This window comes from Gymnoscopelus microlampas, assembly GCF_963454915.1.
Source record: "Gymnoscopelus microlampas genome assembly, chromosome: 8".
Lineage (NCBI taxonomy): Eukaryota > Metazoa > Chordata > Actinopteri > Myctophiformes > Myctophidae > Gymnoscopelus > Gymnoscopelus microlampas.
This window is the reverse complement of record NC_139945.1, coordinates 12042210-12114298: the sequence shown is the minus strand read 5'-3', so window position 1 is coordinate 12114298 and position 72089 is coordinate 12042210. Positions and strand designations below refer to the sequence as shown.

At 41.4% G+C, this 72089-nt stretch overlaps 5 protein-coding genes and 1 long non-coding RNA gene across 6 annotated transcripts in view; 1 reads left to right on the top strand and 5 right to left on the bottom strand.

The window, feature by feature from the left end:
* Nucleotides 1–22107: 22107 nt before the first annotated feature.
* Nucleotides 22108–22662, bottom strand: LOC311050254 (gamma-crystallin M2-like; the record flags this gene model as incomplete). The annotated part of the gene is made up of 1 exon (XM_084064259.1): nucleotides 22108–22662. One exon carries the CDS (start codon nucleotides 22660–22662, stop codon nucleotides 22108–22110), a length of 555 nt encoding a protein of 184 aa, XP_083920385.1.
* A 4767-nt stretch (nucleotides 22663–27429) lies between these two features.
* Nucleotides 27430–34317, bottom strand: LOC311050253 (gamma-crystallin M2-like; the record flags this gene model as incomplete). The annotated part of the gene is made up of 2 exons (XM_084064258.1): nucleotides 27430–27954; nucleotides 34195–34317. The coding sequence occupies 2 exons, from the start codon at nucleotides 34315–34317 to the stop codon at nucleotides 27430–27432; spliced, it is 648 nt and encodes a 215-aa protein (XP_083920384.1).
* A 4724-nt stretch (nucleotides 34318–39041) lies between these two features.
* Nucleotides 39042–39590, bottom strand: LOC311050733 (gamma-crystallin M2-like; the record flags this gene model as incomplete). The annotated part of the gene is made up of 1 exon (XM_084064862.1): nucleotides 39042–39590. One exon carries the CDS (start codon nucleotides 39588–39590, stop codon nucleotides 39042–39044), a length of 549 nt encoding a protein of 182 aa, XP_083920988.1.
* A 6905-nt stretch (nucleotides 39591–46495) lies between these two features.
* LOC311050732 (gamma-crystallin M2-like) lies at nucleotides 46496–47050 on the bottom strand (the record flags this gene model as incomplete). Its single annotated transcript, XM_084064861.1, has 1 exon — nucleotides 46496–47050. One exon carries the CDS (start codon nucleotides 47048–47050, stop codon nucleotides 46496–46498), a length of 555 nt encoding a protein of 184 aa, XP_083920987.1.
* Nucleotides 47051–52015: 4965 nt separating this feature from the next.
* LOC311051113 (gamma-crystallin M2-like) lies at nucleotides 52016–52570 on the bottom strand (the record flags this gene model as incomplete). The annotated part of the gene is made up of 1 exon (XM_084065514.1): nucleotides 52016–52570. The coding sequence occupies one exon, from the start codon at nucleotides 52568–52570 to the stop codon at nucleotides 52016–52018; it is 555 nt and encodes a 184-aa protein (XP_083921640.1).
* Nucleotides 52571–68691: 16121 nt separating this feature from the next.
* The window catches only part of LOC311050989, a 4177-nt gene continuing 779 nt past the window's right edge, over nucleotides 68692–72089 (top strand). The window contains exons 1-4 of the long non-coding RNA XR_014601350.1: nucleotides 68692–68770; nucleotides 70903–70946; nucleotides 71098–71228; nucleotides 72078–72089. The exon at nucleotides 72078–72089 is cut by the window's right edge and continues 75 nt beyond it. This is a non-coding gene — a long non-coding RNA (uncharacterized lncRNA). The remainder of the gene's footprint in view (nucleotides 68771–70902; nucleotides 70947–71097; nucleotides 71229–72077) is intronic.

Sequence of the window (72089 nt, the reverse complement as noted above, 5' to 3'; positions counted from 1 at the left end):
CGATCCACATCAAAATATGTTGTTCCAGGGACCCCACAGAAGCAAAGACTTGAGTTAAAAATGTTTTTAAAAAATTATGTATTCAAAGATTTGCACACATTTAAAAAAAATAGCAGATATACAAGCTAGTAGTGCAGCACTCGGTGTGGCACTCGGTGTGGAGCTTGTATTGTCCGTCTGAAAAATATCATTTAAATCAAAATGTTCGCAGCATTGTGGCTTGTGAAGAATCGGTCCAATATTTATGGTCATAATCTGTGCTCATGGTGACTTCTCCTTTGGAATTAAGACACTACTTCTGGTCTCCTAAACCCATGTGACACAAATACAGGGAATCAATTGAAGTTTGAGAGTCTTGGGCTCTCATCGTATTTGTTAAGGGTGCCAGGAGAATGAATAGGTTTTCCTGGGTACCAAAGGTCCTTGTGTTGTTTGTTTATGTTTGATTTGAAGTGGATGTGCATTATATATTCACACAGAACAAGACAACACAGCTTGTGTACTGTAGTTCCAACTGTGGATATGAATGCAGTATGAATAGGCCAACATTATAATGCAAAATGTTGTAAATCCATTTTATTGTAGCGTTGGATAGTGGTCTCTGTCTGCCAATACTTCTGACATTCCAGACATCATATTGAATTGGAAAACAGTGTAAACTAAATATTTATTATGCTTTTATTTTTTACTTATTCCCATGTTACATGAACCAGACCCGTTGTTAAATATTATTTGCTAGCGATACTAAACCGATAACTTGAACATTATGCCGCAGCTTACTTAAGTGCCAACATTAAAAGGGAATGTAAATAACATTAATAGTGTTATTATTATTATTATTGTCATATTAACTGGGATAGGAGAATAATACTGTTTAAAAAAATAGTTGCAACAAAATACACCTTGACAAAGACATCACATACAAAACATGAACTCTTGCATACCTCTCCTAATATAGGAAGCCAAACTGGTTGATATTAGTATCATTTTGTAGTAAGGTATAGCTCAAAGCATATAGTTCCCTTTATAGACATATTTTGGCCAGTATAATGTTTTATTTCAGTTAAATGGATGGTTTATAACATGTCACATTTGCAGTTGGGAAAGCAGCTCAGAAGCAGTGTTGCCAAGTCTGCTTATTATGAGCAACTTTGGGCATGTTTTTATGTAAACTCTCTTGTAAATATTGGTGGTTGCGGTTTTTTTGGGCTTGTTTCTTTTCATTAGCTTCCTAATGTTGTTTAAAACAGTGGTTCTCAAACATTTTCATGTCAAGGACCCCTAAATGTTTAAAAAACATTTAGGGGTTTAAAAAATATTCCAAATATTATTATTTTCTTTTTTATAGCAGATCTACAAGCTCACGGTCTGCTATTTGCAAATAGTCTTACGTATTTAGGATCGGAGCAACGGTGTGCATGTGGCCCCTGGTGTGACTATTCTGATGGCAGACCCCTGACCAGTATTGGTGCCAAGTTTGGTGCGGATGGGAGCAACGGTGCGCCTCGCAGGCCCTGATGTTATGTTTGTGACCGCGGTCCACAGTCCCCCAACCCTCTAGGCAATGTTAATATAGGATGCTGTCTTTGCTATGTTGGTCATTTTTTGGAAAATTCTGAACATTTTGGCCCTTAATGACATCCCCAAAATAGGGACACCAGGGTGAAAGTGGTTCCCATTTGTACAAGGTGTCAGCATTCCATTACTGTTAAGAAGAACACTTGCCTTGATAGATCTATAGATTGATTGATTGCTATCTGCTTGTGTGGACATCCCTTTACTTTGGTAATGATTTAATTCCTCAAAACGGTCTGATACGTCTCAAAACATTTCTTCAAAATCACATGAAACTTCAAACACTTCATCAATGATGTTGATGTTTTCACTTATAGTGTGTCTGATTGTTCTATAATCCTTAAGTAAGAACCATATGCATGTACTGTATACAGCATGTATGGGACAGGGGAGGGCAACATTTAGACAATAGAATTGCATTTTGATTAAGTGGTAAGTTTAATGTGATTTGAGGTGCTCAAGATCAATACAAATCATGAATATGCCGATATATCTAAAAAATGGAAAAACGATTCAATTCTATCAAACTAAGGGTGACAAACAATTCATGCATGTCAAAAAGTTTGGTATGCTCCTTTGGTTTTCCACTGTTCTCTTTATTTCACAGTTTGCATGTGCTCCAGATGCAGAGTATATGATCCTTCAGAAATATTAGTACTTATACGCTTCAAGTGAAAAACTGGACAGAACCTTGATATTGTTCCTTGAACCAGTCCAGTACTGTCCCAGACAGGAGCAAACAGCATGAGTTCAGATCCTGTCAATTGGAGAACTGCAATAAAGTTACAAATCATGTTTTTGTTCCATTTCACTCATACTGATGATTTCTGTAATATATTGTTGCATTTCAAATATGGACAATAATTTCAAGCGATACTTTTGAATAATGCAAAACTCAGGAATCCTTGGATTTTTCTTTAGTGTACCAATAGCTGATCTGCAAGCTCACATGTCGCTATTCGACACGTTGTGAGCTTGTAGATTGGCATTTTTTGCTAGCCTGTTTTCATTTTTGTACAGTGATGACATGCCTAAAACAGGTTGAAAGTAGTTAAACAACTTTTCATTATTTTCTCTCATGTACTGTACCTCACAAGCAAATGTTAGGTTGCTGTCCTGAAAGTGAAGATTTTGAATATAAAGACAAAGAACAGCATTCCCTGATGAATCATGGCTGGAAGGTAACTTCCCCCCAAAAAAAGAAAAAAGCCAGTGATTTATTTTTGTTTCATTATTTGTCTTGGTTCCTGAAGTTAGAATAATCTTGGATTTGAGATGAAAAGAACTCTCTTTAAATGACCACATCCATTCATTGTTATCTTTGAAAGCGGGCACACACACACACACACACACACACACACACACACACACACACACACACACACACACACACACACACACACACACACACACACACACACACACTCAAATTATTTGATTTTGCCGAGCTTGAGTTTCATTTTGAAATCAAAAGTCTAGTGGTTGCTATGAAAGCATGACATTGAAAACAATCCCCGTCTGGTCCTAACAGTATGACTGCATCATGCACTATGTCAGCACTGCAGCACACCGCTGGCGTGTTCATGTTTGTCCCAGACAAACCTTGGCAAAGTTTTGGCAATCTATTTTCTCTTAACATTACTCTGTTGAATTTTATAGCCCTCTAATGGGTGTTCTGTCTGACATGCGCTTCCAGTCCCAGAAGAAAAAAAAGACTTACAAGATTAAAAGACTGTTCACGTTATTTTTTATTTTTTTCTCATGGTGTTTCTGGGTCATGAGCCAAATGGTCATGAATTAAGTGTAATGACATTAATCAAAAGTTGCAAAAAAAAAGAAAATCTGGTTTTCTATCGAGGTTTTTGGTACAGATATTTGACTACTGCTAATTCTGAAGAGCTTAGACTTTAGGTAGTTTTTTCTTTGGTGGCATCTTGTGGAAAAGGACCTATAGTTTGAGTGTGGTAAATTGGTAAAAAGAAAAGAAAAAAAGGGCCTGTAGTTTGGCAAACTAAAAGGGAATTACAGAAATCTGTTCAAAAGGACATGCGGTATGTATTATACATGTTGCAATGTATTATAGCACATGCCACCTTAATAATAAACCATCACTTATTTACACACACAGCAAGTCGAGGCCAGTTTTGTCTTTACAAAATACATAAAAATAATATTTGTTTGTTAATAATAATAATGTATTTTATTTGTAAAGCACTTAACATTTTTACAAATCTCAAAGTGCTAAAAGAAAAAGTGCTCTCTAAAGGTCATTACACACCGGCGATTATGCGAATATACTCAAAATTCAGACTAGTTCCGAATAATTAAAAGACGCTTTTTCGCTTCGCTTTTTCGCTCCATGGAAGCTTGCATTGACTTTATAAGGTTTAAAAAAAATTATTATTCGCATGAAAAAATTGCCCCCGGTGTGTAAGGAGCTTAAGTGTTGTTCTCAACCTCAAGGGGGTAGGGGGGGTGTGGCACCTGGGGGCGGGGGTGGCTGCCCCCCTCAGCACCTCTACAGTACTTCCCGACGTATAGTTTGAGGATGGTGTAAATCGGTGAAAAAAGGACCTATACTTTATGGATGGTATAAACCGGTGAAAAGCGCCTGTATATGGAGCGTGCATGGTAAACTGTTGCACCAGTGCAGTTTTCTCAGAGCTACATGTATTTGCTAATTCGCCGTGGGTGTCCTTGTGGTGGGTGTGTTAGCAATATTCCGCTGATAATGTAATGTGTAAGTTTACTAACGACAGCCAGATCTAACTAAAGTCAATATTAAATATTACATCCTCCTTTCCCTTTATTTGGAGAAACATGTAGGCTGGGTAGTGCGCACAGACACCATAAAATGGCAATATTAAAAAATGCAATAAAAGTCTTCTCATTAGGAGCACATTTTTAGTGCATTACTGTCAGCTGTAACTGGTGCCACAGCTGTGTGTCAAACTAACAAAACCATCAAATTGCGCTGCCGATAAACATTAATGTTTCAACTTTGTCACATCACAATCTTGTAGGGGTCCAATTTTGGTGCGCACAAACTGCAGTTTGCACACACATACATAATAAGAAAAATATCAAACATTAAAACAGAATCGTGTGTGTGTGTTCTCAGAAAAATAAAGGCACAGTACCTCAGACTCTGCAATTGAAGACGTCACGTAGCATCAGGTTCATAGTCTCATGTACAGTATGCATACAGTATACACAAGACTGTATAGTTTCAATGTATACAGTGCTAGTGTAATGGAAGATTATACGTATGTGATTGACATGACGATAACATTCAGCACCTGTTAAGCAGCCTGACGGCTGTGGAAACTGTTCCTTAATCCTTAGTCTGTTCATATGGACGGACTCCCCTGCTTCAGATTGTCCTCTGTGGGAGTTAATGCCTAATTTTTCCTAACAGGAAATTGCATTTAGGAGAAGGAGAATAGGTCATAAAATCAGCACTGGTTGTTTTTGCTGCATTGTTTTATTAACCCATTCAATCCGGGACTTCAATCTGTGTCATTTTAGATTTGAGTTATAACCATTATTATTATCATTATTTTATACTTTGGTTATTTTTGAAAAATCATGAAAATCTTTGAATAGATATTTTTTAAAGCGAACATTTTTAACTCAAATCTTTGCTTCTGGGGGTCCCTGGAATAAATTATGATATTTTGAGATGGGGGTCCGTGGCAAAATACATATCGTTTTGGGGGTCCTTGACATGAAAACGTTTGAGAACCACTGATATAGCAACATATAAGTTAAAAAATGTTTAGACGACATTTGTAGAATCAGCCAAATTGCACACATTTTCGCGGAAAATAAATAAATAGCAGATCTACAGTGCCGCGCTATGAGCTTGTATATCTGCTATTTTTGAATAGCCAAAGAAATCTAAAATGACAGAGATGGGTTCCCTGAAAAAAAGAAAACCTGTGTTCCAAAGGATCCAATGCAGTTATTATTTAGCTACTTAATACTTTTCATTGGTTAAATATTTATCAAACCCGCAGACACACTTAACCATTTTTACTTTCACTTTCAAATATTTTCCAATATAGCAAAAATAGCTGAGCTATAGATCGACAATTGTTTGTGGGCTTGTAGATCGGATTTTTTTCAACTTTTGTGAGACACTGTAGTATGACAAAGTAGCACATTATTTTACGAGGAAAAGAAGAAAAACATGAATAGTTGAAATATACAAGGTTTCTGCCTGACAGCAACAATATTCGCTCTTTGAAATCTGGCTAGAATCCGTTTCATGCATTTTCTTTGGAACACTAGTCTGCTTCCCGAATTTAGCCCGATTTATACCTTGCCCTACGACGGAGTCGTGACCTGAAAGTAGCTGATCTCCAAGCTCCCAAAGCGGCGAGGATGGACGTGTTATGAGCTTGTAGATCAGCTATTTTTGCCGTATGACTCAGTCGTACGACGAAGTATAAATCAGGCTATTATATCTTGGAGCAAAAACCTGAACGTACTCTATCAATATGACAGTCCTATATTTTGTATACGGACCGGCACAGCTACATTTGTTAGTATTGGGTTCCTGAAACATTTCATATTAAGAAGGTGCTTAAACACTCAGACACTTAAATTAGTATGACTCTTTACTTTGGCATAATGGGTGACTCCGGAGTTATAATGCTAATGCTGATAATATAAACATTAATAACACATTTTCACGGTTGATGTAGCTTCATGAGTTTTCTCTTGCCGTGTGGTTTCACTGCAATACAACCCACCTCAGCTGACCTACATTCAACTGAATGTAGGTCAAAGTAATGGTTGAATTTATTATATGACGATTTATTTACCTTAGAATTTTATTTGATTTTAGAAAGCACGAAGTGAGCTTGTAGATCTGCTGTTTTTGCCACCATCTAAATGTATAAAGTGGTTAAAATGATTGTGATGCTATATTAACTACTTTTGCTGGGGACCCCCTGGACCCCCCCCCCCCCCCCCCCCCCCCAAGGACCCCCGAACCCTACTTTGAGAACCAATGCTGTAAGCAATCAGCCTGTATTGCAGCAGAAGTTTGACAAAAAGTAAGATGGATGTATTAAAATCTCCCCCAGAAGTACCCACCCATTATCCCATGGCCATGCCTTTGACAAGATGGATAGATAGATAGACCATTATTGATCCCGCGGGAGAAATTCAGTCGTCAATGACAGTTACAGCAGTCTGGAGCTCTGCAGGGTTGCTGGCTCCGCTGTAACGCTGCTGTGCGTCTATGTAGGTGCAGGGCTGTCACGATTATATGACATTTTAAGTGACGATTAATTGTCGCTCAAATAATTGTGATTAACGATTAAAAACGTACATTTTAAAATGACATTTCTACACCCTGCTTTGTAGGAATAGTGGAAATAGCCGATCTACAAGCTCAAAACATCACACGTGACGCGTTTTGAGCTTGTAGATCTGCTATTTCCCCCCTAAAATGAAATGTTTGACAATATATGAAAATGTTCCAACATAGAAATGATTATGACGATTTTGACGATTATGCTAAACATGATTGCGATTATCTCAAATAATTGCATTTAGGTGTACCTTGGGGTTGGCTCCCACACTGTCAGGTCGCTGTCAGTTGCTCGCCATCAGTGCCATGGGTGCCTGGCGCAGTGCCCAGCCACATCCTTGACCTCGTCCGCGACCTCATCCGTGACCCGCGGGAGGCCTGCTGTAGAGGTCCATGTTTCTAATGTGGTCCTCCCATGTGACACCAAGTGCCATTCATAGCATTCTTGTACACACTATCCTGGGCCTTTTCCTGCTGTACTGTGAGTACAGTATTCGCGGTGGGATGCGATCACGGGAGGTTGCGGTTACTAGTCAAGCGCTACTACCAGGTAAGCCACCGACCGAGACAGGCGTCCAAATCCCAGATTCGAGTAGTAGTTTAAGCTCCAGTGCGTGTATTTTAGTTGCTGTAGTCCTATAGTTACGCATTACGGAGTGAAAATGACAGAGCAGCAATGCCGCCTATCTGTGAGAATGTGTTGCTCTGTACAGCAGCACTGATTTGGCTGTTGTCACAAACAGCCGGGAGAGCTAAACTCTCAACTTCAAGGCAGATTTTCAAATTGTTTTTTTTTTTTTTTTTACACCGAATGGTGTTTCCCAGATTGTGATAGAGCAAGCTACCCACGGTTCCCACCCAGATGCGCTTGCCACTCTGGGAGGCCCCCACCGAGCTCCATAGTCCCTGCTGCGCATCACCTGCCACCCACATCACATTGAGCCCGTTCCACCACAAAGAATAAGCTTGCAATGGGTCCCTTTCTTTTTTTAAAAGGTTTATTTTTCAGCTTTCACTTAATGAATCAATGGATTGAACAATGGACTAACGACAACTCCAAACTCCCTCCTACTCCCACCCACGCTCCCAACCAACATCCCATTGGCATAGTGTTCTAAACAATACATACAATTAGACCATAATACAACAATACAATTGATAAAGTAAGTTAAAGTCGCACTATGTAACTTTTTTTTAATGAATAAAATGTACGAATTTAGACCTGATGGTCAAGATTCAATTTATCCCCTGAGCAAGCAGGCAGGCTCTATTAGCTGTCAGGACCTGCGCAGAAAACCGGGTTTAAATCTGGGGTAGAAGAGGAAAGTTAAACTAAATAAATGATTGAATTAAGTAAAATAGAAAGGGGGACGAGAGAAATAGAGAGGACTGAGACCTACGTTACAGGCTGATCGATGTCAACCACCAAACTAGCATCCAATTCCTCAGCAAAGTCTAATGCATTCTGAAAAGGGTTGCCAAATGTTATTGAACTTGGGTAGGGAGTCTCGTAAAGTGTGCTTAATTTTCTCCAGCTGCATATAGCGTAAGGCATCCCCAACCCAACAAGAAGGAGTGAGACCCTTCCCGTGCGTAAAAATGAATTGTCTTGCCAGTAGGGTGAAAAACTTTACTGTTGTTGACAATTCACTATAATGGGTGCTGAGGTGCAAAATTCCCTGAGATCGTTCAAAAGTCGGACAGTAAAATACATCTAGCTTAATTGCAATTGATAGGAGTGAGTTTCTTGGGTGGTAAAACATTATTGCGTTATTCATACAGTACTGTATGTATGTTTTGGACCATTTATTGAACTAAGATTACTTTATCGTCGCTGTCGGGGAAGAAACCTTGTATCTCCGTTTTTCGTAAATGTATGTTTGTTCACAAATGAAGGCTATTGGCTATGGAACTGAATAAAGTATGATTAGAACATGCTTGAACATTTGACAGTTAAGGCCTAATATTTCTACAATTGCTACACATTTTGGGGCATAAAAGAGAAGTCTGTATGACGGTGTCCCGGCAGAAGTACCAGAAATAGCTGATCTACAAGCTCACAACGTGTAGCGATGCCAACATAGTCTATTTTCACTAGTTTTGAAAACCTGTGCCCATAATGACACCAAGTTGAAAGTGATAGTCTGTCTGTGGTGTCTCTAAATATTTAATCAATGAACTGTATTAACGAGAGATCAAATAATAACTACATTGGATCCAGTGGACCACACAGATCCCCCCCCCCCACATTTCCTGAAAAGTAACAGTTTTGGACATACAAGGTGTCCGCCCGGCAGAGACACTATGCACTAGACGACATTGGGACTGAACATGAATGTGTTTTTCCTTAACCCATTTAGACCGGGAAAGAGTCTGTGTCATTTTAGATTTCTTTAATATAGCAGATCTACAAGCTCATAGCGCGGCACCGAGTGCCACGCTATGAGCTTGTATATCTGCTATTTTTTGAATAGCCAAAGAAATCTTAAAAGGACACAGATGCGTTCCCGGTCTTAATGGGTTAAAGGGCCTGTTTGGGGTGTCTCTCTGTGAGGGTTGGGAGTGGGATTTATGCCCATAAAGCATTACACTTGAATACCTTTTCCAAACAGAGGTCAACGGTCATACAGAAAATACCTCTGTTCCAAAGTGGTGTCATGGGAAAATGATGGGGAATTTTATGCCGTGTTATTGAAAACCAATACCAACATATCGGATATAAATCATGATTCCATCACTGGATGGCCGGTAAGGTGTTGGACAGAAAATCGACTCTTCTAACGGCAATAAATCAAAACTTTTCACACTTGGATTATATTGTAAATGTCTATTGGCTCGATAGTGTATTCTTACAAATCCCTGCGAGACGTCGTTGACATCATCACACTGATAATCTTACATAGTCTTCGTAAAAGTTGCTCTTTTCTATTTTTGCTCACTTCTTATTGATATTAATGTGACGATAATGTTTAACAGCGGCACTTATTTAATTTTCCAGAATGCAGTTTGGCAGCGACACCTCTGCTGTTAGAAACACACACACACCCTTATCTGCAAACCAGTCAGTTAATTTTCAACTTCATACTCAGTAAAATGGCTTGACAGCTTTGTTTATTATTTTATCCACCCATACTCCTGTACTATTATCAAAGTAATTGTAGTGTACAATCAAAGTTTTGGTGCTAGTTTCTCGCCTTCATTGTTTTTTTTTTTTACTTCATTACACGCTCTTGTTTTCACTAGTTCAAAAAGTCGATCTACATTGACGCGTTGTGAGCTTGTAGATCGGCAATTTGAACTACATTAAAATGTGGAAAAAAAGTTTAGGCCCATAGACTTATTTTCACTATGGTGGACTAAAAGTGATACTTTTATAAAAGTGATACTTTTATAAAAGTGATACTTTTATTCAACCACATTTTTTAAACAGAACAAACAGCAGCCGCACACTCAAAACATTGAGCAGATCAGAGTTTAATGCAAGCTTTCGGTCGTGTGACCTTCTTCAGGCCATACCATAATTCATTATAATTTAAGCCATACACACTGACATTCTTCAGGCATACCATGGCCTGAAGAATGTCACACGACCGAAAGCTTGCATTAAACTCTGATATCTGCTCAGTGTTTAGAGTGTGCGGCTGCTGTTTGTCCTACTTTGTGCTGTTTTTGTTCAGCTCCAGCGCCTCATCTAGGTTTTTGGTTGGCGGATGGGCCGGCCGGGCGTGGTTTATTTCACTGTTCTAGCTTCTATTCCACACATTTCTTAAAAGCTCTGTGTATGTATTCTTTTTCTTTTAATCAGCTTAATCAGCTGCTATCTCACTGTCCCGATGGAGGAACTGGAACAGCATCTTGACCTGGAGTGTGATTCTTCTCCAGACAGTACAATAGCAGCTTATTCCTCGATCTGTACAAGTTAACATTCATCTCAGTGTGTTCTCATGACCTGTAGGGGCGACAGACGGACACGGTCGGGGACAAACATGACAAATGAGAAGCTAAATACCACTGGTACACACTCTTATGTCTGGCTCATACATTCCCACCCCAAAACTACATATTATTAGACCGTCGATTAATCAAATCTAAACACCCCCTGGGTGTATTTATAGACCGTCCAAATGTTAGCCACGTCAACTTGTACATATTTGGTTGTTTGCCCTTTAACAAACTATAAAGTTGGGAGGACTTAATAACTTTGTATTGTCTGTGTACTGTTAGCAAGCTGTATTTGTACAAAAAGTACAAGCAGTTCTTTTAGATTTTTTGATTAGATTAGACTTTATTGTCCCAGAGGGACATTTGTTTTCATAGTCCTTTCAGCACAGCAGCAGCACACAGACATAAACACAGCAACACAACCATATAAACACACCCAGCAGCATAGAGATGAAGACAATACGTAGAATCTCCATATACATCCATATACATCCTAAAGCACTGGGTCTCAAGCTTTTTCATGTCAAGGAAACACAAAAGGATATGAATTTGGCCGTGGACCCCCGTTTGAAAAGGTTGTGTGCCAGGGACCCCCAGAAGAGAAGATTTGTTAAAATATCAAAATCAAAATTGTATAAAAGAAAATAGCAGATGCACAGGTGACGCGCTGTGAGCTTGTAGATTTTTGAAAAGCCAACATATAAATGGATAAAGTGGTTAAAATGATTGTGATGCTATGTTAACTGCTTTTGCTGGGGAGCCCCCTGGAACCCCCCCCCCCAAGGACCCCTGGGGGTCCCCGGACCCCACTTTGAGAACCACTGTTCTAAAGGTCTTTATACAGCAGGAGCGACACGGATAAACAATATCATATCTCATATCCGTTTTAAATGAATGCAAATTAATTGCAAAAGAATAAACACACAGGCAGTTTAGTGCAGTAGAGTGGACACAACTCCTGCTGAAGAGAACTCTGCTCCATTTTAAGTCCCAGCGTCCCCATGTCACAATAGGCGAACATTCTGCGAAAATAGACAATCTACAAGGTTACAACGCGTCACTTTGTGAGTGTGTTGATCAGCTATTTTCGCAGAAGAGTATTTGGTGTAGAGGGAAAAGGGAGCGGACCAAGTACTGACCCCAGGGGGGACTCACTCAGGTCAACGCAGTATATAGGGGTTTAAGTGGTTGTTAAAGTCCCATATCTCTTCCAGATGGCTGCAATGTGAAGTGACGAGTGAGGGGGTGATGATGGGTGTCATTTATTAGACATGTGATGGCTCTGTCGTTCGTATCTGAGGGTGTGGGAAGGCCAAAGATTTTTAGAGGGGTGTAGAGCGTGTGTGTGATGCTGGTGAGTTTGTTTTTATTGGAGAAGGTCAAGATGTTATAGAAGCATGTGGAACAAGTACAACAGGATGGGTTGAATTATGCACTCTGCAAAGTACCTGCATGTCTAGAGAGTGTATCTGTATTTCATTCAATCCGTTCTCATGTCGTCGCCTTGCTAAACTAATGGCCTAAGTCATTTTTTAAAGTTTTTCAGGAAAAATAAAAAACTGATCCAAAACAAAACTATATGATATTTCTTAATCATTTCACACAAAATATGTATAACCAATTATGACTATTTAAATAGAAATAACACTGTCAGTTATGTAACATAAGAGATTTAAATAGGTTTAAATAGGATTAAATCTGACTTAGGCAAAAAAAAAAAGCAACAAAAATAATACAAAATGGCCTAAATAAGTAAATAATTTGGCTTAAGTCACAAAACCATGTGACTTAGGCCAAAAAAAGGCCTATTTTGGGCTAAGTCACCCTAGGGAGTTATACTAAAAGGGGAGTGAACAGTATGATCCTTTTCAATTAGGAGATGGGCGATTTTACCAGAGGTGGCCAGTGTCATGAGGAGCTGACTTAGGCAAAAATATAATTTTCCTCAAAAAATGACTTAGGCCATTAGTTTAGCAAGGTGACGATGTTTGAAACTGTCTTGACTTTGTGTTATACCTTAATAGTTTCTCTAAGGGGGTTAGGAGTGAGAATGTTGTTTTTTACTCTGTTCTCTAGATGAGGCTCTGTTGTGACATGTTGTGAATTTAGTGCTCAGACCCGGTGTGGTTTGTCTGCTTGGATGAGGGAGAGAGAGAGCGGATCTGTTGCCCTCCGCATAATCCCTAAGAAAACAAGTCCATTCATCAAACTGTTAATACTCTACACGGTTCTCTTAAGAATCTAATGTGAGAATCTTACAGGTGTGTGTGTGTGTGTGTGTGTGTGTGTGTGTGTGTGTGTGTGTGTGTGTGTGTGTGTGTGTGCGTGTGCGTGTGCGCGCGCGCGCATGGGCACGTACGTATGTATGTGTGTGAGTTTATAGTATGAACACTGCTCAGTGGAAAGTGAAGTAGGTTCCAAAAGAAATAGTTCTCCCTTATTCCACAGAGGGTGTCTTAATGGTAGATTCAATACAGGAATTAATTAAATTAAGGCGTTGGACGCCGTCCAATGGATTATGTTCATACAACTGACAGATTCCTGGTAATTACATCACTGTTTTTATATTCATTCATTGTTAAGTGCAAACTGTGCATGAGTTGGTGGTGGTTGGAGAAAAGAGTGTACTCTGGTTACAAACTGGACGATTTGTATATTAAGAGGACTTCAGACTACTTAAGAATTAATCAGGTTGAATTCTCTTCAAAATGGTATGTTTATTATGCAGCAATCTTTCTGAAAAGTGCAAATCTGGAAATTGCACCAATACTGAGTTGTTGTACTGTATGTGTTGTACTGTACTCCCATCTGGCTCTTTCGCCGTATATTGCTACATTGTCTCTCTTGCTACACTTTGTAGCCACATTGGGTGATCGTGGACTGAAAAGTGTCAGGTGCTTTTTTGATGTGAAGAGAATTTATCTTCCCATGTTGCTTTTTAAAATGTATTTTCACTGACACCTTTGAGTGCATCAATAACATGTTGTAGCTGTAAATCGGGTGAGGAGGGATTCCCAGCATGCCTCTGGGACATGCCCACGTTATTGTTGTTTATTGTTGCGTTGTGTGACTGAATTTATTTGGCACGTAACTATGACACAGAGGGGTAACTGTTAGTTGTAATTTCCCTGTTCGCTGGAGTTCACTTGTTTTGTGTGTGACCACCAAATAAAACATCAAATAAAGAATTTCCAATCACCAGACGTTGCTGTGCCTGATTGAATCCAAAAATCATTACATTGGTGTCAGAAGAGGGATGACATCAGATGAAGAGTTCCCAGGAGACCCTCCAGTACAGGGACGCTGTTGTGGGAGTGTTGACCACCGTGGAAAGGTACCCGCTTACACTGCAGATGACACTCTTGGAAAAAGGAGCCCGATCCCGCACTGAAAGAAAGCCACTGTCAAGCTGCCAGTGGGAGCACTATACCGCCATAGACACTTTACTTTATTTGCTTGGCGGGACAATATATCATCATGAACACAGCAAGTGGACAGGACACTGACCTACCAGCTGGCCAGATGGCGCCAATGTGCCCCAAGGTTGCCAGTGGGCGGTGATGCAGCGTTGGTCCACTCACTGCTAGCCTGGGGTTGCATTGGTCAGCCACTGACCAAGTCTTATTGGCGGCCAGCGAATAAAGGAGTATTCCCCACTGTTAAGCTTCACCTACAGACATTACAGCACTTAAAATACTGTATTCCTCCACAGAGGGAGCGAATAACAGTGCTTCCACTGCTGCTGCCAGTCACCAGGCCCCGCCATTAAGCTTTACCGACGACGTGCTGCTGGAAACGGTTGACGTATCGACCCCGCTCCGAGGCTGCCAGCAAGCCCAGCCACTGGACATCAACGCCCCCTGCAATGGACTATCCACTGTGCCTTCCGTGGACACTTAACGACACCACAGGAGAGGCAGAATTGGCAGGGCCACGGCGACGCACCGCCAACGAGGCTCCGAGCACTCGCGTCAGAGTGAGACGGAGCAGAACGGATGGAAGACATAGGAGTGACTGATGAAGAGAAGAGGAGAACCGGGTGGACATGGAGAGATCCTCCATACCAGACGACCATCACACTGCGGCATCAGATCCTCCGGGCGCTGGGGCAGAGATAGCCTGGTAAACCCTCCCTCCGGAAATCTCATTTCCATTTGATTTCAGGAGAGAGTCTGGCCTGAACCGCCTTTCTGCAATAATCGCTGTGGGCTGGAGTTGGGCGGGAGTAATACCGTTGACTGACAACCCCTTCAACCAATGATCGTTTTTCCCCTTCAGCCAATCAGCAGTTCATGTTGACGAGCTCCAGACTATGTGACGCAACGGGACTTTTGGGACGGCCATGCCGAAAATAGGTTGCCTTATTGGGATACATGCGTGTCACTCCCCGCCCCTGCCGGTTCTCTAAATTTATATTTTTAAATAGGCTCTGTCATGATTAATTGACCACATATATGAAGTTAAACAACTAAATTCTATCCAAACGATATCTTAATAGTAAATTCCGTGCCTCAAAAAAGAAGTTTGAGACCGTTTTAAAAACTAAAGTAAACAGTGAAGGCACTCGGACAACAACAATGGCTGCCGTTCGTCTTTTGTCGGCCCCAGTCAGGCTGCACTCGGCTTCATTCGGGCTCACTCGAACTCGCCACCTGATTGGCCAACTGTCGCTGTCAATCACAGAACGATGTGCGACGACGCTGATAGGCTCGTCGGTTCGGAGAACAGAGCGATTATTGCAGAAAGGCGGTTCAGCCCAGACTCTCTCCTGAAATCAAATGGAAATGAGATTTCCGGAGGGAGGGTTTACCAGGCTAGGGCAGAGAGGGGGGTGATGGCCTCAGCATCCCATGACATTGTGTTGGGTGGGTGGGTGCGTTAGAGAGTAGAGTAGAGTCCCTGAGGTGGGAGCCGTGTGCAACGTTCGTTCTGCACTGTTAACTGATTGAGGAGAGATTCATTCCCAGCATGCCTCTGGGACACGGACACATTTATTGTTGTTCATTGTGTCATTGTTTGCCTATGGGAATGTGCTGGGGGGATTATGTTCTATTGTGATTAATGTCATTGATTTATATTTGTTTAATAATTTATGCCTGTATTTGGGGAGAAAAGTGTGAGTGGTAAGGGTAGTCTGAGGGAGCAGCTGCTCCCCTTCTGTGTTTCAAGTTTTGAGTGAGTTGGAGTTTTGTGTGCACACAAAACTCCAACTCACTCAAAACTCACTCTAAACTCACTCACTCAAAACTTGAAACAATTAAAACAAAAAACAATTAAAACAATATTCAATAAAATGTTCCTATCATCAGCATGTGTCATTCCTTATTGAACCCACGGTTCATTATAATAGTAAATCCTTACATATGCCCTCCCTCTAAAAACACATGGCAGATAGCATATTCTACCAGACATGCTGTAGGATTCTAAGCCTAAAAGACTCTGGGTTGCCAAAGCCCATCAAATCCCTCAATTTCATGCCAGCAGTTTGATCTAAGATGTCTGCGCACAAAGGGTACATTAAATAGACATTGTAGCACCAAAATGATTTTGGTATTTTTTTCCCCTGGCTGGGTCTATGGAACAAGTATACTTTTTCTCTCTAACAAAGTCAGTCCCGCCTGTTAAAGCTCTTCACAAAACAATTGATTGAACAAATGACTCTTTACTACATATATTTCGTCATCTTAATCTTAACAAGATGTAGTCTATCTACCTGTACTCTTAATTGTAATAGCAGTGCCGCAGTATGACACACAGGACAGATACAGGTAAGCGAAGAGAGATACAACTACCATTAATACAAGTGAGGATTAATAAAGCTAAATAATTATAAATAGGCAAACTTAATGTCTGATCTAGTCATCTGCACTTGGACTGAATGGGTTAGAGTAATGTATAAACTATTAATGAACATAAATATTAGTATTTTATTCATTATTATCTGTTAATCTAATTAATAGATTTTGTACCGTAGAGCCCCCTTGTGGCTGGGATTGAGAACAGCTTTAATGCTCGTTCTGTCATAATACTGTATGTGTGCATTGATCTTATACATCTGTGTGTGTGTGACCACTACTGTGTAAAATAGATGGGTAGTTAGTTGTCATCAGAAAATGCGTGCTGATGTCACTTGAAGTTATGTAAATAAACAATAACCACAAAATGGCCAATTCTTTTATTGACCCAAATTGGCAGGCCTCAAAAGGGGTCCCCTATGATCACATTAGCATGAAATTTGTGCAGTTAATGTCCACCATGTTTTATCTATTTACTTTTTGCTGGAGGTACAGCAGCGCAGTTAGTAAGAGCCAGCAAGCACAGTCCGTGTTCTGGTGGTTTTAGCCCTGACCATGTGCCATGTGCAGTCTCCTGTCAACTAACAAGACTTCTCTCTGTGTATGGAACTGCTGCCACTCCCTCCCAGAGCTCTACACTGTTGGCTCACATCACACCGTAGAGAGGCTGGGTGGAGGGGGGGGGGGGTGGGGGGGGCTGATTAGTCCAGACGAAACGCAGCCATCCAGCACCATGGATAACAGTCTTGAGTAAGAGAGAAGGCATGACATGCACCGCACACTGAAAGCCAAAAGAGTCATGTTAATAAGCCAGACAAAGTGGACCTCAGCGATGGATGGAAGGACAGGCTCCTACAAGAGGGTTCACTATCAGACGTGACCCTTGCACAAATGTCTGTGTCAGCTCTGTTAACTGAAAAGCCGGTGGAGCTGCTCTGTCTTCTAATACCCCCCCCCCCCTTCCCCCCAAGCCTGGCACCCCCCCACTAATCTGAGATTTATGGAGCGTTGGTCATGCCCCATGTTACAGTGTGATAACGGCACACCACGGCTGGTTTGTGTAAAGCCTGCATACATATATATATATATATGCCTGACCTGTGTGTGAATTCATATACTGTACATCACACTGTTGTAGATGCTGTTGCATGACAGTTGGATGTTTAGCACCACTGCCCTAAACATGTAGTGTTGTTGTTAGTAGGAATAAAGACAGAAGCACCCGGGAGGAAGTGGACTAAGCAAGGGGAGGAGCCAAACCGAATGGGTTCCCAGACTAGGTGACATCAAAACTTTAAAAACAAATAAACTCTTGATCTTGGTGGGCGATTAACATAATGTTCACACAATCAATATACTCGTCAGATCTCATAAAGTTTTGTTTTGTTATTGTTCTTTCTCTTATTGTTGTGTTTTGTCGGCAACTTTATCATAATGCTGCCTTCGTGGACGAGTCTCGTAAAAAAACAAAACAAAAAAAAGATATCTTTATTCTTATTGTGTTAAATAAAGCTTATTATAAACTATTTTTATTTTGAAATGTGTGTACTGTAGTGTTAACGGTCTTTTGGGGCTTTTTAAAGATATGATGTCATAATATCCTGTAGGAAATATGAATGTTTAACAGCTGTACCACACTGGCGTTTTGGATGGATGGAGTGTTTGAAGAAATCATTTGCTGTTTCACAAGATTCTCTCTTTAGCCAAACATGACCTCCTTAAAGGCTGAAAAGAATGTTCTCTATTATTGTCAGGAATTCTTCATTCTTTCCTCAAAAAACATGTCTGGTGAAATGGCTTACGTTTGGAGACGAGCAATCATTGGTTTCTGCTTTTCCAATCCAATAGCTTTCCAATTGATTTCCTCTATTACATACTGTGAGGGCCTCGTAAAATTTAATAGAGACTTTTAAGGTGTACTTTATTTCATCCACCATGTGCCTGTCAGATAGGATTGTACCACTGACTAGCCATTCAATAACTAAACTAATCCCGATAAATAGCCGAGATACAAATCATTATCTTCTTGTTTCCAAATATAGCGCTCTCTCTGAATGATATAAATTTCACTTGGGATTGGCAGAGAAGTTTTTAGTTACCTAATATATTACACAGTGTACAGAATGTCATCTCACTATACAAATAGATACAAAGGATTAGGGAGAGAGACAGCGAGAGAGAGAGAGGGGGACAGAGAGAGAGTAGATTTTCCATTAAATGAGTCACTGGAATGGTAACTTTGAACCTGGTAGAGTTAATGGCATAACGTTACCTCAGATAATTAGTCCCATCAGACTTCTTCCTGTTCCTGGCGATAACAATACTTTCCAGAGAGACTTTAAACAAGTTGCTTGTGGGTTAAACACAACAGAAGACAAAACACACATTTGAATTTTGTAATCCTATCTCTATCTCTCTTGTTGGCCTTCAGTGAACATAAATGTCCACTTATCTCCTAGGACTCACTTAAATGTGAACCTACAGTATACTCCTTGTAATCACATTTTTACTTCTTTTTTTATACATTTCTCTTTTAACCAGTGAAGCCCTATTTAAAAAATCAATCCATATAGATCCTGAGTGCTGCATGGGAATGGCGTGGCTCCAATGTGGATCCAGGTGTGTGTGTGTGTGTGTGTGTGTGTTTGTTTTTTGGGGGGAGAGAGATACAGGGAGTGACATGCAGCAAAGGTTGTCAGGCTCGGGAATCAAACCTGGGTTAGATCTACTGTATATGTGGTGTGCGTCTTAGCCACTAGGGCTAGGCCATCAGCGCACCAGAAGTATATTAAAACTGTAAATGTAAAGAAGATGCAAACCGCTCCGCTCATGATTGAGAGCACAAGGAGCTCGTTAACACCTACCTCGTGTACATGTACCTCACGTAATCCAACGAAGATGTGACGAACACTCTCTGATTGACTGATGCTTGAGTTAAGATGTATTTTTAAAAAGTTTAAATGCAAACAAGTTGTTGCTGCAAAACATTCTGTTCTTGATTGAGAACAGAAGGAGCTCGTTAACACCTACCTCATCATGTATTGTGCCTCACATAAATCAATTAAAATGTGATGACTGCTGTCTGATTGCCTACCAAGGATGGAGTTTCGTTTCCCCCTGAAACTGTCATAGGCCTTTTTTTCTGAGGCCTTTTTTTATGTTCCTCCCCAAGTCAGTCTGTTGTAATCAGCTCTGCTGCCTAATGCATTAATTGAGTCAAGACCTTTAAATATTGCTCCAGCTCTGTCTTGGCTCTAGATATTTGGAGCAATGAGGATTTGATGGACCAGTCCTTCTGGAGCAATGCTGAGAACAAAAATGTGTCTTTATACAGATGCAAATGTCGATATTGTACTCCCACAGGCTGGTCAAAACTCACAGTGTTATATGGTAATCTTGAATCTGGGCACCATGTCGTCTGAGGAACTTGGGATTTTATCTAGGGATTTTATCGTTTGTGGTGATATTTTGTTAATTTTGGACTCTGCTATGGTCTCTTATATTGACTCGTTTTGCTTCTTCTCTGTATCCCACGGGAGGATGAACCCTAACCATGACTGCATGATCTTATCTCTAGCGCGACCCTAAGGCCATATAATCTACAGTAAAAGGCAGATTGCATGATGAACTACTTTCATTTTGGTGGCTGCATGGCTTCATCTCTCTTTTAAACAAATGCTGTAGTTTACAACACTAGTTCCCAGCGTCTGGCCGGGGGACCACCAGGGGCCCAAATGGTCCGTTGCGGTTTGATAACTTTGACAGTGTACAAGTCCATTGGTTCCATTTGCACACTCTCAGAGTGTCGATTGGGGGTCCCAGAGATGACAAATGGTGATAAATGGGGGTCTGTGGCCTAAATGCTGTTTTTAGGCATCCAATTTATGATACCTGCTCCAATATACAGAATTATGACATTGTTGTACGATTTTTAACCCTGTTTATGGCTATGTTTTTTAGGGATCTCAAAGATGCTGTGTCTCACATGAAAACATCCTCTAGCCCCGGTAATGCCGTCCAAATTTCCTCTGTGCGTGTTGGGAGTCGTTGACCCTTATTTGCTACCCATTTTTAATAGCTCCCTATCTTCTGGATCTGCTCCTGATTATTTTACGATTGCTTGTGTTCAGCCTCTTCTCAGAAAAGCCGGTCTTGACCGATCCCATTTGTAACAATTACAGGACAATTTCTAAAACAATCATTAAAACCGACAGTCTCATTAAAACGTCTGGCAGCCAAGAAAGACGATCATTTGAAAAGTTTCAGTTGGGGTTTCGACATCACCACAGTACTGTAGATTGCACTTAGTAAGGTCACAAAATGATGTTTTAATGAATGTTGACTCTAGTGGTGACTTCCATACTTGGACTTGTACAGCATTGATTTGACTGCATTGATCACAATGTACTTATCAGTAGATTACAGCAGTGGGCTTGCCTTGCAGTGGCTTACATCATATTTGACCAATTCTAGATTTTTTTTGTGTATAACTTGGGGAGTGCCCCAGGGTAAAAGTTTGGGTTATTTTCATTGTATATGCTTATCCTTGGCATCATTATACAACGTAGACATGACACTTCCTTTCATTGTTATACAGACAATGCAAACAATTATATCTTCTGGTGAATCCCAACAACCTTACAAACTAGTCCTGTTAAAGCTAAGCTGTCTAGCTGGCAGATATTAAAGATGTCAGTTGAACTCTGACAAAACTGAAATAATTCTCATAATTTGCCCAGATCACTTACATTCTCATATTCAGTTTATCTATCCAACGATGTCAAGTCCATTGCGAAGAACCTACCTATCTTATTTGATCCCAGCCTAAACTGTGAAAACGAATTTGTCAAACTTGCTTAGACAGTTTTTTTCCTTGTTTATCACCTCTTGAATGTATCATCATACTTTTCACGCTTTGACTATTATTGCAATGGTGTTGTCTTAACACTCAATATTCTCCAAATTGTAGAGAACTTACTCTGCCTAAAGCCTAAGGAGTGGGCTTTATATATTTTTTTAACTTAATTTTGAAATGTTATTTGATTGCCTTAATGTTTTTATTTCTCACTGTGCTTTGTCATGTTTTTTTTCTGTTGCTGATTTTATTCGATTTTTCTCTTCTGTAAGGCAGTTATTTGTTTTATTATCATTATTATAGCAGTTTTAATTAACCACTTAAACCCTATACGTTGACCTGTGTTCCCCCAGGGGTCTGTACTTGGTCCCCTCCCCTTTCCCTCTACACAAAACCTCTTCGGTCAAAATAGCCGATGTACAAGCGTGCGATGCGTTGTGTGAGCTTGTACATGGCTATTTCACAGAATGTTCCCTTATGACATGCCCAGAATAGGGGCGATAGGGGTCATGTGGTTTTTGAAGTGTTGTCACAGAAATAAATGCATCATAATCCGTTCTTTTTGTTTTCCACATTAAAACAGCTTTATTTTATGAGTTCATCTCCACCTATTTAAACTAGTAGCAAGAATCCATGATGCGCCTCATGCTCATGAACCTCATGCCGCTGTCCATGCCCATGTTCATGAAGTTCCTGTACTCGCCGGGCCTCATGTACATCTGCCTGCCTCTGTAGTTGGCCTGCTCGTACATCAGCCAGTGGCCGTCCATCACGTTGCAGGACATGCAGTTGTTCATCTGGTAACGGTCCATGATGTTCTCACAGTCGTCCATCATCTCGTGCATCTGTCCACCAAAGCTCTCCCTCTCGTAGATCCTCATCCTGTAGTTGCCCCTGTGCATGGGGATCATACGGCAAGACCTGATGGAGTCCCTCATGCCCATCATGCTCTGGTAGTCGGAGTACTCGCCCCTCCTCATGAAGTACTGGTTACCCATGTAGTTGGTGCGGTCGTACACCATGAAGCAGCCCCTCTCCACCCTGCAGGACTGGCACCTGTTCATGTGGGAGGACATGTCAGAGCAGTCGCTCATGCACTCGTAGGAGCGGCCCTGGAAGTTCTTCTCCTCGTAGAAGGTGATCTTGTTCATCATGTTCATGCCGGAAGACATCTTTGTGTGGGAGTTGTTTCAGCTGCTGTTGCTGCTGCTACTACTGTGGCTGTGGCTGTGGGTGAACTGACTTCCTACGTTACTGAAGCCTTCCTTTTGTACATTACCTGACCAGCAGAGGCTGCTTTGTGTGCCAGGCAGCTCCCCTGACACAGCAATATTCCATAGAAGAGCATAGAGCACTGAGGTTGTTCAGCGTTTCCACCTCAAAACCCTTGGAAAGGCTTTTTCTCTGACGGCACAAAGCCTTTACCGTTGCGACAATACAGACAACAAGAGGCTGAATGGGTTAACAATGACTAGGGGGTAGACAATGACGTAGCTGAAAGACTGTTTTGTCTCCCTAGGTGATCTTGTATCATATCCAGTTGAGACAGAGTATGGGATACCCCAAGGAAGCATTTTAGGACACTGCACAAACACTCCTTGGATGCCAGAGCAGAACCTCTGCCCCAAATTTGTAATTTGTGATGGCGCCACCAGGAGGCCGATTTTTGCACCAAAATATATATATTACTCCTACATATTTGGTCCAAACATCAAGCAAATCGGTACACATTATGTCTATCCTCATGTGATCAAGATGGATGTGTCCGATGTTTTATAGTCCATCCTGAATGGCTAAGATTGGCATCTAAAGTTTACAGGAGTGGCCGTTTTGAAGAAAATGCTTCCGAACATTGCTGGCCCACAATAACCTACCTGACCTGGCTGAGACCTGTGCTCCAAAGAGCACTTCTTCTAGTTACAAATGTTGCCACTTGGTCACATCATCAGACGCCATAATGTCAACTATCACTTCTACGCAGATGATACACAGTTGCACATATCCGTCTCACCAGACGACCCCAATGCTCTGAGTGGTCTCACTTCTTGTCTCAATGACAATCATCTTTGGATGTGCAATAACTTTAAAACTTAATGAAGGAAAAAGAGAGATTCTCCTCCCTGGCCCCAAATCTGAGAGAGACAAATTACACTCAATGCTTGGATCTCTGGCTAGACAGGTAGAAACAGAGGTCACAGACCTGAATGTGATCTTAGACTCTGACTTAAATGTTATTTCTCATTGTAACAAGGTCACAAGAACAAAATATGAAAGATGCAGAAGTGCTTATCCTTATCCACGCTTTTATTAGAAGCCGGCTAGAGTATTGCAACTCCTCTTTAACACATTCCCTTGCAGGTATTAATTAATTAATTAATTAATTATGTAGTTTCTGGGTTTTTACCTTATATTGACGATCTTTGCAGAGCCACGGGAGCCGTGATGTGCGCGTGCACGTAAACAAAGCATGGCCGGGGGATGGGGGAGGGTCTGATCTATTAGCCAGAGAAAAAATGAGTCGGCCATTTTGTCCTGGTCGGCTGTTGTATAACAGCCGTTTTCACCAAAAAAAGAGAAAAAAAGAGAAAGGAGTGTTTTTCTAAAACTGATAAAGAAGGAGTGGACGAAAGTGATTTTTTTTGGGATGAGGTGACATTCGTCCATTCCTTCTTTCAGGGTCCTAGGATCATTCCTAAGTTGCGTTGGAGCGCCCTCTTGTGGAACTTTCTAAAGAAAATGTTTGAAAAGACGGAGATCTCCGTCAATGGCGGTGAACGGGTGGATTTGAAATGACGGAGATCTCCGTCAAAGGCAGGGAATGTAACAGGACTACCAAAAATATCTATGAGAAAATGACAGGCAATCCAGACTGCGGCAGGTAGAATCTTAACAATTACCAGAAGAAGAAATCACCTTATGGCCAGACCGCACCAATGCAACTAGTTGCAACTGCCATTGGGGATAATGGTTGCAAGGAGTTGCATTGGTGTGGACTGGCCTTAAGTCCAGTCCTAGTAACACTGCCAGGGACGCGTTATTATGAATCCCACGCCGCGTCCTGGATTTAGACCCGCCTTACGTGTCTGATTGGCTCCCCGGCAGGCATAGTTTTACTGAGGTTAGGGTTAGGGTTAGGGTTAGGTTTAGGCATAGTCTTACTGAGGTTAGGGTTAGGGTTAGGGTTAGGTTTAGGCATAGTTTTACTGAGGTTAGGGTTAGGGTTGAGGTTAGGTATAGGCATAGTAGCAAAAACGAGAACTGTCAATCACAGCGACTACTGACCAATCACAGCGCCCGCTCAGCGGGTTTGCCACGACGCGGTGTGGGAATCATAATAACGCGCCAGGGACGTACTGGGCCCCTAATTCAGCCTGGGAATCTCAGATACCGCGCACCGGATTTTTTACTTAATTTAGGCCGTTTTCACTTAATTTCGGCCGTTTTTTTTTTAAACCGGCCGGCCTGGTTGGCCTGGAATGGAGAGGCCTTTCTGGAATTGTCCCACATTTCCCAGTGGCCAGCACGTCCCTGAACACTGCCCTGATTACCTGTATCTTTTAGAATAGATTTTAAAGCACTTTTATTTGTTTACAAAGCTAGGGTGACCACCTTCAAACAGACCCATTGAGGGACAGACGTAGCCGTTCCGCGGGACATCGCGGGACACATGCACGCGCGCAATTTTTTTGCGCGGTTCTGGGCGGATTGGGTTAGTTTTTTTCCAGTTTTTGGTTTCTTTATTTCGGTTTTAGGGTTAAGATTAGGGTTAGGTTTGGGTTATGTTATTTAATTCTTATTTTTGCCTGATTTTACCGATTTATTATCAAATAAAAACATTTTATTTTTATTTTTTTCATATCTTTGATTTTCGGGACATTGCTCTGCTTGTGCGGGACGCGGGACAGAGGGTCCAATTTCGGGACTCTCCCGCGAATTTCGGGACGGTTGGTCACCCTAAAAGCACTTAATCAATTGGCACCTTCATATATTAAGGATTCTATAAAGTGTTATGTTCCAACCAGAACACTCGGGTCCTCCTCCGCTCTCGTACTAGATGTCCACAAAGCACTTCATAAAAACACTGGTTAGGCCGACTTCTGGGTCTATGGCCCTAAGTTATGGAATACACTACCACTGGAACTTAAAGACGCACTGAAGTGACATTTTCGGTCATTTTATTTTGAAGGTTCAGCCTGAAACGTCGGCTCAACGACTCTAAACCAATCAGAAGGTCCCATCCCTTCAGGCTATGGGACGTTGTCAATCACTTCAGCCGTGCGCAACACGGCTAGTGTTTGTTTACAAGTGAGAGAGAGACGGCCAGTGAAGCACGTTTGCTACTACCTGGCTTATTTCTAACCTATAATGTTGTCAGATACATATTTTAGTGTGCAGATGAAGTTTAAAATGAGTAATACACTCATCTTCAATGAGATTCAAAACGGAGTATCTCTGTAATTAAAATCAGCTGTGTTTGAAGAACGTGCAGCTATGGGAATCAAACAGGTGCATGTAATCAAGATTCATTTATGTTCATGAAGGCTGCGTTATGTCATCACGCAGCACGTTTTCGTTTACAGGAAGTAATTAAGATTGGCTTTTTAGGGACCTTAGATGTAAAAATACACAAAAATGTTTTTTTTTCATTTTTTTTTGCATCTATTGTTAGGTATGCCCATATGATGACCACGGATATGCTCTAAAAGTGTGAAAAACATATTTTTTCATTTCACTGCACCTTTAAAATGGCCAGCTATCTTAGGGTCTTTTACGGGTAAGCTGAAGTCCTATTCTTCCTATATGGCATTTAATTAAATTAATCTTACAGTACAGTATGTTCACGTCCTACGTTTTTTTAAATTATTTTCCATTTGATTCATTTGTATTATTTTGCCCTACTTTGACTTGCTCTTCTAGCTTTAACTATACTGTTTAGTTATGTCTCTGTTTGCCAATTGTGTTTTTTAATCTGGCATCCTACTATTTATCATCTAAATTGAAGCAATTTGAGCTACATTTTATGTATTCTTTATTCTTTATACGGATCCCCATTAGCTTCCACTGCCACGGACACTAGTCTTCCTCTCATTAATATTTAAGATATTTTTTTAATAAGTATTTGCTATGATTTCGTGAAGTATGTCCTAGTGAAACGGTCATGGCTCATGACAGAAGGGAAAACTGTATGCTTTTAAGCAAACTTGAACAGGGCTGTTGTAGCTGAATGCATAGAGAGGACGCCTGGTAACAGGTTTGATTCCAGGCCCTGGTTAAACCGACTGGCCAGGAATAGTGATGAAAAGCTATAGCCTAAGCTAGAGCTTTGTTGAAATTTGAAATTTGTTTCTGTTGTGTAGATGAAGCAGAGACATTTTTGAACAAGAGTTAAGTAAGCAACATAATAAAGACTTGCATTTTAATATCTGTAATCCCTCAGAACTCTGTTTCAGCTGTTTCCAATGCTGATTTGTCAATTGCATGGTCTTCTTTCTCTCAAGTTCAGTCTATTATGTTTTTATGGCTTATTGTGCATGTTGCATATTGCATCGCTTGGTCCCTGTGTTACTGCTTGCGGCTATATTTATTATTATTATTATAATATATCAGTTTTTATTAACCACTTAAACCCTGTGCCTATATACTTCATTGACCGGTGTTCCCCCAGGGGTTTGGACTTGTCCTCCTCCCTTTTCCCTCTACACCAAACCTCTTCGGTCAAAATAGCAATGCTTGCAACACGTTGTGAGCTTGTAGATCGTCTGTTTTCACAGAATGTTTGCCTATATGACACGCCCAGAATAGGGGCGCTAGGGGTCATGTGGTTTTTGAAGTGTGATATATATATGTATATATATAAATAAATGCATCATAATCCGTCCTTTTTTTGTTTCCACATTAAAACAACTTTATTCAGATGAGTTCATCTCCTGATATTTAAACTAGTAGAAGGAATCCATGATGCGCCTCATGCTCATGAACCTCATGCCGCTGTCCATGCCCATGTTCATGAAGTTCCTGTACTCGCCGGGCCTCATGTACATCTGCCTGCCTCTGTAGTTGGCCTGCTCGTACATCAGCCAGTGGCCGTCCATCACGTTGCAGGACATGCAGTTGTTCATCTGGTAACGGTCCATGATGTTCTCACAGTCGTCCATCATCTCGTGCATCTGTCCACCGAAGTTCTCCCTCTCGTAGATCCTCATCCTGTAGTTGCCCCTGTGCATGGGGATCATACGGCAGGACCTGATGGAGTCCCTCATGCCCATCATGCTCTGGTAGTCGGAGTACTCGCCCCTCCTCATGAAGTACTGGTTGCCCATGTAGTTGGTGCGGTCGTACACCATGAAGCAGCCCCTCTCCACCCTGCAGGACTGGCACCTGTTCATGTGGGAGGACATGTCAGAGCAGTCGCTCATGCACTCGTAGGAGCGGCCCTGGAAGTTCTTCTCCTCGTAGAAGGTGATCTTGTTCATCATGTTCATGCCGGAAGACATCTTTGTGTGGGAGTTGTTTCAGCTGCTGTTGCCTCTGCTGCTGCTGCTGTGGCTGTGGGAGAACTGACTTCCTACCTGGCTGAAGCCTTCCTTTTGTACATTACCTGACCAGCAGAGGCTGCTTTGTGTGCCAGGCAGCTCCCCTGACACAGCAACACTCCATAGAAGAGCATAGAGCTGAGCTGAGGTTGTTCAGTGTTTCCACCTCAAAAAACCTTGGAAAGGCTTTTCTCTGACGGCACAAAGACTTTACCATTATGACAATACAGACAGGAGGCTGAATGGGTTAACAATGACTAGGGGGTCGACAATGACCTAGTTGAAAGACCGTTCTGTCTCCCTAGGTGATCTTGTATCAGATCCAGTTGAGAGTATGGGATACCCCCTTTTTAGAACCCATTCTCTTGTCATTGTCTCCACCAGATCGAAGGCGTGGCCAAGACTATGTTTTTCCCTCCGTCCGTCCGTCCGTCCGTCCGCTTGTCCTACCTTCAGTCTGTGAACAGCTTATATCCGGCACTATTGGCCTGATCGACGTGAAACTGTACACACACACTCCCTGGATGCCAGAGCAGAGTCTCGGCTTTTTAAAAAATATATTACTCCTAGAGCTTTTGTCCAAATCGGTACACAGTATCTCTTTAGTCATGTGATCAAGATGGATATGTCAAAATTTTCATATTCCATCCTGATTGCCTAACATTGGCTTCCAAAATTTGCATGAGTGGTCCGTTTCGAACAAAAGGCCTCAAATCATGAACAAATCATGAATGCCATTGCCGTGAAACTTTGCACGCACATTCCCACTAGGCCAAGGAAAAACCTCTGCTCTGTATTTTTCACATTGGCGTTTTATAGCGCCACTAGGAGGTCTACTTTTGCAAAACCCATTTTTTAATGTTACAGATTTTGTCCAAACATCACGCAAATCGGTACGGATCTTTCAGATTTTTCATATTCCATCTGTTGGTCCTGGCAACACTGCACTGACTACTTGTATCTTTTAGAATAGATTTAAAGCACGTTTATTTAATTACAAAGTACTTAATAACTTGGCACCTACATATATTAAGGATTTTATAAAGTGTTATGTTCCAACTAAGAACACTCGGGTCCTCCTCCGCTCTTATACTAGATGTTCCCAAAGCACTTCATAAAAACACTGGTGAGGCCGCCGTCTGGGTCCATGGCCCTACAGTAAGTTTTGGAATACACTACCACTGAAACTTAAAATGGCCAGCTCTCTTAGGGTTTTTAAGAGTAAGCTGAAGTCCTATTCTTTCAATGTGGCATTTAATTAAATTCATCTTATCTTCACGTCCTACCGTACGTTTTATTATCATTATTTTCCTTTTAATTCATTTGTATTATTTTGCCCTACTTTGACTTGCTCTTCTAGCTTTAACTATACTGTTTAGTTGTCTCCGCCAGGCTGAAAGGCATGGCGAGAGAGTATGTTTTGCCCCCTGTCTCTCCGTCCGTCCCAAGGGGCAAGGCTTGGATATTTGCGATGAGGCCAACACGGAAGCTTATGAATGGCCAGAGTGAGGCACTGTTTTACCCTGCGCCGACCTGCCGTGTCAGAAAGAATTTATTTTAACGCAAGTGAATGGGTTTTTGACAAACTTTAGACTAGATTTTCTTACCGTAATAAAAAATGTCATGAATTCTATATGCTTCCAGTCGCTAGTTTAAAGTCTCCTTTCAATCATCATGATATGCGTTTTGCTAAATTATGGTCCCATTTATTCTAAAATTGACGATAAAGTAGGCTATGCTCCAGGAGGGGCGGGATGATTTGATTGACAAGCTACCCAACCAATAGCATTTTTGGGGGTTGTTTTCCGGTTCGCTGGTCACGTGTCGGGTCTCAACCAATAGCGTTTGACATCCGGGCGGTGTTTACTGTATATATTAAAGATGGCAGATTGCACTCAGCCAAACAAAACGCTTCATTTTCGGGCTGTAGAAAGCAGGGGAGTGGCATTGTCCATTCATTTATACAGTCTATGGTCCGTCCGCGTGTCCGTCCGTCATTCTCATCTCCGGCACCGTTGGCTTGCTCGCAGTGAAACTGTGCACACACACTCCCTGGATGCCACAGCAGAACCTCTGCCCCAATTTTTTCACATGGGCCTTTTATAGCGCCACCAGGAGGCTAATTTGTGCAAAACATATTTTTTGACAGTACTCCTACAGATTTTGTCCAAAAATCCTGCAAATCGGTACACAGTATCTCTACAGTCATTAAACAAAACGGGTCTTTCAGATTTTTCATATTCCATCCTGATTGGCTAAAAATGGCTTCCAAAGTTTGCAAGAGTGCTCCGTTTTGAACAAAATGCCTCAAATCATGAACACAGCATGCAATTTCCTTGAAATTTTGCACGCATATTTCCACTATGCCGAGGAAGAAATGCCACTTGAAAATTTTCAAATCAGCCTAATGGTGGCGCTATAACAGGCCGATTCGTGTTTTTATCTATAACTGCACCGATCTGTGTAAAACTTTGTAAGCGCACTCCCTAGAGGTCAAGGAAAAACCTTTGCCCTGCATTTTTCACATCTGCCTTTTATAGCGCCACCAGGAGGCCGACTTATGTAAAACATTTTTTTTTATTACTCCTTCCGATTTTATCCAAATTTCACGCAAATCTGTACACATGATCTCTATAGTCATGTGATCAAGACGGATGTGAAAAATTCCATCCTGATTGACTAAGATTGACATCTAAAGTTTGGAGTAGTGGCTTGTTATGAACAAAATGCTGCAAATCATGAACGCAGCGTCCGATTGCGGTCAAACTTTGCACGCACATTCACACTATGTTGAGGAGCAAATATCACCCTTTTAACATTGGCCTGTTATAGCGCCACCAGCAGTTATAATTTAGCAAAACACATTTTTTGAACAAAATGCTTCAAATCATGAATGCAGTGTCCGATTGCCGTGCAAGGCCTAAGAAGAAATGGCACCCTTTTCACATTGGCCTATTATAGCGCCACCAGAGGGCCACAATAACCTACCTGACCTGGCGGAGACACACATTCGGATCCCCATTAGCTTCCACTGCCGCGGACACTAGTCTTCCTGGGATCCACATAAAACATCACAACACAAAACAACATACAATATTCATACAAACAACAACTGACACTCGTCACTCGTCAATTGCTAAATCTAAGTTACACTATTAAAATGCCCATGATAATTAGATAATATAGGAACATAGGTTAAACATCATGTACAAAAACACATTGATCATTTCAATTGTGTGGTCTCACTCATTAATATTTATTTAAGATATTTTTTGAATAAGTATTTGCTATGAAAGGTGCGATACAAATAAAGTTATTAGTATTATATTAATATTTATTTAAAAATGTGTGATGTATGTCCTAATGAAATGGGCATGGCGCGTAACAGAAAGTAAAACTTTATTATGTTGCCATTATAAGCAATGATAAAGACTAGCTTATCAATTGCATGGTCTTCTTTCTCAAGTTCAGTCTATTATGTTTCTATGGCTTATTAGACCCTCCACAAAAACGTGGGCAAAAATCCTTGATTATGTGGGCAAAAAAACTTGATTTTGCAGGCAAAAATTCTTGATTATGCGATGGAATATGCAGGGGTTTTATGTGAATTTATGCTGTGACATTTTGGGAATTTGTAAAAATTACGGGAACTTACAGTATGAAAGTTGAGAACAAATGCGCAATATGCGGAACAAATGCAAAATATGCGTTAAATAAAAAAATATGCGTGTTGATTAAAAAAAGGTGATTTACCTACACCCTATGGTATTGGTTCTCAAAGTGGGGTCCGGGGACCCCCAGCGGTCCTTCAGTGGGTTTCAGAGGGTCCCCAGCAAAAGATATTAATATCATAAAATGTATTTAACCACTTTAATCATAACATATACAGTACACTGGCTATTTTTAAAATAGCCGATCTACAAGCTCACAACATGTCACTAATGTGACGTGTTTTGAGCATGTAGATCTGCTATTTTAAGTAATCTTGAAAATAATTGAAAAAAATGTAATTGAAACATTATAATTATCTTGTATGGGGGGTCCCTGGCACAAAATATTTTTCAGATGGAGGTACGCAGTCAAATACATATTAATTTAGGGGTCCTTGAGTGAGTTGAGCTATGCAAAACAGACATCATAATTTTGTCGGCCTTTCATTATTTTCAAGGCAAAAAAGCAAACCTTTGTCAACTTTTTGCCTTTCAATTACCATACTTCAAGGCAAAAAAATATGCCTTCTGTCATTGCTAAAGTAAACCGCTAATTCTAAACTCTGGTTTATTTATGTGGCTTTACTCTCCCTAAAGGGATTTAAAATGTTATGCTTACAAGTGTTGTTCTTATTAGCTTCTATGGAATACTACTACTTTTGAGGAGCTGGTTTGCTGGTAACGTTTCAAACTCATTTTACAAGGAGCGCTGTGGACTTCGCATCAAGTAGGATAAACATTAAATTGTCACTACGAAAGTTTCTTGAAATTTGACCAGGTTAATTTAGGCTACAGTCACTATATAAGTCTGATGTATTATTACATTATTGTGCAAGGGAGGAGAGTGTATCTTCTGCTGCACTCCGCACAGACACACGCACGCACGCACGCGTACACATACACACACACACACACACACACACACACACACACACACACACACACACACACACACACACACCGGAGCACTGTTTTTTCACGGCACACCACGATTTGTTTTGCTTCTGTGTGTGAACGTGAACGAATGGGTGAGGCGATGACTTCATAAACTTTATGTGGAAAAATGCGGGTGAGCACCGCATATTTCACACCATTTGGCTGATTATGGAGGGTCTAGCTTATTGCGCATATTGTGTTTTACATATTACATATTGCATTACTTGGCCCCTGTATTGCTGCTTGCAGCTATATTTATTATTATTATTATGATTATTATATCAGTTTTAATTAACCACTTAAATTATTCAGTGCCACATGACGTCTAAGACGTCCGTTTTTATCGCCATTGTTAACCCCTGAGCGCCACGTGACGTCTAAGTAAAAAAATGTTCTGAACCCAAGATATCATGATTTGAAAATGTGCTGCTCCATTCACTCTTTGTTTAACTTCTTACTGAAAAAGGCTGTATCTCGGCTCCTGAGCACCTTTTTTTTTACAATTAATTTTTGCCTCTGCCACTGGGACAACACAGCCAGAAATAAGTCTGGCACTGAATGCACTTAAACCCTGTAAAATACTTTGTTGACCAGTGTTCCCCCAGGGGTCTGGACTTAGTCCCCTCCCTCTTCCCTCTACACCAATCCTCTTATATATTATAGCCGATGTACACGCTTTCAACACGTTGTGAGTTTGTAGATCGGCTGTTTGCACAGAAATCATGTGTTTTTTGAAGTGTGATATATATATATATATATATATATATATATATATATATATATATATATATATAAAGTGTGATTTTTTTCATTTGTTAATCGCATGGGCTCCTTTCTCTGAAGTTCAATCAATTCTATTTCTATGGCTTACTGTGCATATTGCATTCATTGGCCCCTGTGTTGCTGCTAGCAGCTATATGTATTATTATTTAAGCAGTTTTAATTAACCACTTAAACCCTATATAGTTCATTGACCGGTGATCGCCCAGGGGTCTGTACTTGGTCCCTCTACACCAAATCTCTTGGGTCAAAATAGCCGAGGTACAAGCTTGCTTGAACTTGTCGATAGGCTGTATTCACAGAATGTTTGCGTGTGACATGCCCAGAATAGGGGCGCCAGGGGTCATGTGTTTTTTAAAGTGTGATAAATGTTGTCACAGAAATAAATGCATCATAATCCGTTCTTTTTGTTTTCCACATTAAAACAACTTTATTCAGATGAGTTCATCTCCTGATATTCAAACTAGTAGAAGGAATCCATGATGCGCCTCATGCTCATGAACCTCATGCCGCTGTCCATGCCCATGTTCATGAAGTTCCTGTACTCGCCGGGCCTCATGTACATCTGCCTGCCTCTGTAGTTGGCCTGCTCGTACATCAGCCAGTGGCCGTCCATCACGTTGCAGGACATGCAGTTGTTCATCTGGTAACGGTCCATGATGTTCTCACAGTCGTCCATCATCTCGTGCATCTGTCCACCGAAGTTCTCCCTCTCGTAGATCCTCATCCTGTAGTTGCCCCTGTGCATGGGGATCATACGGCAAGACCTGATGGAGTCCCTCATGCCCATCATGCTCTGGTAGTCGGAGTACTCGCCCCTCCTCATGAAGTACTGGTTGCCCATGTAGTTGGTGCGGTCGTACACCATGAAGCAGCCCCTCTCCACCCTGCAGGACTGGCACCTGTTCATGTGGGAGGACATGTCAGAGCAGTCGCTCATGCACTCGTAGGAGCGGCCCTGGAAGTTCTTCTCCTCGTAGAAGGTGATCTTGCTCATCATGTTCATGCCGGAAGACATCTTTGTGTGGGAGTTGTTTCAGCTGCTGTTGCTGCTGCTGCTGTTGCTGTTACTGTGGCTGTGGGTGAACTGACTTCCTACCTGGCTGAAGCCTTCCTTTTGTACATTACCTGACCAGCAGAGGCTGCTTTGTGTGCCAGGCAGCACCCCTGACACAGCAACACTCCATAGAAGTGCATATAGCTGAGCTGAGGTTGTTCAGTGTTTCCACCTAAAAAAACCTTGGAAAGGCTGTTTATCTGAAGGCACAAAGCCCTCACCATTATGACAATACAGAAAAGAGGCTGAATGGGTTAACAATGACTAGGGGGTAGACAATGACTTAGCTGAAAAACAGTTCTGTCTCCCTAGGTGATCTTGTATCAGATCCAGTTGAGACAGAGTATGGGATACCCCAAGGAAGCATTCTGTTCTCATTGTCTCAGCCAGATCGAAGGGTGGCCAAGACTATGTTTTGCCCCCTGTCCGTCCGTCTATACGTACTTCCGTACTTCCGTCTGTGAACAGCTAATCTCCGGCACTGTTGGCCTGAACCCCTGCCCCACATTTTTCACATCGGCCTATTACAGCACCACCAGGACACAATTACTCCTACAGCTTGTGTCCAAACATTACGCAAATCGGTACACATAATCTCTACAGTCATGTGATCAAGACTGATTTGTTTGATTTTTCATATTCCATCCTGATTGCCTAACATTGGCTTCGAAAGTTTGCAGGAGTGGCCGTTAAGAACGCAACGTGCCATTGCCATGAAACCTTGCACACACTTTTCCACTGGCCAAGGAAGAAATGCCACACACCTTTTTTCAATTCAGCCTCATGGTGACGCTATAACAGGCCGATTTGCGTTTTTACCTATAACTGCACCGATCGGCGTGAAACTTTGCATGCACACTCCCTAGAGGCCAAGGGAAAAAACTCTCTTTATTTTTCGCATCAGCGTTTTATAGCGCAAGCAGGAGGCCGACTTTTGCAAAAGTATTTTTTTTATATTACAGATTTTGTCCAAACATAACACAAATCGGTACACATAATCTCTAGTCATGTGATCAAGACTAACCTAACCCTAACCCCAAACCTAACCCCTAAAACTAACCATAAACCAAAACGTTAAAATGGAACGAAAATGTAAAAATGAACGTTTTTGTGGTCCAGAAACTTTGTCATTGAAAGTTTCTGAGAAACTTTCAATGACAACGTTTTCTCTGGCGATACGGTTGACCTGACATGGCGGAGACCTTTGCTCCAAGAAGCACTTTATCAAGCTCTAAATGTTGCCACTTGGTCACATCATCAGATGCCATAATGTCAACTATCACTGCTGCGCAGATGATACACAGTTGCACATATCCGTCTCACCAGACGACGCAAATGCTCTGAGTGGTCTCACTTTTTGTCTCAATGACATTTATCTTTGGATATGCAATAACCTTTTTAAATGTAATGAAGGAAAAACTGAGATTCTCCTTCCTGGCCCCAAATCTGAGAGAGACAAATTACACTCAATGCTTGGATCTCTGGCTAGTCAGATTACAACAGAGTTCACAGACCTGGGTGTGGGTTAGACTCTGACTTAAATGTTATTTCTCCACTTGGCTAAAGTGACACCTTTTTTTAAATCAGAAAGATGCAGACATGCTTATCCACGCTTTTATTACAAGCCTGCTATACTATTGTAACTCCCTCTTTACAGGAATATCAAACATATCTATGAGAAAATCACTGGTAATCCAGAATGCGGCAGCTAGAATCTTAACAAATACCAGAAGAAGAGATCACATTAATCCAGTCCTGTTAACACTGCGCTGACTACCTGTATCTTCTAGAATTTATTTTAAAGCACTTTCATGTGTTCCACTCAGAACACTTGGGTCCTCCTCCGCTCTCTTACTTGTTGTTCCCAAAGCACTTCATGAAAAGCACTGGTTAGGCCACCTTCTGGGTCTATGGCCCTACAGTAAGTTGTGGAATACACTACCACTGGAACTTAAAATGGCCAGCTCTCTTAGGGTTTTCATGAGTAAGCTGAAGTCCTATTTTTTCAATATGGCATTTAATTAAATAAATCTTATGTTCACGTCCTATGTTTGTTATTATTATTATTATTATTATATTTTTTCAATTTGATTAATTAGTGTTATTTTTTTTTGCACTACTTTGACTTGATCTTCCAGCTTTAACTATACTGTTTAGTTATGTTTCTGTTTACCAATTGTGTTTATTTTTTTTGGCATCCTACTATTATCTTAATTAAAGCACTTTGTTCTACATTTTATGTATTCTTTATTCGGATCTCTGTTTGCTCCCGCTGCCACGGACACTAGTCTTCCTGGGATCCACATAAAACATCACAACATAAAACAAAATACAATATTCATACAAACAACAACTGACACTCGTCAGTCTAAATATAACAATATTAAAATGCCAATGATAATTGGATAATATAGAAACATAGGTTAAACATGGTTATGACCCTGAGGTCATAATGTATTTTATGCCTGTATGTTTTAATCTGCTATGCGTGTGTGTGTGTGTGTGTGTGTGTGTGTGTGTGTGTGTGTGTGTGTGTGTGTGTGTGTGTGTGTGTGTGTGTGTGTGTGTGTGTGTGTGTGTGTGTGTGTGTGTGTGTGTGTGTGTGTGTGTGTGATGGGCTGCTGGTGTGTCTAGCTGATTAGTGTGGTTGCCCTAACAGGGCAACCAGACTATAGTACTCTTCCCACTTTATTCCACTATCAAGAAGGAGTAGCGGTTTATTTCAAACCGCTACTCCTCCCACAGTTTTTATCCCCCAATGTCGTGCCATATGTCAAAATGACCGGCTTCACCGGGAATCGTGCGCTTGTATTGCTAATAGATTGGTTGCATAGTTTAATTGATATTAATTTATTTGTGCATTAAATTCCCCCATCCACTTTTATTGTTTTGATTTAACGCCCACCCTGAAGTTACTGGCTTTTGATAGAAACTAATAAAAAGGCTGCAAACCCTTGTTGTGTTGTGTCTTAAGGATCCCCTAGGCCAGGGGCGTAACAAACATGTAGAGCCATATGAAATCCGTGTTAACGGAATCGCGGACGGAATCGCGGAAATGACCAATAAAAATGGAATTGGAATAAAACACGGAATATTGCAGAATTTGGAAAATTAAAAAAAATCGCGGTAAAATATTTTTTTTTACCGCAAATTTTTACAAATCCACGGGACACCACCATTTTGCATGGCCACATCCTACTTTATAAACAGTAAAATCCACGTAGAAATAGTCTTAGAAAGACGATAGAAACAATAATACATGGGCGACGCCATTTTGCGCATGCTCAGACCGAATTAGACCGAATTATTTTGGGAACATTTTTGCGTATAACACAACAAGGGCCATGTATGGACTGTTATATCTTGAACATTTATTCATTTCCACTTACCAGACACTTTTTTTATGGTAAAAATGAGCATAAAAAGCAAAATACAGAATTCAGAAATATTAAAATGGAAAAAAATGAATTTGGGAAAAAATAAAACGGAATTGGGAAAAAAATAAAACGGATTTCATATGGCTCTACAAACATGTACTAAAACATATTGATAATTCCAATTGTGTGGTCTCTCTCATTAATATTTGAAGAGATTTTGTGAACAAGTATTTGCTATGAAAGGTGCGATACAAATACATTTATTAGTATTATTATTTATTTTAAATGTTGTGACGTTTGTCCGAGTGAAATGGGCATGGCGCATGACAGAAAGGAAAACTGAATGCTTTTCAGCAAACTTTTAAACAGGGCTGTTGTGGCTGAATGCGTAGAGAGGATGCCTGGTAAACAAAAGGTCACAGGTTTGATTCCAGGCCCCGGCTAAACTGGCCAGGAATAGTTATGAAAAGCTATAGCCTCATTACAATACTTCAATTTGTTTCTGAAACAGAGGAATTGGCCAACTTTTGCCTTTCTGACTTGATAACTGAACAAGAGTTTGAAATCTGCCATTATAAGCAACATAATAAAGCCATTTAATATCTACAATCCCTCAGAACTCTGTTCAGCTGTTTCCAATGCTGATTTGTCAATTATATGGTCTTTTTTCTCTCAAGTTCACTCTATGTTTCTATGGCTTATTGCGCATGTTGCATATTGCGTTATACATATAGTATATTGCATCGCTTAGCCCCCGTATTCCTGCTTGCGGCTACATTTGTTATTATTATTATTATTATTATTATTATTATTATTATTATTATTATTATTATATCAGTTTTAATTAACATCTTAAACCCTGTGCTTATATATTTCGTTCCCCCAGAGGTTTGTACTTGGTCCCCTCCCTTTTCCCTCTGTACGAAACCTCTTCAGTCAAAATAGCCAATGTACAAGCTTGCGGCGCTTTGTGAGCTTGTAGATCGGCTGTTTTCACAGAATGTTTGCCTATATGACCTTCCCAGAATAGGGGTGCTAGGGGTCATGTGTTTTTTTTAAGTGTGATATATATATATATATATAAATAAATGCATCATAATCCGTTCTTGTTTTTTTCCACATTAAAACAACTTTATTCAGATGAGTTCATCTCCTAAACTAGTAGAAGGAATCCATGATGCGCCTCATGCTCATGAACCTCATGCCGCTGTCGTAGCCCATGTTCATGAAGTTCCTGTACTCGCCGGGCCTCATGTACATCTGCCTGCCTCTGTAGTTGGCCTGCTCGTACATCAGCCAGTGGCCGTCCATCACGTTGCAGGACATGCAGTTGTTCATCTGGTAACGGTCCATGATGTTCTCACAGTCGTCCATCATCTCGTGCATCTGTCCACCGAAGTTCTCCCTCTCGTAGATCCTCATCCTGTAGTTGCCCCTGTGCATGGGGATCATACGGCAAGACCTGATGCAGTCCCTCATGCCCATCATGCTCTGGTAGTCGGAGTACTCGCCCCTCCTCATGAAGTACTGGTTGCCCATGTAGTTGGTGCGGTCGTACACCATGAAGCAGCCCCTCTCCACCCTGCAGGAGTGGCACCTGTTCAGGTAGGAGGACATGTCAGAGCAGTCGCTCATGCACTCGTAGGAGCGGCCCTGGAAGTTCTTCTGCTCGAAGAAGGTGATCTTGTTCATCATGCCGGAAGACATCTTTGTGTGGGAGTTGTTTCAGCTGCTGTTGCTGCTGCTACTACTGTGGCTGTTACTGTGGCTGTGGGTGAACTGACTTCCTACCTGGCTGAAGCCTTCCTTTTGTACATTACCTGACCAGCAGATGCTGCTTTGTGTGCCAGGCAGCACCCCTGACACAGCAACATTCCATAGAAGAGCATAGAGCGCTGCGGTTGTTCAGCGTTTCCATCTCAAAACCCTTGGAAAGGCTGTTTCTCTGACGGCACAAAGCCTTTACCATTACGACAATACAGACAAGAGACTGAATGGGTTAACAATGACTAGGGGGTAGACAATGACTGGTAACATCAACAGATCTATGTACCGTGGCCCACACAATGGCTGTGGTATTGTAGACACTCATATTGTACTGTAGATTGGTCACAACATAATGTTTTAATGAATTTTGACTCTGGACTTCCATACCTTGACTTGAGTGCAACATTGATTTGACTGCATTGATCACAATGTACTTATCATTAGATTACAGCAGTGGGTTTGCCTTGCAGTGGCTTACATCATATTTGACTAATTGTCGTTTTTTGTGTCAATGGGTGACCGTGATTCTTTATACCCGTACAACTTGGGGAGTGACCCAGGGTTACATTTTGACATCTTTGTATATACTTCTCCTTCGCGTCATTATACGACGTAGACATGACACTTCCTTTCATTGTTATTCAGACAATACACACAAATCTGTCATCTGGTGAATCTCAGCAACCTTACAAACCAGTCCTGTTTAGCTAAATTGTCTAGCTTGCAGATATTAATAACTGAATGTCTAGTCAGTTGAAATATGAGAATAATTCTCATAATTGGCCCAGATCACTTACATTCTCATATCCAGTTATCTATCCAACAATGTAAAGTCTAAGGGTGTCACGATACGCCTAAAACACAATTCAATTATTTGAATTTAACATATTAATAATATAAACTTTGGGTTTTATCAACTATCATTGACATTTTCAGATTCTGCTTTAAGAAGATTAGTTAACATTCTTTGAAAAGTTACGTTTTTTTTCCAATTCCAAAGTATGCGGGCCCTGGGTAGACAACCCGGCCTGGTGGAGATTGGCTGGGATCTGCACTCTGAGCCTTCTAGTTAAGGCAATCAATTCCACATGGCTCAGTCCATCAGTAACTGTTCTCTTGCCTTCATTTCTCATACATTGCAGACAGCAACACATTTTTGTTCAATACAATGTGCTTGGCACGTTAGAATCCAGCGTTCTCTACCCCGAATGCACTCAACATTGAGCACAAATTATGTGGGAATTTGGAATTGTTGGCTGTCATATTTTTACCGGACCGATGGGTAAATGGCTGTGGCAAAAATGTTCCCTGTAGGAAGCAGGAATGCGGGGCATGCGCGGAATGCAAAGATAAACAACAGTGCCACGTGGCTTCCCTCGGACTTCCAATGTGCAGGAGTAACATAATGAAATATGAAATATGAAATGAAATGAAATAGCGCTAGAATCGCGATACGGCTTGTAATTTTGATACACTGTATCGAGTATCGTGACAGCCATAGTAAAGTCTGTTGCCAAGAGCTTAGCTATTTTATTTTATCCCAGCCTAAGCTGTGAAAACTAATTTGGCAAAATTGCTTTTTTTAATCACCTCAGGAATCTATCCAGGATCAGACAGATATGGAGTTTTAGACAATGACAATGACATCATCATACTTTTCACGCATTGACTATTATTGCATTGGTGTTGTCTTAACACTCAATAGTCTCCAAATTGTAGAGAAGTTACTCTGCATCACCTTGCCTAAGGAGTGTCGGGAATGAACCCGCACTGACATTGTCAGATCATGATAAAAACTTTAAATATTTATGATGGGTTTTAATGGTTATACTACTTTATCCAAATAATAATATTAATAATAAGCTTAAACGATAAAATAGCTTAATAGCATTTTCCCAATCGGCCACGGTGGCCGGTGATGTTTATAATTAGCGGCCAATTAAACACTTTATCGGTCAATGGCCGATAAATACCGGCTAACTGAAACACTGCTGTAGGTATTGGACTTCTAGATCTATGTTGTGGCGTCTTGTGTATATGCTGGATTTCTTTTTTGTGCACCATTGTCCTGGCTAATCAGATTTCCCAAGTACACAAAGTCGTCAACGACTTCAAGTGATTCATCATTTATGGTGTTGCATGCCTGTGTGATGGCGTTGATGGACATCACTTGTGGATTTTTGTGGTGTTGTCTGTAGAGCATACTTGGTGAGTCGATCAGTTTTTTAAGTATATAAATAGTCACATTTTTACGAAAGCAGTATGATAGAGGGTCATTTCAAATAGCGTTGAAGCCAATCTTAACACATTGAGTGCCAGGGGTTTTCAAAACAGGGTACCTCCAGTGCCTGGAATTTTAACCATTTTTGGACCTTTTTCAAGTAGTCACAAAACATTTTCAGTGATCACCGTCCTCACGGTGATACCCTCATTACACACATAGAGGTCTCGTACAATCCGGGGAAAAAGATTAAAAACATTCGGTAATCCGTTCCATAGTTGCAGCCAGTTGAAAATAGTCAAATACATCGTAAAAACAAAAAGTACACAAAAACATATATATTTTTTTTCATATTTTTCCCCAAAAACGGCCATAACCGTTTTTGGCACACCATGTTAGGATTATGAAAAACGGTCCGGACCGTTTTTGGCACTCAATGTGTTAAGCAAAGTTTGAAAATGCAAACCTTGAACCTTGAAGTCGTGCCTCGTTTGTACTACAGCCATAAAACGTGCTTACACACGTGCCTTTACTCTCGTAGTGACATATATCATTGTAACACACCCGGATACGGAAATAACGTCAATCGAAGATTTCCGTTTCCGTCTGCTCCCTGTTTAACTCTTCCCTTGAAACAGCCTTTTCTCGGCTTGACTTTTTTCCCGCCGTGCTCCGTCTGACGCGTTGTTTACAAACTTCTACTACTGGAGAATGGAATGTCGCGGATTGAATATTTGTTCTCTGGGCCACTCACACACCTACCCTGTGTGTCTAGTCTACAAACAGTTGGACACGTGATCATAAGGGATATACATTTTCTGTGGTGAGCTGAAAGAGTAAGTGAACCGTCCAATTTTGACGATAAATGGTGTGTTTACACAGGGCTGCATGAGAAGGACTCCGAGCCGATCGAAATGTTTGTGGTCGGGGCGACGTGCACGGACAGCCTGTGTTTACAAACGAGTGGACGATCATAATGAATATAATTTTTTTGTGACCTGTTGAAAGTAAAAAAAAATACGAAAATTGCTGGCAGTGGGCAAACACATACAGAAATAAATCTGGCAGTGAATGCTTTTTTTTTGTGAGATCTGACGTTCATAGTGACAGAACACTATGCAATGTGATTGTTTTGAATGCGCCCCACCGGAAGTCTCACTGTAAATCTTGTGTAGCGAGAATTTTTCTACTGTACCATTCATCCTAAGATATCATAACATCATAGAAAAGATAAGAAAACCATGGGGCAAAATCCCCTTTAAGTAGTTTGAAAAACACTTAAATACGTTCTTCTCCTGGTATTTTTTAGCAATTTGTGTGAAACGTTCTACACATGTTTGGACCATTATCTAAAATCCCAGTTGAAGAGAAGTTTGTACATGAAAAAATGAAGCCTCCATGAGCCAATGAATATTGTAGACGGCATGACTTCATAAAGAAAACAGCTGTGCAAAGTGTGCATGGGCTACTTACTCTTCTGTTCTGGGATTTCAGTAGCTCAGAAGAGTGTCTACCTATCAGTTCGAAGGTCCCTGGTTTGAACCTTGGCCTAGCCAGGCTTAATTTAAATTGCCGCTCAGAGATTATGACTTCATTAATTAATGCACGTCCACTTTTTAAAGAAAACATGAAAGGGCGTTTTGACAGTTTTCATTTTGAATTCCAGATTCACGTTTTGGCTTATAACTTACATAACTTATAGGCCAAAACGTGAATCTGCCTGTTACAGCGCCACCATGAGGCTGAATTGAAAAATGTACGGTGGCATTTCTTCCTTGGCCTAGTGGGGATGTGCGAACAAAGTTTCACGGAAATCGGAGGCTGCGTTCATGACTTTTTACCAATGGATCGAATGCCCCCGCCCCCCAGTTAAAAATCACTAAATCATAAAAAAATGATAGATAGATGTTTTTTTTTAACACATCTTTTAATTATTATCATTAAAAACTAATAAAATAACCCTTGTTGTAAAAAAACAAAGTTGTCTTTTAAAAGGAGATCCCGCTTCTGTCTTGTGCCAATGCATTCACTGTCCCAAACCAGACCACAGAGGTGATTGATGACCTTGAGTGCCAAGTAATGACTATCCTCTTTGGTGGAAAGTGCACAGATTCGCTTGCAACAATGCGATACAACACTTTCAGCAAGAAGGTTGTCTCAGCTTCATCAGCTGTAACGCCTGAACATCTGCCACTAACTGAATCTGCTACCAAATGTCACTGTCCTAGAGCATACTACCAAATCATGGTCTGGATGGGAACAGAAGATGGTGTGGATGCTCTGAACTGGGGGTGGAACCTGCAGGACAATAGATTTGTCCCACTCATGTCAAAAATGAATGTGGCTACAGACAGTCTCTTGAAGGTCATTCATTGCAACTGTTCCACTGCCTGCCAGACACTCCGCTGCTATTGCAGAAAATATGGACTTCCTTGTCTGTGGACCATGTCAACTTCAGGAACGGCGAGTTCAGAGGTAAATAAACACCAGCAGTACTTTTCCCCGACCACCAGGGGGTGACGCAGGAGGGACTTCCATAGAGAGGTACTTTTGAAGGGATGGTGCCCGAAAACAGGTTGCTTTATTGGGATACAATATGCGGAAATTCCCGCCCTGCTGGTTCTCTGAATTTTTATTTTTAAATAGGCTCTTTCATGATAAATTGACCACATATATGAAGTTAAACAACTAAATTCTATCCACACGCTATCTTAAAAGTAAATTCTGTGCCTCAAAAACGAAGTTTGAGAGCGTTTTAAAACCGAAAGTAAACGTTCATACGGACACGGACGCGCACGCGCACGGACACGCACATGCGTGCGTTAATTTACGTACCGGACATAAACATATGTCACATGTGTTCTTAAGCATGCATAGGGGTACCAGAATCTGTTGAAAAATCCTTTATAAATAGCCATTTTAATCTCCCTGCATCCATCTTGGACGCCATCATAAAGATTATGCCATTCAGGAGGGTATATTTTCCGTATTTTTTTTGCATGTACTTATGCATGCATAGAGGTACCAGAATCAGTAGAAATGTTTTAATTTGTTTTCCCATTTGATTTATTGCCATTTTAAGCTCCCGGCAGCCATCTTGAAAATGACGACTTTTTGGGACGTAGATTTGTAGACTTTTCGTATGTTATTTAGCGTGCCCAATACTACCAGAATCCATTGAAAAAACTTTTTTTGTATACATTTTTGTGGGGTTAAACCATGTATTGACTCATCTATTAGGGGTAGCAGTAGTTCAAGAGGTAGAGAGTCTGTCTGTGAGTCACAAGGTCTCCGGTTCAAGCCTTACCTTATGCAGGCTTCATTTAAATTGCTGCACACAAATCATGACCATATTAATTAATGCATACGCACTTTTTAAAGATAATATGAAATGCTACTTTGAGAATATTTACTTTCAGTGTATGGCATACTTCCTTGTGAAAATAGCCGATCTAGAAGCTCACAACTTTTCGTATCGCAACTTGTTGTGAGCTTATAGATCGGTTTGGGTCCCGGGGAGACATCAAATCTCTCTTTTGGGTCTCGAGCTAAATGCACAAATCTAGAGTAGTCGTAGTGAAACAGCTTGGTTCATTACAGAAGGAAATACTTTATACTCATCAACTGACACCACCTGGGTGGCCATACTGTACCTTAATGGGTAGAGTGGCAGCCTGTGAGTCCAAAGGTTAATGGTTCGATTCCTGGGGTGGCCATGGGGAGAGATGTCCATGAATGGATTATTATCCAATAATTGCTCCCCTGCGTGCTAAATATGACCACCTCAGCTGGGTAAAGCTGAAATCTAGTTTCCCCTGTTGGAATCTTATAAGGTCTAAGTCTTTATTATTATGAACAGCACCCTGACCTCCAATATTTACTTGCTACACGCTCATTTCATATTTTAGGCTGAAAGGCAATGGGCATTTTAGAAGGGCACCCCTGACATCCACTGTCAGAATATGAAGCCGACCACATACTGTTGCAATGCATAAGCCTAATTACAATACTACAATCCATCTGTGGTGTCTAGATGAAGTACAATTTGCAAACCTTTGTCAGGATAACTTGAATTTTTGACACAAGTTTAGAATCTGCATTATAAGCAACACAATACAGAGATACAATATCCACAATACCTCAGTAGTCTGCTCAGCTGTTTAGAATGCTAATTTGTTAATTGCATGGGCTACTTTCTCTAAAGTTTAATCAATTCTGTTTCTATGGCTTACTGTGCATATTGCGTTCCTTGGCCCCTGTATTGCTGCTAGCATCTATATTTATTATTATTATTACTATTAAAGCCGTTTTAATTAAACACTTAAACCCTATATAGCCTATACTTCATTGACCGGTGATCCCCCAGGGGTCTGTACTTGGTCCCTCTACACCAAATCTCTTGGGTCAAATTAGTCAAGGTACAAGCTTGCGTGAGCTTGTCGATAAGCTATTTTCACAGAATGTTAGCCTACTGTATGACATGCCCAGAATAGGGGCGCTAGGGGTCATGTGTTTTTTAAGTGTGATAAATGTTGTCACAGAAATAAATGCATCATAATCCGTTCTTTTTGTTTTCCACATTAAAACAACTTTATTCAGATGAGTTCATCTACTGATATTTAAACTAGTAGAAGGAATCCATGATGCGCCTCATGCTCATGAACCTCATGCCGCTGTCCATGCCCATGTTCATGAAGTTCCTGTACTCGCCGGGCCTCATGTACATCTGCCTGCCTCTGTAGTTGTTCTGCTCGTACATCAGCCAGTGGCCGTCCATCACGTTGCAGGACATGCAGTTGTTCATCTGGTAACGGTCCATGATGTTCTCACAGTCGTCCATCATCTCGTGCATCTGTCCACCGAAGTTCTCCCTCTCGTAGATCCTCATCCTGTAGTTGCCCCTGTGCATGGGGATCATACGGCAAGACCTGATGGAGTCCCTCATGCCCATCATGCTCATGTAGTCGGAGTACTCGCCCCTCCTCATGAAGTACTGGTTACCCATGTAGTTGGTGCGGTCGTACACCATGAAGCAGCCCCTCTCCACCCTGCAGGACTGGCACCTGTTCATGTGGGAGGACATGTCAGAGCAGTCGCTCATGCACTCGTAGGAGCGGCCCTGGAAGTTCTTCTCCTCGTAGAAGGTGATCTTGCTCATCATGTTCATGCCGGAAGTCATCTTTGTGTGGGAGTTGTTCAGCTGCTCTCGCTGCTGCTGCTACTGTTGCTGTGGCTGTGGGTGAACTGAAATCCTACCTGGCTGAAGCCTTCCTTTTATACAGTACCAGAGGCTGCTTTGTGTCCCAGGCAGCTGGCCTGACACAGCAATATTCCATAGAAGAGCATAGAGCACTGAGGTTGTTCAGCGTTTTCACCTCAAAAACCTTGGAAAGGCTGTTTCTCTGACGGCACAAAGCCTGTACCATTACGACAATACACACAACAGGAGGCTGAAAGGGTTAACAATGACTAGTAACATCAAAGGAGCTATGAACAGTACCGTGGGTCTACACAATGGCTGTGGTTTTGTAGACACTCATACAATGCTTTCACCACTGTTGAAATGTTTTACTTCGTTTCTGTCAGTAAAGCCTAATTTATACTCAATCAGTCAACAGGTCAGGTTAATCAGGTCTTTGATTGATTGAATACTTTAATCGTCAACAAATGTAAACAGCATGGAAGCACTTGCTCGCCAAAAATAGTTAGCTTTTCAGTTGGAAATCAGAACTATAGATTAGTCATTAGCATATTGAAAATGTCATCATTCAAATTGTCAGATTTCTTGCTTCATAGCTCCACATTTGCTAGTAGGCATATTCTTTAAAAAAAAAAGCCTTTAGTGCTTTGCTTTTATATGAAATATCTGAGCCCTTTAAGATTTTATGGAAGATGCTTCTGAACATATTGCTAGTTTGACCACTTCAAATGCTCTAATCTTAAAATAATAACCGAAAATGCGTCGCAGGCGCATTGAGAGCTTGTTGATCGCTACTTTCATTGCGCAAAATGCTTCCATAGAAGACATGCTGGCTTCTATGGAATCCAAATGACATGGGGGACTGAGAACTTATGCACAGTGCATGTCTATTGAAGTGGGAGGAAGGGGCTTTGCGGGTAAATCACTCTGCAAGTCGTACAGCCTCCTGGGCATCACAAGGACACGCAAGAGAAAACAGAAAAGCCATCAGCACAACTTCTGATGCTGCAGAGAGAGCCTCATGATGGCTGTGGATCAGGAGGGACAAGCAGTGGGCGAATGCATCTTGGACACAGGCCATTAATCCTTCACTTTTATCACCTCAGGAATGTATCCAGGATCAAATAGATATGGAGTTTTAATGACATTGGCCCTCATTTATCAAAGTGTTGTAGACCAAATAATGGGCGCACAATTTTCGGCATTTATCTATCGTTATTTTGACTTCAGCGTACGGGCCCGTTCAGATCTCACGGCAGGTCTGAGGCCGTGTGGACTTTGGCTACACCCGTTTGTTCCATCGTAGACCCACGGAGCAGCATTATCTGATCATCTGACAGGCATCTGGACACATGTGTCCAGTCCAACATGTATATCTAACACACTAATAAATAATCCCTGTGAAAATATAACATTTTATAAAGGCATGTATGGACATGCACGCCTATTTTATTTCCAAGTGACAATGACAAGCAATTAAAATCTAACATAGCCTATTTGCAATGTTACAAGTTAGGTGCTTAATCATTCACTCATTTAAACAAACTGCTTTATTCAGATAAGATTGCAGATCTGGCCGCATTGGCTATTTGAAAATAGCAGATCTACAAGCTCACAACGCGATGCGTTGTGAGCTTATAAATCTGCGATTTTCGAAATATACGAGCGCTTATGCGAGAGCATTTTCGGGAGTCGGGACTGGTGCCGCTGTAATCTTTTAATGGACAGTGAGGTCTCCAAACGTATATACAGTAGTGCAGGGGTCCTCAACAGGCGGACCGCGGTCCGTTTCCGGACCGCGGGGCACCTCTCTGTGGACCCTGGGAAAATTATAATTAACTAAGTTTAAATAACTATAACCCTAACCCTAAAACCGAATTAAAGTAAGAAAAAACGGGGGGAAAAGTACCCGAATCCGCCCAAATCTGCGAAAAAAACGCGCGCGCGAAGCGCACATGCGCGCGCGTGCATGTGCGGACCCTAGCCTTATTCAAAAACGGATTTGTGGACCTTCAAGATTTGTTGTTGAGGACCCCTGCAGTAGTGTGTCCTATGGAGTTATGTGCAACCTGGGTTAAGGATATAACCTGACGCTTCAAACCTGTGCCCAGTGCAGCTGTGATTCTTCACACTGTGGATTTATTTGGGCCACCGGGAGATATGACCCACACACCAGCCTTCATCCATAAATGTTTATGATTCATTCATCAAAACGTTCAGATTATTATGACTGCCTTGCCTGCTATCTTTAATTAACGTGGTGGCACGGCAGCCTGTGACTCAAGGGGGAATACATGATTGCTTTATTTTAGTGTAACTAGAACGCGCACTGCTCGTAATGGGTTAAATTAATATACAAACGTATGATTTATGACGATGCGATTGGTGTCATTCATGTAGGCTATTTGACAAAGATTGTATCATCACGGAATACATGAAAGACTGCTTTTTCCACAGTGTGCCTATGCTACGCTTTGGTGTGTGTGTGTGTGTGTGTGTGTGTGTGTGTGTGTGTGTGTGTGTGTGACTCCCACTGACTAATGCCCGAGGTGGCCTCATATGGGCACAACAGCAAAGGCAGCGGCAACACTGGATCGAGCTAAGACTGCAAGGGAAGACTGCATGTCTCCCTGCTGCGGACCATTCCGTCTCTCACTCTGTGTTCACAAATGTTGCTTTAGACGAATGCATTGTTATCTGTACTCTGAAAGCGAGGTTTGCTGGTTTTACCATCTAAACTTAACCTCTCCATCTGGTTTCCAGGCAACCATGCTCCATACTGTATACATCATGGTCATGAACAAATAGCTGAAACCATGTCCCACATCCTAAACGGGTGCCATGTATACAGGGGACTCTACATAAGTAGGCATGACAGAATAGTGGATCTGATATCAAAAGATAACTCTTCTATTTTCAGGTCCTCCATTATGCTGTATAACCATTCTACTGTGAAGCCGAGCATGTTTAGCCTGTGTAATGATGATTCTGTGTTCTCTAACATTTCAGCTAACACCCCTGATGTCATTGTTGTTAATGAAAACCATAGAGAGATGTTCATTCTCGAGGTCGGCTGTACTTTTGATTACAGCTTAGAGGAAGCCTTCCTAACCAAAGTGTTAAAATATCATCAGCTAGAGCAGACCATCTCTCAGCTAGGCTTCAGATGTAAACTTTTGTTTTTTATCTTTGGAAGCCTAGGGCACGTGGACAAGTTGGTTGTGAGAGGCCTTCAAATGGCCGGCCTCTCCAAAAGGAGGGCTAAACAATTAGCAAGGTACTGCTCAACATCAGCTATTATAGGAAGCCGCTCAATTTGGAGGAGGCGTTGTTTCCTTTACCCATGATTGTTGTCCGCTGTGTTTCACAAGTATGCCATCTTTTGTTTTGTATGTAACAATGCTCTGCCTTATATGCACTTTGTAACTGGCTGTTTCCCCATTATCTGACTGCACTGGCAGTGTTTATGTCCTTTGTACATCTTGTACTTCTGTTTATGTGGACATCTTTCAAATGTGTGTGTGTGTGTGTGTGTGTGTGTGTGTGTGTGTGTGTGTGTGTGAGAGAGCGCGTCAGACGCGGAGTCGCGGACATGACTGGCAGCGAGGCGGGCAGGAGAAACTCTTTCTTATTGGCTTTCCATTCTTTGTTTGGTCGTATTCTGGTTCCTCTTGTCGTAAAATCGGCCGACTCGGCCACAGTTTCACGTAATGATGAAAATAGACTATCATGCCTTAATGTCGCTGTAGGCAACAGACGTGCCAATGTTGCGGTATTAATTTATAATACTGTACTGTATATTAATCACATGAACGCCACACACAATAGCCTAATAAGTCTTACCATCTGATGAGCATACACAGTATGGATTATCTAGCTGTGTCCAGAACAGATCCATTCATGCAAATTAACTTCTCAGGAACACGCTTGTGATTTTACAATCAGCTGGCAGCGGTCCGGATTCATGACATACACCTGTGATCCAACATTTTAGGGATTTACACACCCTTTCGTGAATTGCACGCCATTTTTTGGTTAGAGAATCTACGCAGTCTTTAGTCACTTTATTTACTCGTTATTTACGACCAGCTTAGTGAATCAGGACTAATGAAATGATCAAACTTTTCACGCCTTGACTATTATTGCAATGGCCTTGTCTTAACACTCAATGTCAACAAATTGTACTGAACTTACTCTGCATCACCCTGCTTAGGGAGTTGGCTTAATACGTCACTATATATTTTTAATCACTTAAACCTTATTTTTCATTGAAAGGGCATCCCTTCAATTTAATTTTGAAATGTTATTTGATTGCCTTAATGTTTTTATTTCTCATCGTGTTTTTTTTCTGTTGCTGATTTTATTGGATTTTTTCTAATGTAAGGCACTTTGTTTTATTATTCTCTCCGCCAGGCCGAAAGGCATGGCGAGAGAGTACGTTTTGCACCCCGTCCGTCCGTCCGTCCGTCCGTCCGTCCGTCCGTCCGCGCGCATGTGTGTGTGTGTGTCATTCTGTCTTTGGACAGCTAATCTCCGGCACCGTTGGCTTGATTGCAGCGAAACTGTGCACACACACTCCCTGGATGCCAAGGAAGAAATGCCACTTGACGTTTTTCAAATCAGCCTCATGGTAGCGCTATATAAGGCCGATTTGTGTTTTTATCTATAACTGCACTGATCTGTGTAAAACTTTGTATGTGCACTCCCTAGAGGCCAAGAAAAAACCTTTGACCTGCATTTTTCACATCTGTCTTTTATAGTGCCACCAGGCGGCCGACATTATGTTAAAAAAAAACATTTACATGACAATAGGGGCGCTAGGGGTCATGTGGTTTTTGAAGTGTGATAAATGTTGTCACAGAAATAAATGCATCATAATCGGTTCTTTTTGTTTTCCACATTAAAACAGCTTTATTTAGATGAGTTCATCTCCTGATATTTAAACTAGTAGCAGGAATCCATGATGCGCCTCATGCTCATGAACCTCATGCCGCTGTCCATGCCCATGTTCATGAAGTTCCTGTACTCGCCGGGCCTCATGTACATCTGCCTGCCTCTGTAGTTGTTCTGCTCGTACATCAGCCAGTGGCCGTCCATCACGTTGCAGGACATGCAGTTGTTCATCTGGTAACGGTCCATGATGTTCTCACAGTCGTCCATCATCTCGTGCATCTGTCCACCGAAGTTCTCCCTCTCGTAGATCCTCATCCTGTAGTTGCCCCTGTGCATGGGGATCATACGGCAAGACCTGATGGAGTCCCTCATGCCCATCATGCTCATGTAGTCGGAGTACTCGCCCCTCCTCATGAAGTACTGGTTGCCCATGTAGTTGGTGCGGTCGTACACCATGAAGCAGCCCCTCTCCACCCTGCAGGACTGGCACCTGTTCATGTAAGAGGACATGTCAGAGCAGTCGCTCATGCACTCGTAGGAGCGGCCCTGGAAGTTCTTCTCCTCGTAGAAGGTGATCTTGCTCATCATGTTCATGCCGGAAGTCATCTTTGTGTGGGAGTTGTTCAGCTGCTCTCGCTGCTGCTGCTACTGTTGCTGTGGCTGTGGGTGAACTGAATTCCTACCTGACTGAAGCCTTCCTTTTATACAGTACCAGAGGCTGCTTTGTGTCCCAGGCAGCTGGCCTGACACAGCAATATTCCATAGAAGAGCATAGAGCTCAACTGAGGTGGTTCAGTGTTTCCACCTCAAAAACCTTGGAAAGGCTGTTTCTCTGACGGCACAAAGCCTGTACCATTACGACAATACACACAACAAGAGGCTGAAAGGGTTAACAATGACTAGGGGGTCGACAATGACTGGTAACGTCAAAAGATCTATTCACAGTACCGTGGATCTACACAATGTCCGTGGTATTGTAGACCAATGGTTCTCAAACTTTTACATTACAAGGTCTCTCCTTAACTCTTACAGTATACAAATGGAACCAAATGGACCTGTTAGGGTCCATTTGGTTCCATTTGTATACTGTCAGAGTTACATACTTGTAAGGGTCAATTTAGACCCCCCTAAAGGAACCCAGAGAGTCCCTGATATCCACTTTGAGCACCACTGTTGTAGAAACTCATACAATGCTCTCACCACTGTTGAAATGTTTTACTTTCCGTCAGAAAATACTAATTTATACTTAATCGCAGGCAACTGTCTTTGATTGAATACTTTATTAGTCAAAAAATGTAAACAGATTTTACTTTTCAGTTTTAGTTTTCAGAACAATAGATTAGTCATCATATTGAAAATCTCCTCATTCTAATTTTCAGATTACTTGCTTCATAACTCCATGTTTGCTAATAGGCATATTCAAATATCCTTTAGTCCTTGCCTACAGTAATGATTTTACTTTAAACTTGAATGGTTACATTTAAAAATAGAGATGTTGCCCTTTAACATTTCTATGTGGCAATACACAGATTCATTTGCATAGTATGATCAAGTCTAACATAGTTGTTGGGGCCTCTGGTAGCTGAAAACCACACAGATATTTTCCTTTGTCTATATTCTTTCATAAATAAAACGTCGAACCCAAAGGACACGTTTAAACTCAAAGCAGACATTACTTTGTCATATCTGACAAACAAATGCTCAAAGAATAGCCATTCACCCTTCACCAACAGCTTAAAGTAAGTGACAGTTATTATGTGCAAAGGAAAATACAAGGATTTAAGATGATTGATTGAAAGCGGAGACAGCAGCCCAGTTCGCAAACAGTGTTGAACTGCTCATGGCTGTTCAGTGAATGGAATACGTGACACAGCTGCTATGGGAGCTAGAATACATCTAATGCGAATAAATACACTTGAAAGGGTAAAAGCAATTATTGAACTCCTGCAATAAATCAAAGTTTAAAAAGTAAACCTAATAGTGTAAAACAAAGTCCCTGGGTCACTGAAATGAATCAACTGACCATTGTTACTTTGAGAATGAAATGCAGATTTATTGTCTTAGGCTCAGTTAAGCTGTCGTTATTTTTGGGCGTCCCCAGGTGATTAGCTTAATGTCCAACATTTTTTTCTCACTCAACATTGAACAAACCAGTATAAATGTATAAATTTCTAAAGTGACAATGTAAGTACTTTTTAATACATCAAAAATGAAAATAACGAATTCTAAGACCATTTCTACGTCAAACAAACGCACCAACAAACCCTACAAAAAAATGTTGTCAAACATTGGCCAAATGATCAAATATTACCTAAGAAAGAGGCAAAAATTGCCTATATCTGTAGAACCGAGTCAAACAAAATGTAGTGTCTCAACTCCTACAATTCCAAGTGCTTGTCAGGGTCCCCAGTTCAAATATGATTATTTTTGGGGGTCGCGGCCTGAAAAGTTTGGGAACCCTTCGAGTAGTGTACTGGGCAGAGACATGGCCGCTCACAGTACAGCTGGAAAAGACCCTGTGATGGCTTCTACACAGGCACAACGTACACGGTATTGGCTGACACAAGAATGCTATGAATGGCACTTGGGGAGTATCACATCAGAAACGCGGACCTCTACGGAGGCCTCCTGTGGGTCACCAACCCAAAGCACAGCTAGGAGGGCAAGGGGCGGGGCGCACCACCTACTGTATGTGGACACACTGCGGTGTAAGAGCGGAGCGAGCAACACTGCAGAGCTCCGGACCCTGATTGTGGATGGGAGGGAGTGTTGGTGTCGGCTAGTCGGAACCCCTCGCATTGCACACATAGTAATTAATACTGTATGTGTACTGTACCTTAAAACCACTTGAACCCTATACTTTGTATGTCAGAAAGAAATAAAACAGCAGACACAAACTGTCACAACGAGACACCTTTTGAGCTTATAGCTTCACCGAATATTCACTGATTTTCACCAAATGTTCTTCTATTTTCACAGAATGTTCTATGTTCGTAGAATGTGCCATTTTTGTCGAATTTTCATCTTTCATTTTTGCCAAATATTCGCATGCTACGACTACGCCCAGCATAGGGATGCTAGGGTTCAGGGTTAAAATAAAGCGTTACCATTTGTTCTTATCGTCTCTGTTGGGTGGAAACCTCATATATCCAAAACTGTTTTCAGGATTAAAATTCAAAAGTAGCAGATCAACAAGCTCAAAACGCGTCGCTGCGTGCCATGTTTCGAGCTTGTGGATCTGCTACTTTGTGAGGCTGTTGTATGATCAAGGAGGGCATTGATTTATGAAAGAACACAAAGTTAGAACATGCAGATAAGAGGTTTCTGCCTGACAGCAACGTTATATAAACGGCGAAGGCAGAGCAATAGCTTCCCTGACTGTTCCTTTGTGCACTCCAAACTCAGTCATGTTAACACCAGCATGAATCCAGACATTTGTGGCTGGAGCAGTTCTCCAGCGAGGCCACCCAGCAGACTCATTAGCTGATAAGATAAAGAGAACAGGAGTAGCAGTCGACCTTATAGCCTGCCAACTGGCTTTGCTGTGAGTCGAGAAATTTATGCTAAATACCGTGGACCCTCTGATAATAGATGATTGCAAACCTGGTGTTCATTGACGCTGAATTGCTCTTAACCGTCTCGACTTAAAAGATGATTTATACTCGGTTGTGTGCCGATGTCGCGCATCAAAAATAGCTGACCTACAAGCCCAAAATATGCCGTGCTGCGAAGCATTTTGAGCTTGTAGATCTGCAAGTTTCGGTGCGCACCCAAGTACAAACCAGGCATTAGTCCAGAAAAGCCCTCGGTGATGTCAACGAGGAACACTAGCCAGTTATCAAACATCGCAGACTGGAGTACAATCCAGCTGGAAACGGCGCGTTGTACAACGATGACAAGAATAATCATATCTTCAGTCGAAAACCAATCCATCTGCATTCCTGGATAGGGTTTTGAGAATGACTTAAGATTGCGTGACGCCACTATATTTAGCAAAAGTTTCTCACTCTTTGTGTCTGAGTACACCTCTCTACTCTGATGTATGTCATTTACAAAGACTATTTACATGTTGCGTACCAAATGATTTAAACAAGGTGAGGCTGGTTGATTGCAAATTATGTTTTCTGGAAGTTATCATTATTAGGTTTCATGTTTATGTTTATTTGGATCCCCATTTAGCTGGCAAGTGAACGGTGCCAGTTGCTTGCATAGTTGAAAGGATGTAGATTCTCTTTCTGTAGTAGATCTTAATAATGTCTGAGTGGGCGATCACACCGAGAAGTATCGTTACAGAGGCAACTGCTTCAATAATACCTTGTAGGCAAATAGCATTGGGCAAAATGGCTATGAAGACAGGTCAAAACAGCTTATTCTAGTGCTTTTAATAAACATTGGTTCATTGTGTTGCCATCAAACGTGATCAAAGCAGGAAAGAAGTGATGGGGTCGCACTGCGCTCATGTAAATAGACGCTTTTCTAAGTGTCGCACAGAAGAATGTTCAAGATATTTAAACTCTGGCAGCAAGCGGGCGTGAGCGCCAGACGAGCTCAAATGCGACAGTTTCACGAGAGTGTGCCCGCTTGTCGCTCTGCCTGTCAGATTACCCACGCCTTCCCACTTGAATGCTCGCCTCTCATTGAAAATGAATACTAGGCACTTCCCATGTGAAAAGGCCTGAGGACGTTTAAAGTTTTACATGTGCCAGACCACTGGAAAACAACATATTTTTCAGGCATCACATTTCTCATTGCTAAGAGAGAATATGGATTATGCCGATCCCAATTTCTCTGAAGATATGCCCACGTCACACTAACCTCAAAGGTTCATTGCTTTTGATGAGAAATGGAAGACGGAAACAAACAAAAAAACGTAAGTAGATTTACTCAGGCCAGAGAATTAACTTGACCTTTGAGTACAGTGAAGTGTCCGAACCTGTCCCCTAGGCTGGAGCAGCCAAATCCATTCCCGACTAATACCTCTACAAGGAGCCACAATGAAGTGATGGGCCTCACCGGTGCTTTTTAACAAGGAAGGCTGCTGCCCAGAAACCTGCTGCTGCTGGGATTCCTGAGAGGGCCTGAACCGGCTTTAACAAATTACCTTTTAATAAAAAGAAGGTTGGCGAAGCTCAAAATAAATAGAAAAACAAATGGTGCTCTTCTCTTTTGGCTCGGAACAAACGGACTGGAAGTCCACACAAACCCTTGAGCAGGAGTGGAAAAAATGTGAGATTACAGATATGTCCCTGTTAGCTGCCAAGAAAGTCACCTGCCCCCTACAACTCAGGCTGTAACTCCTTGTACATGTTGGCACCGTGCAAGGCCCCGCGGTGCCAACAAACATTCTCTTTGCGGGGCAAAACGTGGAGCTGAAGAGAGAACAGCAAAACACTTGTCACGGACCAGCTGCACCTTGGCACCGAGAGAGATACTAAAAGAACGTTTTCATACAAAGATCGGTATAAAGGTAGTGAACATTTGGGTCATTCTACCGTGAATTACAGCAATCCTGTTCCACAAGCCGAATTAACTGAGCATATCGACTTACATGTTGTTAAATCTCCCCGTGGAGTTTTGATGTCATTTTGTTCTTTTCTATGAGCAGAAACATTCCAGTAATCATTTCTAATCGCAGGGAAAATAATGCACGTTAGTACTAAGTACTAGTCTCGTCCACTTGGCGAATTGTAAAGAATCTACCTGGCGATTATATGTTGAGGTGGGTGAATAAATGTCCAGTCCGTGCACGTTAAAGAGAACGGACAGGCACTCATGAGTTGGAGGAGAAAGTAGCGCATAGCGATTATCAGATCACATGAGCAGTAGAACGCAAACCGGTCCATCTTGATTTTTAATGCGGCTATCGATGATAAAATGTTTTTAATATTTCCCATCTGCTGTGTCAGTCAGTATCACGCTCAGGGAACATGACAGCAGACAGCCAGGGATCAGAAGAAGACTGTGAAAACAGAGCTCCTGGCATATCCCGGGCATCGGTTTGACTTCACATTTTCCCCTCGTCATCCCCTCCCTCCCTCCCTGCCTCCCAAACGGGCCCAGCTGCCGCGGCAGCGCTCGGCGCTCCGGGAGAACTGGAGGAGCCTGCATGCATGCACGTTCTTCTGAAGCAAGCTGGCTGGCTGGCAGCACTTAGATCATTAGCTCTCACACAAAACAATAATTCCAAGCCCCCCTTCCTTCCCCAAGCGTGTTGTGTGGACATAGAACAGACATTACGCACTGGGATTTTCCTCATTAAACATCCACGCTTTCATGCCAACAACCACATCTAGCAATTAACAATCTACCTAATCCTGAACATGGTCCGTTTATAATGTTATAGCTGTATGACTGTGTGGAGGAGTCATACACTAACGTTATGTGACTGTCTTTCTCAGATGGCAGAATATCATCTGTCATAATGAAATGTCCGTTCTTAAACCAATGTTTTCTCTTCTGCCTGCCTGCCAACCCTACTGGACAAAGCGTATGTTTGGCAGGTACAGTGCTGAAAAACAAGATTTGAAATGAAAAAACAAACCTGATGAAAAATCTAATCGTGTGGATCTCAGGATCCACATGGGAACGGCTTTGCTTCAATGTGGATCTGTTCCATCTATGACATCAGTCATCTATGACGTATATACAGTATGGAGTACAGTATGACTCCCAACGGCAGCCCAATCCAAGCCCCTTTGACTTCCATTATAAAATATATAGTTAAACAATTTTAAAAGTGTGAAACATACAGTATGTGAGATTAAAACAAAACGCAATTTGCATACAAAGGCTGCCAGCATTGATTGGTCCAACGGTTTCCAAGGTTAGCTCAGGAGTCAGGACACGCACGCACGCACGCACACACACACCTCCTATTGACGGCTAGCCTCCTGTAGAGCCACGGCATAAAAATCTGCAAATGTACCACATTTCCACAGCTGGCAGAAACCATGAACAATATGTTTTGAGGCTGTAAGTTCCTTAAAGAGCTGCCAGATTTGCACAATGATAAAAAGGTGTTATAATGTTATATTTCTTCCAGCTACCTGAACGCTTGCAGCTACAGTAGAGTTCAATGCAGAATACTAACTATACAAAGAATCCACATGGGGCGAAAACCTTGCCCACTCCAACATCTCTTGTTCCATGTCTCTCCGTTTGTCCGTCTCTGATTTATTGATTTGTTTTTTTAAGATGAATGTTTGGGGCATGTCTGCTTTATTTCAGATAGCGAGAGAGAGATGGACAGGTGCGAGAGCGGGATGGGATGACATGCAGCAAAGAGCCTCAGGTTGGATTTAAACCCAGGCCTGGGCTGCAGGAAGGACTGGAGCCTTATTTAAAGCTTATTTAAGGTATGTGACGTGCTCTTGCAAGGTAAGCCGCCTGGGTGACCCTCTGTGATGTTGTTTAGAGACCTTGGCCTGGTTTGAATACCATGAACCTTTACCTTTGGCCTTTTTTTAATCCAAAAGTGAAGCATCTCTTCGGGAGAGCTAGCTGATCATGTCCAACAGGTTTCGTGAACATCTGCCCAGCCTCTTTTTTTTAATTTTATTTGGACCTTGACCTTTATCGTGACCTTGATATTTGACCTTTTCAACACAAACTGTAGTCATCTCGTCAGGGCAGCCAACTCATGAAAATCTGCACTTCCGTTCTTGAGTTATTCTGTTCACAGATACACTTATCTCTCAAGACAGATTCTGTCAGCACTACTGCCCTAAACATGTAGTGTTGTTGTTAGTGGGAATAAACACAGAAGCGCATATCAAATGGGGCTTTGTGGCCCTAATCCATATCAAAGTGGGGCTCCTTAAAATTAAAATGGAGAATACACTGCTATAGCCGTGAAAACATCTTCTCTTATGGGGGTCCCTGGCGTATCTTTTCAAATGGGGTCCGCAGGCTAAATTAGCTAAATGTGTGTCCATTTGGGGGTCCTTGACATGAGAACCACTGATCTAGAAGTGGGTCTGTCTGTCTTATGTGTCTGTGTGCCCGGAGATAATCTCGGGAACCGCTGGACCGATCAGCGCCAAATGTATTGAGCACAGTCACTGCCAGTAGCCAACAGAAGTACCTCCACAATCTTTTCCCCACATATCGTCTCTGTCAGGCGGAAACCTCATATGTCCAAAACGTACTTTTCACAAAAAGTAGCAGATTCGCACCGCGTTTCGAGCTTGTGGATCTGCTACTTTTTGGTACTTTTGTGTGACCCTGCATGTAGAATGATCAAGAAAAAAAAGAAAAGACACAAAAAGTTAAAATAATAGAGATACAGGGTGCATTTCGCCTTTCCGACATGTCGCCTTTCCGACGTTAACGAACCCTATACCTAACCCTAACCCTAACCCTAACCGCACGCGGAAGCCACTAGTCGGAGTGGCGAGATGTCGGAATGGAAGGAGCACCCCAGAGATACAAGGTTTCTTTCTGCCCGACAGCAATAATAAGTTTCATACTTTCTTTCCCAAATTTGGAGTCATACGTAATCGATGACTGATGTCAAACTGGCTGGTCACATTGAAGTCCGAGATCAGCGTTGGATCCAAGTCCGAGCTCCAGATTGGAGCCATGTCGTTCTCATGTGGTCCCGAGATCCACATGATTTGATTTTCTTTCCCAAGGTCTGTGAAGAAAAATCCTCACATTAAAATTCAAAATGTCAAGCTTTTCCTTTGAGTTCTACAACAAACGAGGTAGTAGAATTCATCTGGCAGTGATGCATTTACAGTGTGTGATGTTTGGTCAAATGCACTGTAGGAGTACATACATCAAATGTCATTGCATCTACAGGTGAAAATATGATCGTAATTAATACCGAATTATTCCCAATCAGTGTCTGAAAATATGCATTATTATATTCCCACGCTGCTGTTCTAATGAAGCACTCAAATAACAATATTTACTGCCTGGGTATGACCATAAAGACATACAGTTATTCCGAAAAATGCAGAGCACTTGAGTTGACGTTTCAATTAAAACCCAATTAGTGGGATTTATAATGCTCTCTCGAGCTTTGTGCAAGGATTACTGAATGACTGTGGTTTCAGCTGGTCATGTTTAAGCCCCCATTTATTCTCCGTCGTCTGACGACGTCGCAGATCCGATATAACGGAAAAGCCCGTTTGGGCAGAGGATACATTGCACTTTGAGTTTCATGCAATACCTCCTGTGAACCCATAGTGGTCCTACTCTGACCACTGGATCTAAATGTCTCAATAGAAGAGCAAGGAGACCAAATGCAACCATGGCACCGCAGTTGTTGGTTATATTGTATTAATATACTCTACCATACAGACTGGTCAAAATAACATTTTATTGACCAAAACAAAACTTAGATTGCAGCTTTAAGCCCTGGTTTACGGTATATTTCTACGTTTTTAGATGGGGTTTTGGGTTTTTGTGCCTTTATTGGCTAGTACAGTTTAGAATGGCAGGAAACGGGGAGAGAGAGACGGGGAGTGACACGCAGCAAAGGTCGTCAGGCTCAGGAATCGAACCTGCGTCTCGCTGTCAGGCTGCATTAATCACTGTCATCGTCGAATTATACTCCCAGAAGAATTATACTCCCATCCAGTGGTGGTCATGTTTAACCCGTTTCAATTGAAATGGGCCTTGAACCTCAGGGCCCCCCCAAAAAATAATAATAATTAAAAAAAGGATGTAGATCTGATTAAATCAGAGGGGGTGCATATGGGGGCCTCATATTAGCTCTTGAAACGGGCCCCCAGATCACTAAGGCCACCCCTGCTCCCATCATAATGACAGTGTCAACAAGATCTGAAGTTGACAACTTGTTGTTAGCTTGTAGATCTGTTTCTTGTCATCAAGCATTTACTATAGAGCATAAATGAGGCTTCTCCCTCCTCCGCAATGTGTAAATCAGGCACGGTGCCGCGCATCAACGTGTCGGACCAGGGTCATAATTAATAACAGGGCTGGAGAATTGAGTGTTGGCCTCTACGTGTTTTGCAACGCTGAGCCGTTTGCACATTGGAAACGGTACAAGAAGGGCTTGAGAGCTGGAGTGAAATTTGTGGCGCCTTCAAGGCTTACGGCCGATGATCAAACATTAAGCTCTTTCCCCGACTTGACCATTCTCCATGACTGGAGAACTTGAAAGCTTGCAGCCGCGGAATGATAAGTCGTATAATCCGGTGGTTCCCAAACTCTTTTTAGCCCCGGGACTCAAACTGAGTGAAACGCAACGTGTCGTGGGCTTGTAGATCTGCTATTTTCACAACTTCTGAAAAGTATTTTTCCCCCTCTAAATTCATGGATTTTTTTTTTAATGGCATTCGTGGAATAATTTTGACATGATGATGAGACATGGATCTGCTCTCTCTCTCTCTTTGCAAATGCGCTGGGAACGCTTTATTTTTGGCTCCAAAATAGGGGTAAAGTTACTGTCCACCACCGCAGAGTCCTCCTAGGGATTGGAATCTACTTGCGGTGCATCCGGCTTCTGGCCGAGCATCTACAGTATAGGAACGGATACAGTTGGCCGCGTTCTTATGCGATCTTAATGACTGCTATGGGCTGGGGCTGGCACCTGTCAGCGGGGCGTGTTGAACGGGAGGAGTACAGTAGGAGGGAGGCTCTACGTCCTCCTCCCGGTGGGGGCTTCTCACTGGCCGGTTGAGCTAGTAGGATACATCAGCAGTGACAACACAGAAATGTGTCGGGAGGGTTAATTGGGATAACAATTAATTTGGGGGGAAGATGGGGGGGGGGGGGGGGTAATAAATATATACACTGTAAATAAAATATGAGGACTATATATTTTCCTCACGTGACCACAACAGTGTCTGTCATAGAATACCGAAGTCCTGACGTCACTCGCGATATTGTCAGGGAGGTGGCTCTGTATCGTTTACGATAGTCAGTCACTCATATTTGATGCAGTCTGTTTCTGGCCAAAATATAATTATTTTGGCGGCGGTAACATTAGCGTTTTCTCAATGTCAGTTGATGCTTCATATCCATCTGAGTCAAACCACCGGGCTCATTTGTTTATCTTTGGAACACAGTTCTTAGGTGCCATGATATTAAACAGGTCTATGGGAATTCAGAATGGGGGGAAAAAAAATGTGACCCAAGTAAGATGTGTAAATTACGTCAGACTTCGGTGCTCTATTGGCTTTTTCCTGTCAGTCCCCACTATAAAATAGTCCTCCCTTTAATCTGCAATGTCTTTGTTAATTGTAAAGCGTCCTTGGGTTTTTGAAAGGCGCTACATAAATTAGCGTTTCGCACCGTGTTTCAAGCTTGTAGATCTGCTATTTTTGACCTTTTTCTGACGCTGTAGTATGATCAAGTAGGGTGTTTAAACAGTTAAAATATGGAGGTAAGAGGTTTCTGCCCGACAGAAACGATTTAACACCTTTATCTACACTGCAAAAATTGGATTTTAAGAAAGTAAAAAAATCCTCGATCCTAGCATATTAGTCTTATATTTTGTCCAAAAAGAAAAAATGTGCTTGTCAAAGAACATTTTTGCTTGTCAAACATGTTTCAAACAAGATTTTATTTTCTCATTTTAGGGAAATGTAACTTGCATTTTCTTAATAGGGAATTTAATCCATTTTTGAGCAATACTTAACCAGTAACAAGCTACAACAGTGGTTTGCATCATATCCCAGCGGAGGCACAAGATTATTTTTCCTTATTTTAAGAGTAAGACCAGTTGGAACAGATTCTCAATTTAAGAATTGTTTTATTTAATTCAACTGTCAATCTAATGCGACTTCATCACATAGAAATATCATGTTTCAGATCAAACAAACATGTTTCAGATCAAACCAACCATTTAACAAAGTGCACATTGGCTTTGGTAAAAGTGCAAGCTACACTTTAAAATCTGGGAACTATAAAACATTTCATTATCACATCTTAACAAAACTCGGCAACGCTGTGCATGCATGTTACTTTCAGATGAGATAAAAATAAAAAGTGATATAAAACAAAAAATAGAAGTTTGGGTGTTAGGGTTCAACTGGTCACATGCACACTACAGTTTCATTCCCACCCCTACATTAATTTAATTCAACAATCTGACATCACAGATAAAGACCATGTTTCAGATCGCTCAAACCATTTAACAAACAGTGCACATTGGTAAAAGTGCACGCTACACTTTACAATCTGGGAACTATAAAACCAGTCTTAAACTCTGCAGTAACGCTGTGTAGTTTTATGCATAATGTTATAGGTACTTATTGGACAAAAGAAAAAAGAATATAAAACAAAAAAATGTAAGTGATATCAAGCACGCTCTGTAGGCTTCAACTTGACACACTACAGCCCCCCCCCCCCCCCCCCCCCACCCCCACCCACAGTACAGTACACACCAAAAAAAGAAATTAACATACAGGCAGGACAGTGTCATAAAAAAATAATAGTAAAATAAACAATAATAATAAAGAAACCACAACAGTCACCAGTCTCAATTTGGATCAACTCGCCATTGCAAAGAGGAGTGAGCTCTAATGGGGTTTTACACTGACAAGGGACATTCCATTCGTACAGGGGACCTGGGGAATTGCACGGTGCTGCAATGCTCGAACATGCTTTCAATGGCGCCGAAACAAAGGTGCAACCAAATCAAATGTTTATATACTATTTGTACAAGGCAGGAAGATGTATATGACCACAGGTTACAACACTGTTAGGATGAACTAATTATAAGGATAGTTCTTGTAGTTAGATTGCTGGTAGCAGGTTGCCCTGAGCGTCGTCGATTAGAACGATACCTCCCGTGGGGCCCTAGTAATTCAGGCCGGTAGGATGAGATCAGGTAGAAGAGTAAATGGTTTGTAAGGCCTTCACTCTTTCTTAGTTAGTTATACTTATTAGTTACTGAACCGGAATATATCTGATCTGATCTATCCTGCCTCAACTCAACCTTATAAACTGGTAGGTGTCATTGTCATCCTACACGTTCGCCATATAAGGACGACCCTAGAGCATAGCCGTTTCGTTTATCATCCATGTATGGATATTTAGGAGGTGCCCGTACAGAGGATACCTCTGTAACAACACTGATACGTCCCAGGTGCATCCATGTGATGTTTTTTCGTTATAGTTATTCTATTTATAGTGGCTCATAGGAATTTATAGACTACCTGACAACCAGGAATAGATTGGTGACCACCAGAGAGTAGATGGCATCCAGGAGAAGTTTGGGTTGGCGCCCCAGTCTGTGTCTTCCATGAGGAAGAAGCCCAACAAATCCACGGTGAGGCCTTTAGGAGGGCCATTCAAGCAATCGCTAAGGGAGGCTGCAGTACCACCACAGGCCAAGACACCATCACACCAGAATTAAATGTTTGGAGCGGGGTAGTCTGGTGCAACGCACAGGTCCTGGACCTGGTGAGACGGAGGAGGAGCCCGGCCACGAGGCCATCCACAGAGCCTAGTCCCTCCACGTGCCAGAGTATCTCCTCTCCCCCATTCCTGGCAGAGTAGTTTCGGACAAGTGTATTAAGTGGCCCTGTCTTTCCCTATTTAGGACTGACCGTGGGTAGCTACCTGGGACGTAAGTCGGGGCTTCATCAACCCTGGCTGGATCACCTGGGCGAGGGTGTATGTTGCGAGACCCGAAACATCCTATGACCCCACACTGTAAAATCTGATTTCATGTAATGGTAGACCTTACTTAAAAGAAAGAGTACTCTTTACTCATTTCGGCTTAATTTGTTGACTCTACTAGATGAAATCTAGTAGAGTCAACTTTCTGGTGAGGAAAGTAATTAAACTTTGTCTTTTCAGTAACCCTTACTTAACATTATAAAGTGAGGAGGATTTGTAAGTAAACTAATGTCTTTTCAGTAATCTTTACTTAACATTATAAGTGAGGATGACTTTTAGTGTTTTATTAAACTTATGTCTTTTCAGTAATCCTTACTAAACATTATAAGTGAGGAGGATTTGTATTAAACTAATGTTTTTTTCAGTAATCCTTACTTAACATTATAAGTGAGGATAATTTTGGTGTTTGTATTTATCTATTTATATGCATAATATAACATATACGTATTTGTATATGTACATGTGACACTGATAAAGCTCAAAGATCAGCAAAAAGACTGCAAAGGTCAACCCTGGTTATGTCGAATGGTGGGTTACATCAATAGTCTACAACTTTTCAATAAGAAGTTATAGATTTTTGAAATAGTTCAAAGTTAAGCTTTTCTCACAATTTTCAAAAATATTTTTTTTAAATTAAAAAACACGTTTTCAGACTCAAAAGAGGACGCTGAATCGAATGGGCTAGGTCTCGATGTTGTATGACCCTTAGAAAGTGGTTTAAACAAGCGTTAAAGTTTAGTAAACTTGAAGCTTTTTTCACAAACATATTATTATTTTATTTTGACCCTTCCACCCTCTTATTTATATGATATTGAGTCGAATGGTAGGTTACATCAATCGTCTAGAATTGTTTAATAAGAAGTTATAGATTTTTGAAATAGTTCAAAGTTTAGCTTTTCTCACATTTTTAAAAAATATTTTATTTTTAAATTAAAAAACACCTTTTCAGACTCAAAAAAAGACGCTGAATTGAATGGAATAGGTCTCGATTTTCTAGGACCTTGGGAAATACAAACGGTCACCAAAAAGATTGGACGTTGACTTTTGTATAAAAAACTGATTTTGTTGAGCACAAAATCTGTAACTAATCGCTCCAGATATTTTTTTAAAATCCGAAACTTCTCTCAATCCATATTGAGAGTAAGCCGGATTTTTTGGCACCGGCCCTGATTTTTTCTGACACTGATAAAGCTCAAAGGTCAGCGAAAAGACTGCAAAGGTCAACCCTCGTTAAATTTTTAGAAATTGTATTTTTCTTCGAGACTCTGGCTTTAGACTAATGTGATGGCGCTGATTCCAAATATGCAAGTTTCTTTTTTCTCGGACAACAGGAAGTGCCTCAAAAGGCCACTTCTTGGTTGGTTTTAGGGTGTTCCAAGCCTGTGATTTCTCCGAAATATTTTTTTTCCAAATCTACACGTAAAATAATGCTAAAATTTGAAATAATCAAACCCTAATATCAAATCATGATTTAATTATCCCTTAATTGGCTATGGTTACGGCTTCGCTATCTCGCTCAATATCTCGAATACGATAAGGACTTAGGGTCCACTTTTTGGATATGTTGTAGAGCTGGCTGAGACGCACACTTGGATGTCTTGTTTGTCCCGTTACGACACATTTCTATTTCTGACTTTGTCCTTTGATATGGTCTTAAGATATAAGACTCTATGTGCCTTCTGAATGTGTAGGAGGTCAACTTAGGAGTGTCGTACCGGGACAAACAAGACATCCACACATGCGCCTTGGCGAGCTGTACAACATATCCGAAAGGTGGATTCTAAAAATGCATCGATTTCGAGATATATCGCTTTATTGCGCGTAATAACTTGACATTTGACCCTAGCCAATTAAGGAGAATGGTAAGGCCGTGTCCGAGGAGAGTTATATGGGCGCGTTCGGGGCGACGCGCTGACCCAGAAACAGGTGTCCAATTTTGTTTTTACTCCTTTCAAACAGGTTTTCACTATTATCTCGGCCCCTAGGGGGCGCTGAAACAAACGGACAACGTATTATTGATCAGCTCTTCACCCCGGACGCGTCCATATAACTTTCCTCACACACAAACATGTGGTTCTGAAAAGTAGGGTTATTGGGCTTCTTGAATAATTTGGCCACTAGGGGGCGCTGACACAATCGGACAACAGATTATTTATCAGCTCTTCAGCCCGGACGCGCCCATATAACTTTCCTCACACAGGGACATACGGTATGTATTTTTAATATTTTTTTTGAAAATTAAAAAAATAAAGTACAATAAAAAATGTAAATAAAATAAATGAAAAAAGTAATCGGAAAAACACGGCCCCCTCACGCATTAAGAGGGCAGGATGAGTCACCAGAACCAAGGACGGGTGTTTTTGATTAATCTAACATGGTTAAAATGGAGTTTGAAGTTACAATGGGTTTGTATAGGAAAGGGGCGTGTCTGATAAAATGAATATCAAATATCTAAATAATGAATCAAGCAACTTAAAAACTGTCTGGGTGGTTCACAAAGGCCTGAGTAGATGATAAAATGACAGAACGTTTTTTTGAAAGTGAAATATCCCTTTTAAGTGTATTTATTTTTGGACATCACTTTACACAAGTGTATTCTAACATCACGTTTTGTGTGTGTGCTTTTGGTCCTGCTAAGTAAGGCTGTATTGTCTGAATTTTCATTATAATCAATGGGGAAAGCCTCGCTCCTGTTCAGTCCAATCAGATGTAGGGTCTGTCTACTGCATCCTCCTAACTCTATGACTGTATCCTGTATACAATTCAAAGGGCTTTGAATGGTATACGGGGCGTATACCATGCACCGTTTCCGTATCCGCCCAAAACTAGAACCGCACTCAGGGTTGCCAGATCTGCTCATTATAATTTCCCTGCAAGATTTTATTTGAAAATAGCCGATCTACAAGCTCACAACGCGTCGCATCGCGACGCGTTGTGAGCTTGTAGATCTGCTATTTTCAAATAGCTGATGTATGTGTTAAAGTGCTCATGTTGCCCATAGTCGCTTCTTTTGGGCTGGTTTTGGGCTGGTTTTCCTAGACCTGGTTGCTTGTTTCTCTCACAGAATCTGGCAACACTGACCGCACTACACATGCGCAGTTGATCACTGGAGAAGCGCGCGTAAGAAACAGGAAGAGAAGAACGGTCTTGTTGTTTTTCTGCAGCTCTAGTCTGCTCCGTTCATTCATTCAGAGTTGTTATGCTAAGGTAAGTTAACGTTCACTGTATATACTATATATTTAGCAAACGTTGTCTTTTGTCATATTCCTCATACTTTTGTTGCTTAAGTTTATGTCATCGATTTATTTAGCGAAGTTAGCGAGGGACTCTCGTCCTTCTTTGTTTACCCCAGAGACACGGCCCGCTGGACTCCGCCATGTTGAAACTAGTGTTCGGTACAAACGTATTTACACACAATTACAATATTATTGTATCCAAGTGATGTTTAAAGCAGGGGTCTTCAACAGGGGGTCCTCAGAGTTACTACCCAGGGGCCGCCAAATCTGTGTGTGTGTTATATATTTATTTTTTACATTAACCACTTGAACCCTAGCATCCCTTTTCTGAGGGTAACCAAAAATAGCAGATCTAGAAAAATAGCAGATCTACAAGCTCACAGTGAGCTTGTAGATCGGCTATTTTTGGCAAAAAGGTTTGGTCTAGAGGGGGTAAAAAGAGCAGACCAAGTTGAAAAAAAAGTTTAATCTGAAATACAATTTTATACAATATAGAGGGGGTCCCTGCTCCATCTCTCTCTCAGCTAGGGGTCTTTGGAAAACGTTGAAGACCTCTGGTTTAAAGCATCTATTTACTACTTTACTTTAGCCATATTTTATGTTTGTCATACAACTGTGTTGTTTAAAAAATGTTTAAAAAATGTTCATCTACAAGCTGACAACATGCTTTGTGATCTTGTAGATGTTCAGAAAATCGCTTTTATAAGAATATTATTTATAAAAAATGTATTCAATTAAATGTTGCACCCCTGTGGGTTAGAAAAGCTAAACTGGCCTAGGGCAGTGGTTACCAAACTGGGGGTCCCAAGAAGATTATCTTAATGTTTTTCTCACTCAACAGTAAACAAACCAACATACAGTGTAAGTGCATACACTATACAGGGTATCTGCACATTTATAAAGAGACAACTTAAGAACTTATAAGACCTTTTTAATCCCTCTAAAACAGGGGCTTTCAACCAGTGGTCCGGGGACCACCAGTGGTCCTTGAGGGGGTTCCAGGGGGTCCCCAGGCAAATGAATAGTTAGCAACCAAATTGACCCTTATATGTCTGTAACTCTGAGTGTACAAATGGAACCAAATGGACCCGTTAGGGTCCATTTGGTTCCATTTGTACACTCTCAGAGTTAAATGAACACTGATGATGGTGATACAGTGTAGATTGGGACCCCCTAAAAAATCTAAATGGTTGAGTCCCTGGCATATATTTTCAAATGGGGGTCCCAGGGCTAATATTTGTCAATTTGGGGGTCCTTGATGCGAAAAAGGTTGAAAACCACTGCTCTAAAATATAAATGGACACACAACAAACAATACTACAAAACATGGTCAAACATTGGCCACATTGTCAAATATTACCTAAGAAATAGGCGCACATTGTGAAAATAGAAGATCTACAAGCTCACATCATAACGCCTCGCGATTGTGAGCTTGTAGATCTGCTATTTTCACAAGCCCGCGGACCCCCATTTGAAAAGATATGCCAGCTAGGGAGTCCCATAAGAGAAGATTTTTACGTCTCTAGCAGTGATTCTTTTAATTTCAAGGACCCCCAGTTTGACATGCATTAGGCTACGGACCCCTATTTAATGGCATTTCTATCTCCGGGACCCCAATTTATATTGTAAAATCTATGTTAATTTAACCATAAGCCATAAGGGTCAATTTGGTTCCTAACTATCCATCATTTAGCTCGGTACCCCCTGGATCTCCCTCGAGGACCCCTGGGGGTCCCGAATTATCATTGTACCAACAATTAATGCGGTAGGGTTAGACAGTGGCACGTTGTGAGGGTGTAGGCTGGCCATTATTGAGAATGTTGTCCAAAATAGGGACACCAGGTTGAAAACAGACTATTATTATTAGTAGTAGTAGTAATTTGTATTATAGATTGTGGCTTATGTTGTTTGTATATTTGGCTGTTTGTCTTGACTGCAAGGCCCTTTGCTACTGTCTTGTCTAGCCTCATTTATGCCAGTGGTTGCCAGTGGTTATTTGTTTAATTCCTTTTTTTACTATTACTTAGTTATTTCTAATTGGCGTCTAGACATTACCAAACATTGTTTCTAATGTATACTATCCTTTTATCCCTTACCTCATAGAGCACTACAATGTTGCAGGACAGATATGCAGCCAGTGGAGCTAAGTGAGTAAGCTACTACTCATGTTAACACACCACTGATACCTGGCAGACAAATGACAAACATCTGACACACTTCAGTTTCTGCTATTAGAAACGTAATGCCAGGTTACACTTTTAAATTGTAATTGTTTATTTTTGTTATGTTTTCTGGCAGTCTGGCAGAGTCAACTGAGAGCCTAAGACCAGACCCAACAAGAAGGATGTTTCCCAGGTCTTGGACCTTGAATAACAACCCAGATGGGCCTTCATTGACTCATTGACCCCTGCTTCAGAGAACTGGAACATGTAAGCAAATGTATTCCTTTGAAGTAGGCCTGCATGTGCTTCCTTCAGTCAGTTGAATATTAAGAACACTAAGTATATTTTATTGTAGGACTAGTGCTCATGATGCACACCAGCAAATAGTTATTGATGGGGATGGGGTGGCGACTGTTGACGAATACAAGTATTTGGGTACAACGATTGATTCCAAGCTGACATGGAATTCCTACACTAATGCCATCTATAAGAAAGGTCAGCAGAGGCTGCATTTTATGCACAGACTGAGACAGTATAATGTGCAAAAAAGTGTAATGGTGCTCTTCCATCGATCCTTCGTGGAGAGTGCACTGACTTTCTGTTTTGTTTCCTGGTATGGCTCACTATCATTGGTTAATAAGAACAAACTCCATAAAATCATCAATGTATCCAGCAAGATAGCTGGGGTACGACATGAGAGTATAGCAGCAATGTATGAGACCCGGGTGCTTAGGAAGGGGAGAGCTATTGCTTGGGATAGAACGCACCCGTTATACAGTCAATACCACCTTTTACCATCAGGACGACGGTACACAGTGCCAATGTTGCAGGCTAGGGCTTCAAGATCATTTGTCCCTATAGGACTCCTGAACAAACAGGCCCCATCTCAGTTCTGTGCATACAATGTAATGTGATGCCTCTTGAATCATGACTGGTGGCCTTTTCCAGTTTGTATGTATTTTGTATTTATGTTATGTGTTTGTGATTTTTTTGTATCCTGATGGCACAAAAATGTTGTCTCTGTGATCTCTCTCTAGTTATGGATGAACACCGGTAGATCCTCGTTGGAGGAATGTGAACTGACCTGCTCTCTCTCTTTATCTGTCTGTGTCATAGGATGAACTCTGA